The sequence below is a fragment of the Aegilops tauschii genome, chromosome 5 (genome assembly GCF_002575655.3).
Source record: "Aegilops tauschii subsp. strangulata cultivar AL8/78 chromosome 5, Aet v6.0, whole genome shotgun sequence".
NCBI classification, from domain to species: domain Eukaryota; kingdom Viridiplantae; phylum Streptophyta; class Magnoliopsida; order Poales; family Poaceae; genus Aegilops; species Aegilops tauschii.
Genome location: NC_053039.3, coordinates 439,495,561 through 439,567,649, shown reverse-complemented (window position 1 = coordinate 439,567,649; position 72,089 = coordinate 439,495,561). Strand labels below are relative to the sequence as shown.

The 72,089-nt window shown below is 46.3% G+C and overlaps 2 protein-coding genes, 1 long non-coding RNA gene and 1 other non-coding gene across 8 annotated transcripts; 2 read left to right on the top strand and 2 right to left on the bottom strand.

The window, feature by feature from the left end:
• Positions 1 to 34,545: 34,545 nt before the first annotated feature.
• Positions 34,546 to 36,985, bottom strand: LOC109780656 (protein POLLENLESS 3-LIKE 2). 2 transcript variants are annotated; one of them, XM_020339235.4, is made up of 4 exons: positions 36,656 to 36,985; positions 36,332 to 36,544; positions 36,083 to 36,238; positions 34,546 to 35,946 (listed from the first exon to the last, which is right to left on the bottom strand). In XM_020339235.4, exons 1-4 carry the CDS (start codon positions 36,863 to 36,865, stop codon positions 34,918 to 34,920), a joined length of 1,608 nt encoding a protein of 535 aa, XP_020194824.1. In that variant the 5' UTR covers positions 36,866 to 36,985; the 3' UTR covers positions 34,546 to 34,917. The 2 variants fall into 2 exon arrangements, with proteins under 2 accessions (XP_020194824.1, XP_073354174.1); XM_073498073.1 differs by having other exon boundaries at positions 36,083 to 36,544.
• A 217-nt stretch (positions 36,986 to 37,202) lies between these two features.
• Positions 37,203 to 42,711, top strand: LOC141022115 (uncharacterized). Of its 4 annotated transcripts, none has more exons than XR_012183017.1 (7): positions 37,203 to 37,616; positions 37,717 to 37,809; positions 37,934 to 38,028; positions 38,173 to 38,246; positions 38,410 to 38,502; positions 39,596 to 39,689; positions 41,577 to 42,711. It is a non-coding gene; the product is annotated as an uncharacterized lncRNA (long non-coding RNA). The 4 variants fall into 4 exon arrangements; XR_012183018.1 differs by lacking the exon at positions 41,577 to 42,711 and adding an exon at positions 40,294 to 40,533; XR_012183015.1 differs by lacking the exon at positions 41,577 to 42,711 and having other exon boundaries at positions 39,596 to 40,533.
• Positions 42,712 to 42,815: 104 nt separating this feature from the next.
• On the top strand, positions 42,816 to 46,614 carry LOC109780655 (myb-related protein Hv1). The gene is made up of 2 exons (XM_020339233.4): positions 42,816 to 45,683; positions 45,814 to 46,614. The coding sequence occupies exons 1-2, from the start codon at positions 45,421 to 45,423 to the stop codon at positions 46,349 to 46,351; spliced, it is 801 nt and encodes a 266-aa protein (XP_020194822.1). The 5' UTR covers positions 42,816 to 45,420; the 3' UTR covers positions 46,352 to 46,614.
• Positions 46,615 to 55,224: 8,610 nt separating this feature from the next.
• LOC120965687 (small nucleolar RNA Z247) lies at positions 55,225 to 55,366 on the bottom strand. Its single transcript, XR_005758715.1, has one exon. It is a non-coding gene; the product is annotated as a small nucleolar RNA Z247 (small nucleolar RNA).
• Between the last annotated feature and the right edge of the window lie 16,723 nt (positions 55,367 to 72,089).

Genomic DNA, 72,089 nt, shown 5'->3' with positions numbered 1-72,089 from the left:
ATGGCTTCTTCTCTCTTTTTGGATCTCAATACAATGTTCTCCCCCTCTCTTGTTGAGATCTATTCGATGTAATCTTCTTTCGCGGTGTGTTTTTCGAGATCGGATGAATTGTGGGTTTATGATCAAGATTATCTATGAACAATATTTGAATCTCCTCTGAATTCTTTTATGTATGATTGGTTATCTTTGCAAGTCTCTTCGAATTATCAGTTTGGTTTGGCCTACTAGATTGATCTTTCTTGCAATAGGAGAAGTGCTTAGCTTTGGGTTCAATCTGGCGGTGTCCTTTCCCAGTGACAGTAGGGGCAGCAAGGCACGTATTGTATTGTTTCCATCGAGGATAAAAAGATGGGGTTTATATCATATTGCATGAGTTTATCCCTCTACATCATGTCATCTTTCTTAATGCGTTACTCTGTTCTTCATGAACTTAATACTCTAGATGCATGCTGGATACCGGTCAATGTGTTGAGTAATAGTAGTAGATGCAGGCAGGAGTCGGTCTACTTGTCGCGGACGTGATGCCTATATACATGATCATACCTAGATATTCTCATAACTATGCTCAATTCTATCAATTGTTCACCAGTAATTTGTTTACCCATCGCAATACTTATGCTATCTCGAGAGAAGCCACTAGTGAAACCTATGGCCCCCGGGTCTATTTTCCATCATATTAATCTTCCGTCAACAAGTTATTTCTGGCACCGTTTATTTTTGCATTATTTACTTTTACTCTTTGTCATAAAAATACCAAAAATATTATCTTATCATCTCTATCAGATCTCACTCTCGTAAGTGACCGTGAAGGGATTGACAACCCCTTTATCGCGTTGGTTGCGAGGTTCTTGTTTGTTTATGTAGGTGCGTGGGACTCGCGCGTGGCCTCCTACTGGATTGATACCTTGGTTCTCAAAAACCGAGGGAAATACTTACGCTGCTTTACTGCATCACCCATTCCTCTTCAAGGGAAAACCAACGTAGTGCTCAAGAGGTAGCAAGAAGGATTTCTGGTGCCGTTGCCGGGGAGTCTACGCACAAGTCAAGCCATACCAAGTACCCATCACAAACTCATCTCCCTCGCATTACATTATTTGCCATTTGCCTCTCGTTTTCCTCTCCCCCACTTCACCCTTGCCGTTTTTATTCGCCCTCACTTTCGTTCGCCTCTTTTTGCTCTTTTCTTGTTTGCTTGCTTGTTGGATTGCTTGCTTGTCAAGATAATACCAAATTGTGTGACTTTACCAATACCAACAATAATGATTTCCTTAGCACTCCGATTGCTCCTCTTAATGATACTGAATCTTGTGAGATTAATGCTGCTTTGTTGAATCTTGTTATGAAAGATCAATTCGCCGGCCTTCCTAGTGAAGATGCCGCTACCCATCTAAATAGCTTTGTTGATTTGTGTGATATGCAAAAGAAGAGGGATGTTGATAATGATATTGTCAAACTGAAGCTATTTCCGTTTTCGCTTAGAGATCGTGCTAAAGTGTGGTTTCCGTCTTTGCCTAAAAATAGTATTTATTCTTAGAATAAGTGCAAAGATGCTTTTATCTCTAAATATTTTCCTCCCACTAAGATCATCTCTCTTAGAAACGATATTATGAATTTTAAGCAACTTGATCATGAACATGTTGCACAAGCATGGGAGAGAATGAAATTAATGATACGTAATTGCCCTACTCATGGTTTAAATTTGTGGATGATTATACAAAAAATTTATGCCGGATTGAATTTTGCTTCTAGAAATCTTTTAGATTCGGCCGCGGGAGGCACTTTTATGGAAATCACTTTAGGAGAAGCTACTAAACTCCTAGATAATATTATGGTTAATTATTCTCAATGGCACACCGAAAGATCTACTAATAAGAAAGTGCATGCGATAGAAGAAATTAATGTTTTGAGTGGAAAGATGTATGAACTTATGAAATTATTTGCTACTAAAAGTGTTTCTTCTGATCCTAATGATATGCCTTTGTCTACTTTGATTGAGAATAATAATGAATCTATGGATGTTAATTTTGTTGGTAGGAATAATTTTGGTAACAATGCGTATAGAGGAAACTTTAATCCTAGGCCGTTCCCTAGTAATTCCTCTAATAATTATGATAATTCCTACAACAATTCTTATGGAAATTTTAATAAGATGCCCTCTGAATTTGAGAATAGTGTTAAGGAGTTTATGAATTCGCAAAAGAATTTCAATGCTTTGCTTGAACAAAAAATGCTTAAAGTTGATGAATTGGCTAGGAATGTTGATAGAATTTCTCTTGATGTTGATTCTTTGAAACTTAGATCTATTCCACCTAAGCATGATATCAATGAGTCTCTCAAAGCCATGAGAATTTCCATTGATGAGTGCAAAGAAAGAACCGCTAGAATGCGTGCTAAAAAGATTGCTTTATGAAAGCGTGTTCTTCTAATTTCTATGAGAATAAAGTTGAAGATCTAAAAGTTATTGATGTGTCCCCTATTAAATCTTTGTTTTGCAATATGAATCTTGATAATGATGGGACTGAATATGAGTCACCTCTACCTAGAAGGCGTTCCAAAAATTTGGAGTTTTAGATCTTGATGCAAAATTTGGTAGAAGTGGGTTTGAAGAAATTAAAACTTTAGATATCAATGAACCCACTATTTTGGATTTCAGGGAATTTAATTATGATAATTGCTCTTTAATAGATTGTATTTCCTTGTTGCAATCCATGCTAAATTCTCTGCATGCTTATAGTCAAAATAAAGCTTTTACTAAACATATCGTTGATGCTTTGATGCAATCTTATGAAGAAAAACTTGAGTTGGAAGTTTCTATCCCTAGAAAACTTTATGATGAGTGGGAACCTACTATTAAAATTAAAATTAAAAATCATGAGTTTTATGCTTTGTGTGATTTGGGTGCTAGTGTTTCCACGATTCCAAAAACTTTGTGTGATTTGCTAGGTTTCCATGAACTTGATGATTGCTCTTTAAATTTGCACCTTGCGGATTCCACTATCAAAAAACCTATGGGAAGAATTAATGATGTTCTTATTGTTGCAAATAGTAATTATGTGCCTGTAGATTTTATCGTTCTTGATATAGATTGCAATCCTTCATGTCCTATTATTCTTGGTAGACCTTTTCTTAGAATGATTGGTGCAATTATTGATATGAAGGAAGGGAATATTAGGTTCCAATTTCCGTTAAGGAAAGGCATGGAGCACTTCCCTAGAAAGAAAATAAAATTACCATATGAATCTATCATGAGAGCCACTTATGGATTGCCTACCAAAGATGGCAATACCTAGATCTATCCTTGCTATTATGCCTAGTTAGGGGCGTTAAACGATAGCGCTTGTTGGGAGGCAACCAAATTTTATTTTAGTTTTTTGCTTTTTGCTTATGTTTAGGAATAAATAAATCATCTAGCCTCTGGTTAGATGTGTTTTTATGTTTTAATTAGTGTTTGTGCCAAGTTTAACCTATAGGATCTTCTTGGATGATAGTTATTTGATCTTGCTGAAAATAATTGTTAAAAATCACCAGAATGTGATAAAATATTGATTACAATTGCTTCTGATCAATAAACAAATTATCTAGGTCGTCATATTTTGGCTGAATTTTTGGAGTTCCAGAAGTTTGCGTTAGTTACAGATTACTACAGACTGTTCTGTTTTTGACAGATTCTGTTTTTCGTGTGTTGTTTGCTTATTTTAATGAATCTATGGCTAGTAAAATAGTTCATAATCCATAGGGAAGTTGGAATACAGTAAGTTTAACACCAATGTAAATAAAGAATGAGTTCATTACAGTAACTTGAAGTGGTGTTTTGTTTTCTTTCGCTAACGGAGCTCACGAGATTTTCTGCTAAGTTTTGTGTTGTGAAGTTTTCAAGTTTTGGGTAAAAGATTTGATGGATTATGGAACAAGAGTGGCAAGAGCCTAAGCTTGGGGATGCCCATGGCACCCCAAGATAATCTAAGGACACCTAAAAGCCAAAGCTTGGGGATGCCCCGGAAGGCATCCCCTCTTTCGTCTTCTCTATCGATAACTTTACTTGGAGCTATATTTTTATTCACCACATGATATGTGTTTTGCTTGGAGCGTCTTGTATTATTTGAGTCTTTGTTTTTTAGTTTACCACAATCATCCTTGCTGTACACACCTTTTGAGAGAGACACACATGATTCGGAAATTGTTAGAATACTCTATGTGCTTCACTTATATTTTTTGAGCTATATAGTTTTGCTCTAGTGCTTCACTTATATCTTTTAGATCACGGCGGTAGATTTGTTTTATAGAAACTATTGATCTCTCATGCTTCACTTATATTATTTTGAGAATCTTAAAATAGCATGGCAATTTGCTTTAAATAATATCATGAGAAATTTGATACTAGGTAATTGTTTTGAGATATAAAGGTGGTAATATCATAGTTGTGCTAGTTGAGTAATTGTGGAATTGAAAAATACTTGTGTTGGAGTTTTTGATTCCCATAGCATGCACGTATGGTGAACTGTTATGTAACGAAGTCGGAGCATGAGGTATTTATTGATTGTCATCCTTTGTGTGGCGGTCGGGATCGCGCGATGGTTAACTCCTACCAACCCTTCCCCTAGGAGCATGCGTAGTAGTACTTTGCTTCGAGGGCTAATAAATTTTTGCAATAAGTATATGAGTTCTTTATGACTAATGTGAGTCCATGGATTATACGCACACTTACCTTTCCGCAATTTTCTAGCCTCTTTGGTACCGTGCATTGCCCTTTCTCACCTTGAGAGTTGGTGCAAACTTCGCCGGTGCATCCAAATCCCGTGATATGATACGCTCTATCACACATAAACCTCCTTATATCCTCCTCAAAACAGCCACCATACCTACCTATTATGGCATTTCCATAGCCATTCCGAGATATATTGCCATGCAACTTTCCATCGTTTCGTTTATCATGACACGCTCCATTATTGTCATATTGCCTTGCATGATCATGTAGTTGACATTGTATTTGTGGCAAAGACACCATTCATAATTCTTTCATACATGTCGCTCTTGATTCATTGTATATCCCGGTACACCGCCGGAGGCATTCACATAGTCATATTTTGTTCTAAGTATTGAAGTTGTAATTCCTGAGTTGTAAGTAAATAAAAGTGTGATGATCATCATTATTAGAGCATTGTCCCAAGTGAGGAAAGGATGATGGAGACTATGATTCCCCCACAAGTTGGGATGAGACTCCGGACTAAAAAAAAGGAGGCCATAAAAAAGAGAAAAGGCCCAAATAAAAAAAAGAGAGAAAAGAGAAGGGGCATTGTTACTATCCTTTTACCACACTTGTGCTTCAAAGTAGCACCATGATCTTCATGATAGAGAGTCTCTCATTTTGTAGCTTTCATATACTAGTGGGAAATTTCATTATAGAACTTGGCTTGTATATTCCAATGATGGGCTTCCTCAAAATGCCCGAGGTCTTCATGAGCAAGCAAGTTGGATGCACACCCACTTAGTTTCTTTTGTTTGAGCTTTCATACACTTATAGCTCTAGTGCATCCGCTGCATGGCAATCCCTTCTCCTTGCATTAACATCAATTGATGGGCATCTCCATAGCCCATTGATGCGAGACTTTCTCCTTTTTTGTCTTCCCACATAACCCCTACCATTATACCTTGTTCTACCATAGTGCTATATCCATGGCTTGCACTCATGTATTGCGTAAGAGTTGAAAAGGCTGAAACGTGTTAAAAAGTATGAACCAATTGCTTGGCTAAAACCGGGGTTGTACATGATATGAATATTTTGTGTGGGGAAGATGGAGCATAGCCAGACTATATGATTTTGTAGGGATAACTTGCTTCGGCTATGTTATTTTGATAAGACATAATTGCTTGGTTAGCATGCTTGAAGTATTATTGTTTTTATGTCAACATTAAACTTTTATCTTGAATCATATTAAATCTGAACATTCGTGCCACAATAAGAAGAATTACATTGAAATTATGCTAAGTAACATTCCACATCAAAAATTCTGTTTTTATCATTTACCTACTCGAGCACGAGCAGGAATTAAGCTTGGGGATGCTTGATACGTCTCCAACGTATCTATAATTTTTTTATTGTTCCATGCTTTATTATATTCTGTTTTGGACATTATTGGGCTTTATTATACAATTTTATATAATTTTTGGGACTAACCTATTAACCGAAGGCCCAGCCCAGAGTTGCTGTTTTTTTGCCTATTTCAGAGTTTCGCAGAAAAAGAATATCAAACGGAGTCCAAACGGAATGAAACCTTCGGGAACGTGATTTTCGGAATGAACGTGATCCAGAGGACTTGGACCCTACGTCAAGACATCAACCAGGAGGGCAGGAGGTAGGGGCGCGCCTACCCCCCCCCCCCGGACGCGCCCCCACCCTCGTGGGCCCCACGTTGCTCCACCGACGTACTTCTTCCTCCTACATATACCTACGTACCCCCAAACTACCAGAGACGGAGCCAAAACCCTATTTCCACCGCCGCAACTTTCTGTAATCGTGAGATCCCATCTTGGGGCCTTTTCCGGAGCTCCGCCGGAGGGGCATCGATCACGGAGGGCCTCTACATCATCTCCAAGGCCTCTCCGATGAAGTGTGAGTAGTTTACCTCAGACCTTCGGGTCCATAGTTATTAGCTAGATGGCTTCTTCTCTCTTTTTGGATCTCAATACAATGTTCTCCCCCTCTCTTGTGGAGATCTATTCGATGTAATCTTCTTTTGCGGTGTGTTTGTCGAGATCCGATGAATTGTGGGTTTATGATCAAGATTATCTATGAACAATATTTGAATCTCCTCTGAATTCTTTTATGTATGATTGGTTATCTTTGCAAGTCTCTTCGAATTATCAGTTTGGTTTGGCCTACTAGATTGATCTTTCTTGCAATAGGAGAAGTGCTTAGCTTTGGGTTCAATCTTGCGGTGTCCTTTCCCAGTGACAGTAGGGGCAGCAAGGCACGTATTGTATTGTTGCCATCGAGGATAAAAAGATGGGGTTTATATCATATTGCATGAGTTTATCCCTCTATATCATGTCATCTTTCTTAATGTGTTACTCTGTTCTTCCTGAACTTAATACTCTAGATGCATGTTGGATAGCGGTCGATGTGTGGAGTAATAGTAGTAGATGCAGGTAGGAGTCGGTCTACTTGCCGCAGACGTGATGCCTATATACATGATCATACCTAGATATTCTCATAACTATGCTCAATTCTATCAATTGCTCAACAGTAATTTGTTTACCCATCGCAATACTTATGCTATCTCGAGAGAAGCCACTAGTGAAACCTATGGCCCCCGGGTCTATTTTCCATCATATTAATCTTCCATCAACAAGTTATTTCTGGCACCGTTTATTTTTGCATTATTTACTTTTACTCTTTATCATAAAAATACCAAAAATATTATCTTATCATCTCTATCAGATCTCACTCTCGTAAGTGACCGTGAAGGGATTGACAACCCCTTTATCGCGTTGGTTGCGAGGTTCTTGTTTGTTTGTGTAGGTGCGTGGGACTCGCGCGTGGCCTCCTACTGGATTGATACCTTGGTTCTCAAAAACTGAGGGAAATACTTACGCTGCTTTACTGCATCACCCTTTCCTCTTCAAGGGAAAACCAACGCAGTGCTCAAGAGGTAGCAGGGTCCAAATTTGTTCAATGACAGATGGGCCCCTCGGTGTGTAGTTTGTAGAATTTTAATTTGTGGGTCGAAATTTGTTCCATTATAGGTGGACTATGAGTGTGTAGTTTTGTAGCTTATTTGTAATAATGAAAGAGAACAACAGAGTTTTTTGCAAAAATGCCATGGTGCAGCTTGGAAGGTGAGAAAGGACATGCGAGAGAGCGGTGACCGAGCCAGAGGGAAATCAATTGGGGGAGGTGCGGGGGTTGCAACGGTGTTTAAAGTAGTTGTGGGCCGAATGCTACGAAAATATAATCTAAACTCACAGGAATAAATGCCTTCACAAATTAATCCAAGGTTGGAGTCCCCCTCGCAATGTAAATAGCTCCGGCTCTGCGAGGGATGGAGAGGTAGCTTCAATGTGTGGAAGATACGGCATGAGAAAGCAAGGTCAATCGAGAAACGGATGGATAGAGGGATAAAGTGAGTGGTCCGGCATTCGTTGAAAAGATATATATGGTCTGGAGAGATATTGTCCGATTGAGCTTTTGGGAAGGGTGAGGGCTGTAAGATAGAGCTTGAGAGATAATCCAGTCACAAACATGTAGATATATTTTGTGCGTGGGAGGAAGCAAGGTCAATCAATTACATAGATAAAGGGAGAGAGATTGAGCGAGTGTGGGTCGTCATGCGATCGAAAGAGCGAGACGGGTTGGAGTGAGTGACCTAGATAGACAATGTGCATGAGAGAGTATACAATATGAATATGTCGAATTGGGCTCAAACATGGAGATATATCGTTTGTGTCTAAGAAAGAGCAAGGTCAATCGAGACATACATACATAGAGAGAGAGATTGAGCGAGCGTGGCCCGCCATGAGGTCGAAAGAGTGGGGCCGGCTTGGATGGACTGACCTAGATAGACAATCTGCGTGAGAGAGTATAATGTGTGCCGATTGAGGCCCGAACAAGGAGATATATCATTTGTGTGTGTGAGAAAGCGAGGTTAATCGAGACTTAGATAAAGAGAGCGAGATTGAGCGAGTGTGGGCCACCGTGCAAAAGAAAGAGTGAGACAGTCTCGAGAGAGTGACCTAGATAGACAATGTGCGTGCTTTCGCATGAGAGGGGGGTCTAGATAGGCAATGCATGTATCTAGAGAGAGAGGGTGGGAGGGAGAGAGAGAGCTATGCATGGAGTGCAATGGCGGGTGTGTGAGAGAGATACATTTGGTAACAGGGTGGAAAAGGGGGGTTGTGTAGTTGAGAGAGTTAGAGATCGAAACATGGAGAGAAAGAATGAACGTGTGTTGGAAACCAATAGCTTTCTAAGGTGGTTAGGAGAGGAAGATTGATCAATACAGGAAGTATGTAGCATGTGCGCCGAGAGGGTGGGGCTAAAAACAACATTTGAATGTAGATAGTACGATACTTAATATTGACGTTTCAAATTAGTCTACATTGTAAGATTTGAATTGAGGACCATGCATATGGCTTCCGTAATTATTTCGAATTCGTGCCATACTAGGTTTGGAAAAGTTGACATTGACTTGATTGTTGTGCTATTTTGTAGGTCATATGTTTGAATCCATACAAAGTTTTCTCACTACCATGGTGTTCATCTTATACATAGGAATTTGTATTAAAAAAGTAGCATGGATACCATGAAATGCGAAATCCACGTTAGAACTGGAGAACGTTATGTGACACACACACTCTAATTCAAATAACTCCTCGTTAATTAATTTATAGTATCTCGTTTCGAATGACTAATTACTTGCAAGGAAAACACGGGCATGGTAATACATACAGATTCGTTTGCAAATCAAAGAAGATTCGTTTGCATTCTCAAATGTAGGCGCACCAAGCAGACCAGGGTCGTGTCGTGGTGGTCGCGTGTGTCGTACGGACGCTAGCACCTAGCCACCCACCCCCCCTCCGTCACCCCCCCCCCCCCCCCCCCCGCCCCAAAAAGAACGACGACAAAATAAGTTCGCGCTTCCATGTTTCGGATTGAAATACCTGGCCGCCCCAATTCCAGCCCCGCAAAATCTCCTTCTCCACCGTCCCCTTCCGCGCCCACAGCACTCAAATCCCTAATTCGCCGCCAACCCGAGCAAAGTTTGAATCGCCCCTCGTCTCGTCTCTTTCCCCACCTCTGTGCCGGACGATGATGACGAAGACGACGGTCGCGCTTCACCACCGCACCGAAGCTACCTCATCTACACCCTCGTCCACCGCACCGGGTGGTCCACTGACAACGTCGGCCGCCGCAACTGACGTGCCTCACAGACACCGACTTCTACTGCATCAGGTGTGCTTCACCGACGCCATCTCCCACCTCACCGGGGCTACTTCCCCGAGCACATCGTCGCACCTCCGCCCCCCGAGGCCGTTGGGGTTTCACCAATGGTCTCGTCCACCGCATCATAGCGCTCCTCTGCTGCTCAAGATCTGCATCCGTGTGTGGCCAGCCAACGCTAGCGCATCACCCTCAACGGCTCTGAAGTAACCCGCACTCTAGCTAGGCGAGCATGCCCAATCGCCGGCCCGAACTAGGTATCGACATATCACTCCCTTGTGTACTGTTCTGACAATGTTTGGATATCCTTTTACTACTCTCTTAGCTTACACGCCTATGCAACTCTGACTTTAACTCTTATTTCTTCTAGAGATATCATCTGAAACAAGCAAAACCATTTTTTAGCAAAGCATGACGGCCAAGGTTGTCAGAATCGCGATTCTGTTATACGATTCTACGACTTTACGATCCAAACTAACCCCTATGATTCTACGATTTTAGTTCTTAGAATCTATGTTTCTACGATTCTGATAGTGAAGATTCTATGATTTGCGATCCTACCATCGAAGTTTTGGTCCGATTCAAAATCGCGATTTTGACAACCTTGATGACGGCGCTACGGGATGTGGTACACATCCTGCACACCGATATAACCTTGTAAGTACCTGTCCTCTGGTACAACGGCAAGGTCAATTCCTCTTATTTGATCAACCATTCGCCGTGTCAAAAATGCAGAGGGGGATGCAAGGAGCACAAGGCCTGCACATCCAAGCAGGTGGTAACATGGACTTGTACATGGAACATCCCAAGTGCAAGTAGAGCTGCAGTGAGCCTGTACAACAAGCTAGCATAAGTACGTGCATTTCATTTAATTCGTACTGGCCTGCGTGTATGATTTGTGTGTAGTGGCGGATCCACGAATTCAAGTTACCAGGGGCGAAAATTTAACTTAAAAAATACGAAGGTACTTGCACTCCGGAAATCAACATAACTTGAGAAATGTGAAGCAACATGCACTTTGAAAACCAGCTAATGATCCAAAGTAGTTCCATATTATAAATCACTAATTGATGTAAGCACTAAAAAACACAAAATGCAACGTGGTGTACAAGGACTATTAAGATCGACTGTACCTGCTTGAATTATTTGTTCTCTGGATGAAAATATCGAAGTGTAATTGCACATATAACCAGTGCGCAAAGTGCATATCAATATATCTATCCTGCACAAGTATGTCAATAGTTTCAAACAACATATTAGAAAAGTATTTATGCTACGTTGTCATGATACGGGAACTTTCTGGTAGATGCCTCGACATTTCCTCAAGCCATGAAAATGTACTATAATTTGCTTGTCATCAATTCCTGCAAATCCCTCTCTCTCTCTCAACATAGCAGATCATCATTAGACACTAAATCCTTCAATGGGAGCTTGCAAAATGCTTGCATTAGATCCCTCATTAGACACTATATGTTCATCACCAGGAGCATGTAAAATGTTTGCATCAAATCATTCATTAGCAGTCTGTTCATTAGACACTTCAAGCTCAAGAGCAACATGATCTTGTATGTTTGCACCAGAAACTTGATTAGACACATCAGGTTCAGTATTGATTGGGGGAGTTGTAAAATAAGCAGAAATTGGTTTCATTTTCTTATAAATTAACTACATACAAGCAGTTTTACAACACCATCAGGTTTAACTATTGGTTAGAAATTGAACAGTTGAATTAGATATAATCAGGGATGTGATGTACCTGCTCGTTGCACATGCTACTCTTGCAAGCTGTGACTGTCCGTCTGCGCAAGCCCGATGCCATGCTCGTGCTGCCACCGCCTCCCACGCAGGCTACAACCAGGGTTGGATCTTCATCTTCTTGTCCTTTCATTCCTTGAAGCCCGGCGACCGACGTCCAACGAGGGAGCGAGCAAGTGTTGTGTCGGTCCGTCCAGCGGCGGCTAGGTTAGGAGCGAACCAGATTGGAGGTTGGAGCGAATGAATTGGAATTTTTCCTGCTGTCGATCGATATGGGAGGCGCTCGTTTGGGCAGCGAGACTGCTATAGGGCCGGCCTTGCACTTACGTAATTGGCCCATCCAAATTGAAACATTTTTCTTCCTTTTTTACATTGCCTGCTCGTGCGCTGGGACGAACAAAACTAGCCTAGGCCAACCTGGATGACTCAAACTAGGTGCACACTTTTCAGCCACCCGAGGCGGCCGCCCATACTTGCCCCAACGATGGCATCACCCCTTTTTGCGTGTATGATTGGGGTAGTGAAAAATATTTCAGTGGCGCTTTTGATTTACCCACAGATTGGTTGAATTGCTTGTTTCTATGAACTGAGTTCGCCAATAATGTGAAGGATGCATGTCTTTTCATCCTATTGTAGATTGCTTAGATCTCGATCTGCCAAATGTAATCGTATGAAATATACAGTAAAAGTCAGTGTGATGTGTGTTGCTACAACTAGTCTGACAACCCGTCCTCATATAACATATCAAGGACGCACCATCTTATCAGATTAACCATTCGACTTACCAATGCAGTGTGGGAAGAAAGAAGTATTGGGACTGCGTATCCAAGCAATTGATGCCATGGACTCCTTCGTAGAACCTTGTAAGCGAAAAAGAAGTTGGAGTGTGCCTGTACAAAGAGCTAGCGTAAGTTCAATTAACTGCTTCTTGGAATTTTAGTTAGCCACTTATTGCAAAATTGTTCAATTATGTTGCTTGGCTTAATTTAGTTTACTACTGATTACATAATGCCATAGCCTGTTAATCCTATTATAGACTGCGCCTATCTATGTGTTTGATACTTACTGTTAAGAATGACCTGTTTGCCTGAACTTAAATAGCTACTTAAGCACGTAGATAGCTGGTCATATGTACTTCTAGGGTGTAGCATAATTCACGTGTAATTTATGTTCCAATACCCTGTTCATTTAAATGGTTTGCTGTTATCACTTGTAGCACTAGTAATGTTTCCATGTTCATAGATAGAAAACTGTCAGGTTTATATGAGGGACACCGTCTTTTTAACTTATATATATATGTGTGTGTGTGTGTGTGTGTGTGTGTGTGTGTGTGTGTGTGTGTGTGTGTCGGAATCATTTTGCTTACATCAAAGAAATTTACAGATGTCTGTGTTGCTGGTAAACGGTACCGACTTGTTACTTTAATATGTTGCCAAGAACTTGTTAGTTTTACTAGTTCATGTGTAATTAAATATGTTGCCAAAACTGGTTAGTTTTACTAGTTTGATGTTAGTTTATTATGGCTCTTAAACCCTTTATTTATGATTGCTAACATTCAAGTTTGCAGGATCCAACTGAAACTCCGTTGGCACAACAGGTATGTTTTCAGAAACTTCCTTGTTTACCTGGTTTGCTGCTGTAACTTGTTCCTGTAATCATCTTACCAACTTCAAGTTTTCAGGATCCAATTGGAAGTCCAATTGCACAGCAGGTACATTTTCAAAAAATATATTTGTGTAACAGGTTTGCTGCTGTAACTTGTTGCTCTAATCAAGCTACTGACTACTCAACTTTTCAGGATCCAAGAGAAACTCCAATGCCACAACAGGTTCCTTTTGCAAAACTTGGTTATTTAACTGCTTTGCTGCTGCAACCGGTTGCTCTAATCATGTTACTGGCTACTCAACTTTTCAGGATCCAAGAGAAACTCCAATGCCAAACTAGGTAACTTTTGGAAAACTTGTTTGTTTAACTGCTTTGCTGCTGCAACCGGTTACAATGATGTTAATAACTACTTTTCAGCATCCAATTGAAACTCTTTAATTCCTTGTTTGTTTAACTAGTTTGTTGTTCTATGTCCCAGTTGAGATGTTTTGCTAACTTCAACTTTTTGGAATCCAATCGGAACTTTAATGGCAAAACATGTTATCCCAATATCAAAGAGCGAGCTCCCCATGGATGTTGTATCATCCCACAGCAGTGGCATTGGCCCAATCATGCATCATGAATTGCCAACTGCTGATGCGCTATAGGCTAAACTATTGGTAGAAAGAGATTCTGCTTCTGCACTTAGAGATGAAGTTGACATGTTGAGGAAGCAAACATCACAATCACAAGCAGACAACCATTAAATATTTAGTGGATTTCAAAACAAAGCAATCCGAGACTGACCGCATTGTTAAGGTCCGGGAGGAAAAAAGGAAATTAAATTCCCACTTGGTAAATCATAGGTGAAATGTTTTTCCATCGTTGAATAACTTTTGTGTTGTTTGTTCAATCGATCAAACCATTTGTTTTAGAGATCATGTAATAATTGCTTTTTTTATTTGGTTTGTAATTTTTTAGCACGAGTCTGTATTAATTGATAAGACTCTGAGACATTTCATTTTGATTACTGTGCCAGACCTACAAATATACCAATCGGGCTGAATGTGCATTCAGCAATAATAGTAGTATAGATGGTCCTTAAGTGGCGCGCATCTGAAAGGGCCAAGATGATGTATGAGCTTCGCTAAAAAAATGATGCTCTTCTAGCAAAAAAGTACAGCAGCCTGGCTTATGTATGTTAGTTGATACTCTTGATCCATATACTCTATAAGTGATTATATGTCTATTAGTTTTGTACATTATTGGTTGATTGACTCGGTATTTTGAATCTTGAGACATTGCTTGTGTACATATCTAAATGGGAGTACACATTATGCTGCGTGTGACACTTGAGTTGGACATAAAGTGGTTTCAAATATTCGAATTCACCTTAAACTGGATTCCAGCTTCTGAATTCGAGTAACGGCATTTGTAAATCATATTCATATATGACAGTGGAATACATCTTTGTTGTGCTTTTGAAGATATATATAAAAACACATAGAATGATTTATAAAGATTCGTATAAGAATACAAATGGATTTGAATTTAGTTGTCAGGGTAAACGTGGATGCTTATTGACCCAAAATTCAAAAGAGGCGGCAAAATATCCACTCCCACGTCGGCTGCCCGAAGCCAGTGTTTGTGAGATGGAAATTACTGTCTACCCCTTACACGGACAATCCATCGGCCCCATTTCCACTACTCTCAACAAGGTAGGTTAGTAACTTCAATTAGGCGTGACACGACCGCCTCTGAGCCCATTCAGACAGGGTGGGCACCAAACGTGGGTGGCAAAACACATTTGATTCAAGCTCGTCTGAAAGTCCTCTGTCTCTCCCTCCATTTCCCCATTCATACACTGTGGGCAGCAAGACAAACTTGACTCAGCAGAAATCGATGTAGGCAAATATTTTCAATAGGGGCAGGTTTGTAACTTCACTCAGACGTGACACAACCGCCCTACCTGCCAGCCCCGTTCATACACCATGGGTGCCAACCATGGGCGGCAAAACACCCTCTCCTCGCCCGAAATCGCTCTGGGCAAATATTGGGGAGATGTGAGATTACCGTCCTATCCCCAACTGACGAGATGTCCAAATTTTAAACGGGGGCTAAGTTTGTAACTTTCCCATATTTCAGACAAGCGCGTCCTAAAAACATGGTTCCCCATACCCTCTCCCTCTATTTTCCCATTCATACACCATCCGTGCTAGAACACCATCCCCACAGCAGGCACCTTCGTCCGCCACCCCATCCATCGCTGTCGTCCTCCACCCCATCCATCGCCGCCGTCTCCACCATGCCGGAGCGCCCACCAAGACCACGTAGTCCACTCCTAGAGATGTACGTTTCTCATCCATGGCGACGGACCAGGAGCCTTTCATCGTGTCCTCTTGCTTCATCGGCGTTGTCGTCCTCCTTGTCGGGGCCGCTCCCACGACCTTCTCGTCCATCGCAACGGGACTTATCCCCCGATGCACCCGTCTACCGTCGTAGATCTGCTTCAACGCCACCGACAGCCGTCGCACCCCCGATGCCTACACGGCGCCGCAAGAGAGGTGGTACTTCATCTCTGCTCAACTTCTTGATATCAACCAGAAAATAGATCGTAACCTTGTTACTGTACTTTCTTTTCAGCTCTTAGAATTTAGTTCTTAGTTCAAAGCAAACAATGGTTGCTAAATAGCATTTCAGCGGTTTGCAGGTTAAAATCTGCCATGGCACAGTCATAATAGGGTTTAATTGATCATGCTTAGGGTTTCCCCCCTTTTATGATCACTATACGATCAGCATACGTGCTTCATGTCATAATAACACTGCTCCACCCATCAAGCTAAACAAGCTTAGTTGTTCAGATACGAATATGATATTATTAAAACAAAGTCGTTTAATTGGTCATCTAAATGTTCCTAATTTAGTTTCAAAAATGCATGTACGCCGCTCGGAAGTGGATCTATAGGGTGCCCACGGTGGGCCGCGGCCCATCCTGGGATTTTGGGTCAGCCCAGGCCCCGATTCCCCTCTGTTCTGCTGCGCTTCCGATCTCTACTCGCCCCCAGCCACCTGCCTCGTCGGCGACTTGCCGTCCTCGGATGGCATGCCTCTAGGAGGAGACGTCGGACTAACAGGAGGTTAGGAGCCGCTCGCCCAACAGCGTCACCGCTGCCCGGGCGCAGCGCCGTGCCTACCTTCCCAGTCCGTTCAGGGCTCAGGCGTGCAGCAGCCACTAAGCCAACCCGATTTATCCTGAGATACGTCCTCAACACTCAGTAGCCACTCCTCCTCACCCATTTTCTAATTGGTTGATTACTCATTAGGCAGGACTGTCATTAGGGTTTGTTGTGTACTGAGCGCTACCTACACTTAATGGTTCAGATGTATTTCAGTAATCTTTAGTACCTGTAAAGTTCACAGGGTTTCAAAATTCCGGCCCTAGGAACATACACTAGTCATTTTGGATTGTTGGTCATAGTGACATTTAAAGGAAATATGCCCTAGAGGCAATAATAAAGTTATTATTTATTTTCTTATATCATGATAAATGTTTATTATTCATGCTAGAATTGTATTAACCGGAAACTTGATACATGTGTGAATACATAGACAAACAGAGTGTCACTAGTATGCCTCTACTTGACTAGCTCGTTAATCAAAGATGATTATGTTTCCTACCATAGACATGAGTTGTCATTTGATTAACCGGATCACCTCATTAGGAGAATGACGTGATTGACTTGACCCATCGTTAGCTTAGCACTCGATCGTTTAGTATGTTGCTATTGCTTTCTTCATGACTTATACATGTTCCTATGACTATGAGATTATGCAACTCCCGTTTACCGGAGGAACACTTTGTGTGCTACCAAACGTCACAATGTAACTGGGTGATTATAAAGGTGCTCTACAGGTGTCTCCAAAGGTACTTGTTGGGTTGGCGTATTTCGAGATTAGGATTTGTCACTCCGATTGTCGGAGAGGTATCTCTGGGCCCACTCGGTAATGCACATCACTATAAGCCTTGCAAGCATTGTAACTAATGAGTTAGTTGCGGGATGATGTATTACGGAACGAGTAAAGAGACTTGCCGGTAACGAGATTGAACTAGGTATCGAGATACCGACGATCGAATCTCGGGCAAGTAACATACCGATGACAAAGGGAACAACGTATGTTGTTATGAGGTCTGACCGATAAAGATCTTCGTAGAATATGTGGGAACCAATATGAGCATCCAGGTTCCGCTATTGGTTATTGACCGGAGAGGTGTCTCGGTCATGTCTACATAGTTCTCGAACCCGTAGGGTCCGCACGCTTAACGTTACGATGACGGTTATATTATGAGTTTATGTGTTTTGATGTACCGAAGGAGTTCGGAGTCCCGGATGAGATCGGGGACATGACGAGGAGTCTCGAAATGGCCGAGATGTAAAGATCGATATATTGGACGACTATATTCGGAATTCGGAAAGGTTCCAAGTGATTCGGGTATTTTTCGGAGTACCGGAGAGTTACGGGAATTCGTATTGGGCCTTAATGGGCCATACGGGAAAGGAGAGAAAGGCCCCAAAGGGTGGCCGCACCCCTCCCCATGGACTAGTCCGAATTGGACTAGGGAGGGGGGGCGCCCCCTTCCTTCTTTCTCCTTCTCCCTTCCCTTCTCCTATTCCAACAAGGAAAGGAGGAGTCCTACTCCCGGTGGGAGTAGGACTCCCCCCCTTGGCGCGCCCTCCTCCTTGGCCGGCGGCCTCCCCCTTGCTCCTTTATATACGGGGGCAGGGGGCACCCCATAGATAAAACAATTGATCTATTGATCTCTTAGCCGTGTGCGGTGCCCCCCTCCACCATATTACACCTCGATAATATCGTAGCGGTGCATAGGCGAAGCCCTGCGTCGGTAGAACATCATCATCATCACCACGCCGTCGTGCTGACGAAACTCTCCCTCAACACTCGGCTGGATCGGAGTTCGAGGGACGTCATCGAGCTGAACGTGTGCTGAACTCGGAGGTGCCGTGCGTTCCGTACTTGATCGGTCGGATCGTGAAGACGTACGACTACATCAACCGCGTTGTGTTAACGCTTCCGCTTTCGGTCTATGAGGGTACGTGGACAACACTCTCCCCTCTCGTTGCTATGCATCACCATGATCTTGCGTGTGCGTAGGAAATTTTTTGAAATTACTACATTCCCCAACAACATTGACCCAGATTACTACTGCAGGCCAGGTTTGTTGACAATTTTACTTGTCTTTCTTACTCATTCGTTATGATATTCAATTATTCACGTTGATTAGGTGCAAACAATAAGTGCTAGACCAACTTCTTGATTCATATTTTGGACGATCTCTTATTGCAGTTACAATTCTGCATACTTGTTCTAGTAAGCTCACAAGTAATGATTGATTCACTACCTCTATGCTTGCCTTGTCATATTTGTTGTCAATATTCTTTTAGGCTAGATCACCCTGTTTCAAAATACTAGAACCGCAGACATGAGTGAATAGTATTTCTCTATGTGATCTCTTCCATCATGTGTGGGCAACGAACACTGCAGTGTATAGGAACAAAGTGTCATATCCACCTTTTACATAGACTATGATCTTTTACATGGAATACAATCTGCCTACTTGCTTTGTGTGGCACTACCAGCACTCCACCCTTGAAGCTAAACATTACGCCATTCATAATTCGTTAGTTTATTTGTTCAAATATGAATTTGATATGATTCTAATGTTCCTACTTTAGTTTTTAAATGTGTCTCTTCCGATTATAGAGACATAAGGAGTTTGTATTTCTGTGTGTGATCTGGTCAGCACGGTTGGGGGTGAACTTTGTATACGCAGGGGTTTATAGGGAGACACTCTTCGAGTTGAATCCGCAATGCATTCCATAGATAATCTGACTAATTTTTTATGTTTTCATGAATCTCAGATACTAAACAGCATCATAATGATTATGAGCTTGCGCGCATGAAAAGAATAAAGCAGAACAATGCCATGGCTGTCAAACTTGGCATTAAGGGACCGAAATCAAGTGTGGATGCAATGCAATGCAAACGCTCTCCACCTACAGATTAATGCTCAGAATACGATCCTAACAGTGATTTTGAGCTAGAGGGAGACCTAAGTCAATGTAGCTCCCTAGTGGAGGAGTCAGATGCAGATGCCCTATCTTATTCACCCATCAAGGTGCTTGCTCTAACTTTCCAAGGTTATATTGGTCGCACATATCTTGCAACTGATGCTTTGCATTGCTTCTACTTTGTTGCACTGCCATTAGCTTAGTTTACACATCATGTATGTGAATACGACCTACCTATCCATTTTCAGTACATATTCCATCTGTCATCATACCATATTTATCCATTCAAATGTTGTTCTTGTGTATCAGATGTTCAAAAGGAAGAGGGCGATTGCTAATCATGGAGGAGAATGAACAAAGTATTTGGAAAAGGTAGTGACACCTGATAAATCAAATAGCCCATTAGGTGTAGTTGCAATATCACCAGACCTAGAAAACACGGCCACAACTCTAGTAGACTCTCGCCCTACTACACTGGCCATCTTTGATGCCCTAACTCAGCAGACCCCAACTGCCGCAGAGAGTATATATGATGATGCCAGTTGACATAGCACCATCTCTACGACGCAAAACCCCCATTCTAGCAAAGAGTACACCTAATCCAGTTGCCAAATCCCTTTTCGAATGAGAGAGAGAGCCCCAAGTGCAGCAAATAGGACTCATGTTCCACTTCTTCCTGGTTTAGAAGACGAAGCTTATGTTGTTGTCAGGAACTTTGTGCGCATCTTTCCTTCATGCAAAGATTATACCATAGACAAAGAACAATTTCCAATCTTCCTCTGCAACTTACGCATAAGTAATGTACTAATGTTATTCTCGGTAATTACTGTATATGTTTCTGCTGATAGAAGACACAAGATTTCATTCTTTTAAATAGGCGAGGACCAAACTGGATAGTCAAGATGAGCAAGGGTTGGTTGCGCTTTTCAAGCACTCGTTGATGAAGTATCGTTCCTACCTGAGGCAAGCGCACTTCGATGGCAAGCCTCTAAACGAAATTACTGTAAAGTCTCCGGTGCTACATTTATCAGATAGTGACTGGAATAATCTTGTTACACATTGGTCTTGTCTGCAGCGTAAGGTACTGTCTATGATATCACATCACAATTTGAACTACATTTTTGCATGTGCCTTAATGTCTCACTTGTACGAAAACTGTTTGCAGAAGAACAATCATTCTCAAGGGACCACAGAATCTCACGACTATACTGCACACTACATTGCTCTTGTCAGTACCTCTTGCCCTGTATGCCCATACTTACTTTCATAACTTGTTGATTATGTAGCATCACTGCACATGTTAGCCTCGTTATCCTCCATTTGGTGGACATTATAAGATCCGTATCGACTCTTACATAGATTTAGAATCAACCCAATGCATTTGAAGAGGTTTAGCTTTGCAGTCCTTTTGTAAGGACTGAACGTCTATCACTGTACTTACATTAACAGCTACTCCCTCCGTCCCATAATATAACAGCGTGTTGTACAGTACACCAGTGTTCAAAACACTCTTATATTATGGGAAGAGGGATTGGTTCATTGTGTAGCATTCTGCATCTTATCTCCCTCGCCCACCATTTACTAATAAATATCAGATCTATATTTAATCTTACCAAAAAGCTGAATACACAGACAATGTCAGTGCACAAGTGTAGCCCATTGCTCTTGTCGGTACATTTTTTCATGTAACGCTTGTACTTCCAGGGATTGGTAGTTGATTATGTAGCATCAACCTGCATCTTATCTTCATTATCCTCTTTCCAGTATTATCATATACGTCGATTTTTAATCTTTGAATTATCAAAACAGGAAATGTCTGACGATGATAGGATCCCTGAGTGCGAGTACTGCACCGATGACGGGGGTATGTGCGGCAAGCATCACCTGGATAACAGTAGGTGCTTCACCCTCATGCTGGAGGAGACCATTTATCATTTTACGGTATGTAATGATGGCAAGTATTTTATCATAATTAAGCATGACTTGTGCTTTTTTGATTTAACGTGTAATTTTCGTTTTTTTACAATTCGACTAGTGTATCCCCTACTATGCAAGAATGTATGTCTTAGGCAAGATTGGTTTCGAGGATAGAGAGAGTATGGAGACAAAGAAAGCTCACCTAAGAATGAAACATGGTTTCACTTTTGTGGTTAAGTGAGGGAGTCCTGGATTAGGGGGTCCTCGGACAGCCGGACTGTTGGACTATGAAGATACAAGATTGAAGACTTCGTCCCGTGTCCGGATGGGACTCTCCTTGCCGTGGAAGGCAAGCTTGGCAATACGGATATGTAGATCTCCTCCCTTGTAACCGACTCTGTGTAACCTAGCCCCCTCCGGCGTCTATATAAACCGGAGGGTTTAGTCCGTAGGACAAGAACAATCATACCATCACTACTAGGAAAAGGGCTATAGCTAATATGGACATTAATGGCGCACCATGTATGTGGTGCGCCACTGCTATATAGCAGTGGTGCACCAGATACAGGTGCGCCATTATTGACATATTACTAATGCCGCACCTGATGTGTGGTGCGCCATTACTAGTTTAGAAAAAAATTGTTAGTAATGGCGCACCAGGTGATAGTGCGCCATTACTAGTTGATGACATAGTAATGGCGCACCTTCACCAAAGTGCGCCATTACTATGTGTATGACTTGGTCAAACCTTGGTCAAACTTAGTAATGGCGCACTTTGCATAGGTGCGCCATTACTATATCAAACTTAGTAATGCGCACCTACACAAAGTGCGCCATTACTAACTTTGACCAAGGTTTGACCAAGTCATATACATAGTAATGGCGCACTTTGTGAAGGTGCGCCATTACTATGTCAACTAGTAATGGGCACAATCCCCTGGTGCGCCATTACTAACTTTCTTTGCACCCCCACCCCCCCTTGTGGACCGTCTTTTCAGTTTTTAAAAAAATAAAAGAAAATGATGGAAATGTCAAAAAAATAAAAGAAAATAAGTTTTCCATGTGATATGTGGTCTAGTTGTTGGGAAAATTTACAAATATGAATTTCGACTTTATTTGCAAAATCTCTCTGGAATTTAGTAAAATGGGCATAACTTTTGCATACGAACTCGGATTAAAAAGTTTTTTATATGAAAAATCATCGTCTCGAAAAGTTACATCTGAATTGAACCGGGGGAACATTGTTCAAGATTTCCAGAATCCCCAAAAACCTAACAGAATGAAAGATACGGGGCTTTTAAGATCTAGAGGGGGGAAAATGGAAAAAGTTTCAAACTTACTAGTGGCGCACCATTTGCTAGGTGCGCCACTAGTAACAGAAAAAAATTGGTTTCGTTTTTTTTTTTGGAATTTTTTTTCAAAATATGATACGTAATATGACAGGGAAGTTTGAAATATTTTTTCAAAATTTCATCACACTCATGAACATGAACAAAGTCTTAGACATCAACAAGGTTTAATAGGATTGATATGATAGATATATCAACAAGTGCCTGTGAAGTGAGCTGGTGCTGGGGTTGGATAGAACTGCGAAGTTAAGCGTGCTCGGGCTAGAGTAGTGTGTGGATGGGTGACCTTTCGGGAAGTTTGACCACGGATTGCGATTTGACTTGAGATTAAGCATATTGACCCAAGATTAAGCCATAGTGACCTGAGATTAAGAAAAAAATGAAAAAAAAATCTGAAACTTTTTTTGAAAAAAAATTGTTAGTAATGGCGCACTTCTATGTGGTGCACCATTACTAAGTCAGATAGTAATGGCGCACCAGATAGGCATAGTAATGGCGCACTATAGGTGCGCCATTACTATGTGGGATACTAATGGCGCATCAGAGGTGCGCCATTACTATTTGTTACTAATGGTGTGATAATAGTGGCACACCTATATTACGCCATTAATGGCCAAAACAGGTGCGCCACTAATTAGCCTTTTCCTAGTAGTGCATAGGCTAGCTTCTAGGGTTTAGCCTCTACAATCTCGTGGTAGATCAACTCTTGTAATACTCATATCATCAAGATCAATCAAGCAGGAAGTAGGGTATTACCTCCATCGAGAGGGCCCGAACCTGGGTAAACATCGTGTCCCCCGCCTCCTGTTACCATCCGCCTTGGACGCACAGTTCGGGACCCCCTACCCGAGATCCGCCGGTTTTGACACCGACATTGGTGCTTTCATTGAGAGTTCCACTGTGCCGTCACCATAAGGCTAGATGGCTCCTTCGATCATCGGCAACAATGCGATCTAGGGTGAGGTTTTCCTCCCCGGACAGATCTTCGTATTCGGCGGCTTCGTACCGCGGGCCAATTCGCTTGGCCATCTGGAGTAGATCGAGAGCTACGCCCTGGCCATCAGGTCAGGTTTGGAAACTTGAACTATACTGCCGACGTCCGCGGAGACTTGATCTTCGACGGATTCGAGCCCATGTCAGGTGCGCCGCACAGTCACGACAGGCATGACTTAGCTCTGCCGACAAACAGTGTTCGGGAGATCCCACCTGCAGCTACTCCGGCCCTCGATCCGGAGCAGATTACGCCATCCGAGGACGGCGGATGGACCCCTCCACGGAGGCCGCACACTCAGCGGCGATAGAGCCGAATACTGACTTCACCACTGATGAGACCCGTGTTGCCGGACATTTGGATTCGTCCCCGGCCACGGGCTCCGAACCGCCTGCGTCCGTGCCTATCGAATCCGATTGGGCACCGATCATGGAGTTTACCTCCGCGGATATCTTTCAGCACTTGCCCTTTGGCGACGTGCTAAACTCGTTGAAGTCTCTCTCCCTGTCAGGAGACCCTTGGCCGAACTATGTCCGGCTACAATGGGATGCGGACAATGAAGAAATTCGCTCCCCACCCACCACCCACTTAGTAGCCACTGTCGATGATTTAACTGACATGCTCGACTTCGGCTCCGAAGACATCGAAGGTATGGACGACAATGCAGGAGACGAACAAGAACCACCGCCCACAGGGCGCTGGACTGCCACCTCATCGTATGACATATACATGGTGGACACCCCCAAAGAAAGCGATGGCGATAAGACAGCGGAGGATAATCCCTCCAGGAAGCAACCCAAGAACCGACGTTAGCGGCGCCGCTCTAAGTCCCGCCATAGCAAAAGCAGCGATACCGGCACAAGAGACAATAACGCTCCGGATAGTGCCGAAGTCGACGATAATCCCCTCCAGCCAGACCTCGAGCGGGAGGATGAACCAGCTAGCCCTCCGGAACAGGCAGCAGACGGAGAATCAGAGGATGACAATTACATGCCTCTCTCCGAAGACGAGGTGAGCCTCGGCGACGAAGAATTTATCGTGCCTGAGGATCCCGTCGAACAGGAGCGCTTCAAGCGCCGGTTTATAGCCACAGCAAACAGCCTAAAGAAAAAGCAAGAACAGCTTCGAGCTGATCAAGATCTGCTAGCGGATAGATGGACTGAAGTCCTGGCAGCCGAGGAATACGAACTCGAGCGCCCAACCAAGAGTTACCCAAAGCACAGGTTGCTACCCCAACTCGAGGAGGAAACATTGAAACCTACATCACCAGCGTATGATGCGGCTGATCGGCCACCTCGTGGCCGAGACAGAGAGGCATATCAGCCCGAAGTCCAGCCCGCACCCCGCCGCCGTTCAAACAAAAATACCAAGGCCCGGGGCAACACGCGGGACCTGCGACACGCATTGGAAAACAAAGCAAAACATGCAAGATCGATCTACAGATCACGGGGGCGCGCCCCAACGCGGGACGATGACCGTCACGCCGGACATACTAAAAGCAAATCCGGCCGGGCCGAATACAGCAGACAAGACTCGTATGAACTGCGTCGTGATATAGCCCGGCACAGAGGCGCCGCACACCCCCTATGCTTCACTGATGAAGTAATGGATCACGAATTCCCAGAGGGTTTTAAACCCGTAAACATTGAATCATTTGATGGTACTACAGACCCCGCGGTATGGATAGAAGACTTCTTCCTCCACATTCACATGGCCCTCGGGGATGATCTACATGCCATCAAGTATCTCCCGCTAAACTCAAAGGGCCAGCTCGGCATTGGCTCAATAGCTTGTCGGCAAGCTCCATCAGAAGCTGGGAGAGCCTGGCAGATGCATTCCTGGACAATTTCCAAGGCACTTATGTGCGACCGCCGGATGCTGACGATTTAAGTCATATAACTCAGCAGCTAGGGGAATCGGCCAGGAAATTCTGGACCCGGTTCCTAACTAAGAAGAACCAAATTGTCGATTGTCCGGATGCAGAGGCCTTAGCGGCATTTAAGCATAACATCCATGACGAGTGGCTCGCCCGGCACCTCGGACAAGAGAAGCCAAAATCCATGGCAACCCTCACGACACTTATGACCCGATTTTGCGCGGGTGAAGATAGCTGGTTGGCTCGTAGTAACAATACAGCAAGCAAACCTGGCACATCAGAGGCCAGGGATAGCAACGGCAAACCACGACGCAACAAACACAAGCACCGCAAATATGGTGAAAACGCCGAAAATACGGCAGTTAATGCCGGGTTTAGGGGCTCAAAGTCCGGTCAGCGGAAAGGGCCACCCAAAAATAACAATTCGGGTCCATCCAGTCTGGACCGCATACTCGATCGCCAATGCCAAATTCATGGCACCCCAGGAACGCCAGCCACCCATACAAACAGAGAATGCTGGGTCTTCAAACAAGCCGGCAGGGCAGGCGCCAAAAATGGAGAAGGGGGGTCTCAAAGCGATGATGGCGACGAAGAGCCCAGATCACCGAACACAGGAGGGCAAAAGAAATTTCCCCCGCATATTCAATCGGTGAATGTGGTAAATACCACCCAAATTCCCAACTCGGACCGGATATGCACCCTTAGGGATGCCGACTTAACGGAACTAGCCATCCCACAATATAAACTAGGGCCGGTCACCTTCAACCGCATGGATCATCCGGTTAACGCCAATCAGGGCAATCCAGCCGCACTAGTCCTCGACCCAATAATTGACGGGTTCCACCTCACTCGAGTCCTTATGGACGGAGGCAGTAGTCTAAACCTGCTTTACCAGGACACAGTGCGCAAGATGGGCATCGATCATTCGGTGATCAAACCCACTAAAGCCACTTTCAGAGGCATTATACCAGGTGTGGAAGCCAGCTGTACAGGCTCCATTGCCCTTGAGGTAGTCTTTGGATCACCAGAAAATTACCGTACCGAAGAGTTAATCTTCGAAATCGTCCATTTCCGCAGTGATTATTAGGCACTGCTCGGACGAACCGCATTCGCTCGATTCAACGCGGTGCCACATTATGCCTACCGTAAGCTCAAGATGCCCGGTCCACGCGGCGTCATCACGGTTAATGGCAAGGCCGAACCTTCCCTCGGCACCAACAAGTACACCACTGCCTTAGCAGCAGAAGCAACGAGCAGCACCTTGGAGCCGAACCTCGAGTCGACGTCCAGGCTCCCGGACACCGTCAAGGGACTCCGAACTACTTCGCAGAAGGATAGCCCGGCTCGTCCAGAGCTCAATTAAACACTCCGGTGCAGGCCAGGACAGGCCGCACTCAGCGGCTCAACCACTCTCCGGCACGCAAATATCTCTTACATTTCCTTCGCAGGTTCACCTTTACGCCGACCAGGATGGGCGATGCGGAGGCAGCTTGAACACGTAAGGGAATCCTTAGACATTCCCCGCAATGACCATCCGGCTATATTACGGATCCGCACTCAGCTTCTTCCCCCCTGGTCTCAGCAGGTTCCGCAATCATATTCCTTTTTTCACATTACCTGTACTCATACGCATAGACGTACTATTCAAATACAACATATGGATTTATATGACGCTTACCTGCTGTTATTTCTTATTGAAATTCTTTTGTCAAGTGGCATCCGTACACAGCGACATGCCTTCAAATATGCCAGGGGCTTCGTTTTACCCATAACACGGCAATAAAGTCCGAACCCCTTCATGGAAGTTCGGCACCCCGAACTTATAGCACTATATGCATCAGCTCTGAATCATGTCTTGGGTCAATAGTTGGGTTTGCCCGGCTCCCATGTTTTGGTACCTTACGTTCCGCTATATCGGCTAAGGTAGCACTGGGAGAACTACTGCGATTGTGTCCCGGTTCTTCCGGACGAGCACCTCAGTAGAGAAAGCCGAAAACTGACTGTCATGATACGGCGAGAGCTGGTCAGCTGTTCCAGAGGTCACAAAATCTTTAAGGATTTCTCCCGCATAATGCCATAACCAATGCAGCGTGCGACGGATCGGTTTTTCTTCCGATCAGGTGCTTATAGAGCCCCTATTACGGTCTTCCGAACACCAGGGGCTGCGCCTACCTTACTAAAGCTCCTATGGCTAAGTGAGAGTGATAAAGCCCTATAGTCCGATTGCGTGGTTCGTTGTGCTGAGCACCTCCTTCAAAGGACCCAAAATTGGGGTTAAGAGTGCTCAGGTTTATCCCGAACACCCCTGTACTTCTTACGTGGGGGCAGAAGTCGACGACTGGCCAACTCTCAGGTTTAACATATAAAACAGCCGCACAGGAGGGTAAACTTTTATATAACAGGCAATAAATAAATGACCTTGTTCAAACATTACAAAGGACAACATGATTGGCATTCATGGAAATATAATGTCCTTGGTGCATAGCTCCGCTGCAAGGTAGGATCCTTTCCAGACACTCTCATAATATAATTCGGGCTTGCGGTGCTCCTTCCCCTCTGGCGGTCCTTCGGTCATCATCTTTTCAGCATCCATCTTCCCCCAGTGCACCTTTGCGCGGGCGAAGGCCATTCACGCACCTTCTATACAGACCCGACCGCTTGATGACGTCAAGTCAAGGGCAAGCGCTTATAAGCCGCTTCACGAGCCCGAAGTAGCTGCTTGGAATCGGCTCGGCAGGCCATAGCCGGATAACCAAATCTTTCATGGCTAGTTCCACCGCCTTATGCAGTTCGATCAGCTGTTTCAGTTGATCGGCAAAAGGCACCGGATAATTCGGCGCCAAAAACTGCGACCAGAAGAGCTTATCTGCAGTGTTCCTTTCTTCGGCTCGGTAGAATTAGGCGGCATCTGATATGCTGCGGGGTAGCTCGGCAAATACCCCTGAGAAATCCGGGTTCAAAATTAGAAACATAGTTTTCCCCTCAAATACTTGCTTTACATGGAAAAAGCCTTACCCGCCGCAATCTTTCTCGCCTCTTGGATCCCCTACAGGTTGCTTTGGGTTCCCCCCCCCCCCGGGCATCGCTCGTGGCCTGATGCGCCTTGGTGAGTTCGGATTCTTTCTCCGTTAAACTCTGCTCCAAGGTCTCGCATTTCCTCACGGCCTCTTGCAGCTCCTGCTCAGCTTTAATAACCCTGGCCTCGTGCTTCTCACGAAGAGCCTGCTCTGTGGCTGCCCTTTTCTCGGCCTCGGCCACAGCCTTCTTAAGGGCCTCGACTTCGGTCACAATCCCTAGCACAAATCATGAAGCTTATTTCATACTGAAAATTCATTCGCAAAAAATGCGAACAAGACTTGTGCATACCTTGTTTGTCTCTCAACTGCATTTTCAACTGGCCAAGTTCTTCTTTGGCCCGCTCCAAACTTTGATTCAGTCCGGAGATCTCTGCAGTATGAGAGGCAGCAGCCTCTACAGACGCCTTCTCATAACAGAAGCGAAATAGATGTCATTCAATGAGTCTTCCTGCGGACATAAATTCGATCCTCTGTCCGGTTCCTTTTTTTTCACCGAACAGTGTATCAGGGGCTACTATCTATACTATGACACTCTTCGAAAACTCATAAAACATACCTCAAAGCCTCTTATAAGGCTGATACAGGCTTCGTTCAGTCCACTCTCAGATGACTGAATCTTCTCAATCACCGCACCCATAAGGGCACGGTGTTCATCAACGATGGAGGCGCTCTTCAGCGCCACCAACAAAGCATCCGACACCTCTGGTTGGACAGAGGTTGCCGGTATGCCCCCTCCAGCTGGGAGAGGCCACCTGCCTAATTCTGGAGCCGTATTGGTTTCCGGAACTGCACCCGGCTAGGAGCCGAATTCAGGATGGCCCCCGCCTTCAGCTCCCATGGGAATCTTTTCCCCCATGTGTCCGGCCCCTGAAGTTTGACCTCCAGGTGCCACCTTCACGGTCTTTTCCTCTCCTCCTTGGTCGAGGTCCTTCTGGGATGAAGCCTCGGTGTTATGCCCCTGTTTGGAGGAAGGGGCCTTTGGGGGCGTCCCGCTCTCCATAGCATTCGAGCTCAGCGAATCCTCTGATGAGGATTGTTTGGTACGGGACCTCGCCGGACTACAAAAAATATGGCTTAGGTTAAAATACTTTGCCATGATGAGTCTGGACGCATAAACGTACTCGGATTTTATATACTCACGAGTTCACCAGGGGCTGGGCCCTGGGATCCCACGCCGGGCCGCTGTCGGCGGCGGCAGTGGACTCCTCCGGAAGAGGAGCCTTTCCCCTTTTGGGTGGCTCGGCCTCCAAGTGTACGGAGGCCGTCCTCTTCTTTCTTCCCCCCGCAGGGGATTCATCTTCCTCCTCCTCCTCGTCCTCTTCGGAGGCGGAACGGGCATCAGAGCCTTCGGATATTGTGTCCGAAGTGTCGCGGCGACGAAGGCCGCCCCGGGTCTTTTTGGCCTCCTTCTCTGCCGTCTTCTTCGGCACCTTGTAAGGCGCCGGGACCAGCATCTTCGTCAGAAGTGGGATGGCCGGTTCTTCGGGCAGCGGGGCCGGACAATGGATCCGCTCCGCCTTCTTCGTCCAGCCCTGGGAGAGTTGTATAAAACACGTTAAGCGCTTCCTTTGGGTTATGCGGATAAAAAGTATGATGACTTACCGAACTTGCAGGGCGGGACAGTTGGTACCCGCGGTCCTCGGTGGAGTCTGGCCATGATTTGCTGGACTTGAAAAGCACCTTCCAGATGTCCTTGTGCGAAGAGCCGAAAAGCTCTCGCAAGGTTTGGTGCTTGGCCGGATCGAATTCCCATAGATTGCAAGTCCGGTGTTGACAAGGCAGGATCCGGCGAACTAGCATCACCTGGACCACATTGACAAGTTCAATATTCTTGTCTCCCATATCTTTAACGCGCGTCTGGAGCACCGACAGTTCGTCGGACGAGGACCAGCTCAGGCCCTTCTTGACCCAGGATGTAAGCCGCAAGGGGGCACCGGATCAAAATTCGGGAGTAGCGGCCCGTTCCGTGCCGCGCGGCTCAGTGACATAAAACCACTATTGTTGCCACTCCTTGACAGAATCGTTAAAGGTGCCCGTTGGCCATATGACATTGGGCATCTTGCTCACCATAGCGCCCCCACACTCGGCGTGCTCACCGCCCACTACCTTGGGCTTCACATTAAAAATCTTCAGCCATAGGCCGAAGTGTGGTGAGATGCGGAGAAAAGCCTCGCACACGACAATGAATGTCGATATGTTGAGGAAGGAATTAGGGGACAGATCATGAAGATCGATCCCATAGTAATACATGATGTCGTGAACGAACGGGCGGAGGGGAATGGATAGGGAAGAAGAAAGGCGTGGGTGCAAATGGGCGTTCTCATCCCCTTATAAAGGCAGCAGGTATTCTGCGCCACCCCACTTGCCTGGTAAAACTGCTTATTCCCCGAGCGTCGTAATTGATGGCGCGGTTGGGTTACCCACACCCGTATTGATGAGAATCCCGTGATAAGGGGGCACGATCTCTGCTTCGACAAGACGTGCCAAGAAAACCGCCTTGCGATATGTGCTGTGGCTGGTTGAGAAAAACGGTTCGAATAATGACCGGGCCATGGTATGATATCATGCTATAGAATGTGTCAGCTGATTTGATTTGTGGAAATATTATTCTCTCTACGGCGGTATGTGGAATTTGTTTTGCAGAGCCGGACACTATCCTTGTGTTTAAAATCTTCTATGGAGTATTCGGAGGAGGAACCCGCCTTGCAATGCCGAAGACAATCTGCGCGCCGGACTTATCGTCATTGAAGCCTGGTTCAGGGGCTACTGAGGGAGTCCTGGATTAGGGGGTCCTCGGACAGCCGGACTATATCCTTTGGCCGGACTGTTGGACTATGAAGATACAAGATTGAAGACTTCGTCCCGTGTCCGGATGGGACTCTCCTTGGCGTGGAAGGCAAGCTTGGCAATACGGATATGTAGATCTCCTCCCTTGTAACTGACTCTGTGTAACCCTAGCCCCCTCCGGTGTCTATATAAACCGGAGGGTTTAGTCCGTAGGACAAGAACAATCATACCATAGGCTAGCTTCTAGGGTTTAGCCTCTACGATCTCGTGGTAGATCAACCCTTGTAATACTCATATCATCAAGATCAATCAAGCAGGAAGTAGGGTATTACCTCCATCGAGAGGGCCCGGACCTGGGTAAACATCGTGTCCCCCGCCTCCTGTTACCATCCGCCTTAGACGCACAGTTCGGGAGCCCCTACCCGAGATCCGCCGGTTTTGACACCGACATTAAGCTCTACAATGCAGTAAATCACTCACATTTTGGGTATCCAAACTGGAGAGGACTATGCAAAGCCTATGGATTTCAGGAGGATGTGGAAATAACATTCGATCTTGGTGCTGAAGATGATCATGAAGATAATATCGACATTTGGGTGGATGTTGACATGATTCCAGTTCTACCTCTATGTGAGTTTGTGAAACAAATTTGTTAAGTAATTTATACTGTTTATTTAAAAACAGTTGGTATTCATCCCTACTAAGCTCGCTTATTTATAATTTACAACATATTTCTTTTCTCCAAGAAATACTCAAAAGGTTGTTGACAAGACTCCTCATTACTACTGTACAAAAATTGTATAACGGTGCATAAATACAGTATAAAAAATGAAATACGCTCTAATAGTAGTGGCGCGGGGCGGGAACACGCGCTACTGCTATCTATGCTAATACCAGTAGCAGTAGCATGGAATCGAACCCGCGCTACTAGTAAAAGTTAGCTATAGCGCCCTAGCAGTAGCGCGGGGCACCCATGCTACTGCTAGTTCTTAAACTCGCGCGGTCATCAACTACATGGCTTCCTATCGTCGTCAGGCATCTCGTATCGCACCATCATCCTCCACTCCTCCATGTGTGGAGTCGCGACGGCATCCTCTATGGGTGGTGGACCAGGCAAGAAGGATTCACGACACGGTGCTCAGCTGGTGGAAGTGCACAGACGAGCTGAAAAAGACACAAGTTCTCGCGGAGGGCTTCCAACTTTGCAAAGATCGTATGAAGTGTACATTGAGGAATGCAGCGGAGGTTATCATCTTCAAAACCATCATGCAGAGCGTGCTCGAATGCCGACTCATAGCAATCAGAAATGGGCATAAAAAGGGCATTACAAGAAATGAAATCTCTCACACAGGTTCAAAGAGCCTGATGGGGATGTATCCTGGGGTTAATGTTGCCGAGGATAATACCACCACCGCCAGATTCAGCCGACATTGTTAACTACTAGTATACATGGTAGTACTATGTTAAGTACTAATATGCATGGTAGTAGTAGTATGCATGGCTAAAAAAAGCTTCCATGTCACCATTTAGGACTACAAAAAGGGCATTTAGCTATGTGTAGGTACTATGTGGTATTTAAAACACCTTGTACTATTTGGTAAATTATGTTGCAATATGCTATTAATTGTGTTAGACTGTTTAGGACTACACATTGATTTTTTTTATTCTGTCTAATTCTACCAACATCGTCCACAGGATAGCACACGCTACACACACTTACAACACAAAGTAGTCACGCTCGACTGCTTGAAACACTACAACTCTCTTCCGCACTAGTAGTGTTCAGGTCGAACTTTGCTAGATAGATCTACAGTAGCATCGTCCGGGCCGAACTGCTAGTTGTCTGTTATCAGCGGCATCGTACTAGTAGCGCTCAGTCTGGACGTTGCTAGTGGGCACCTTGAAACGCTACTGATGAGGGGGGGGGGTCTGTACTAGTGCTGACGGAAAGAAGAGGGGTAGAGGAGAAAGATTCAACAAGGAGGATAAATTGTTGTGCAACATGTGGTGGCCACTAGCATCGATCTGATCCATGGCACGAAGAAAAAGAGGCACAACCTTTTGGGGCAACATTCATTGTTGGTTCCGTGAGCACAAGAGCTTCGAGCCCTACCGCAATGAACTCATCTGTAACTATGGGATCAAGTCACTCAACCATCGATGATACATCATCCAACAGGCTGTGAGCAAGTACTGCGCCCATTTCAAACAACTCATCGACTGGTGGCTAAGTGGTGCACTAATCATTGAGCAAGTAAGTTGTTCTTTGTGTTCATTTGGCCGGATATGCTTTATATCATTTGGCCAGATACACCCTATGTCATTTGGCCGGCTATGCTGCACATTGTTGACAATGTCTTCTTTTTTGTAGTCATCATGTGCGTGCAACTTGTTCTTGAAGGTGAAGAAGAAGAACTTCGTCCTCATGCATTGTTGGTTCAAGTTGAATGGGCAACCCAAACGGCAAAATGGCATTGCCAATTCCATCAAGACAGCAGGCATCGACATGAGGAAGAAGCATCCAACTGACCCAACAAAAGAGCCGCCTAAGAAGGTTAGAAGGGAGTTCTGTGGAAAGAAGTGGGAGGAGGAGAAGATAAAGGGAGAAGGGGCGGCGGTCAAGATGACAGAGTGGTTCGAGGACATCTTGGCGAAGAAGGAGACATGTGTCTTGTGCTCCAAAATGAATGAGCAAAAGAAACCGGGGAAGTTTAACATCTTGATGGCAGCGGCCGATAAGAAGGTCAAGCTCGAAGAGAGGAGAGCTGAGCTTGCCGTTGCTTCGAAGGAGTAAAAATAATCTTCATGTTTGTGCGCGCCTCCGTGTCAAGATGTTGAAATGCTTGGCGATCAAGATGAAGAAGGCCGAGAATATGGCAACCGGTGAGAAGGAGTCGGCGGCAGAGTGAGCGAGGAGGCTCAGACAGCCGGTCTGGCAGGCCATTGTTGTTGTCGTCGTCCTGGCCTCCTAGTTGCTGCTCTGCTCCTTGGTCTGTCACCAAAAGGGGGAGCTTGCCTGAACTTGGACCTCGGTGGTGACGATCTTTAAACACTGATGAACAGAACTTGCATCGACAAATACCGATATCCAGAGCTAAATTTCTGATCGATCTTTCAGCTGAATGAGTGACAGTCAAACAGAACTTACATTGTCAGATATCGATATCAAGAGCTAAGCAACAGATATATGATCGAGATGCAATCAGGTAACTTTGTTATTTGAGCTTTGAAGTGATTATCGAAATCAATTTCTGTTACAAGCAACAGAAGATGATCAGGAGGAAACACACCCCTTGCCAATGTTATTTTGACTGTGTTACAAAAATAATAATTTAAAATCAACGAATCAGCAGCAAACTGAAAAAAAAAAAGAACCAAGTCGAGCGGTAATGTCGATCGATCCCTCCCTATCTTAATTTTTAACTTAAAAACCGCGATGCAGAAACTCCCAGGAGAACAAGCTCATCTCCTTCGCAGCGTCGCCACCTCCTCCTCTTCGGTTGTGTGAGCAGCCAGCCAGCAGCAGAAAAGAAAACCAAAACCAAGCCTCGCCGTCGGTCAGAGCACGTTGAGCGTCTGCGTGATGTCCTGGAAGATCCTCAGCCTCTTTCCGACCTTCTCCTTCACCGCCGCCGGGCTGGTGTCGCAGCAGCTCGCCGGAGGAGGCGCCTTTGCTGACGGCTTGCAGTTCTCGTCGTCGGCGAGGACCGGGGCCAGGACCGACGCCACCAGGGCCTCGTCGAACGCGCTGTGGTCCGGCAGCTCCGGCCACCTCTCCTCGGCGGTGAGCGACTTCCTCCGGCCGTTGTTGCTGGTGTCGTCCTGGTTCTTGTCGGCCTCCTTGTTGCTGCTCTGCTCCTCCTTGGTCTTCTCCCCGGCTGCCGCAGCGGCCGCGGCCTTGTCCATGGCGGTGCCGGACCGCGTCCTCTTCAGGTTGCCCATGGGATCGTGATGCATCTCAGAGGGCGCCTTCTGCTGCGGCAGCTGCTGCTGGCGCGGCGCGTTCTGCGGTGGCTTGGCGGCCAGCGGCGGCATGCGGTGAGAGTAGAACGGCTGCGCGTCGATGTTGAGGTTGGCCTGCTGCTGCTGCTGCAGCGCGGCCATCTTCTTGCCCGCGGCTGCGGCGGCGGCGGCGGGGCCGGCGTTGTTCTCGTCGGCGAAGCTGTCGCGCGGCTGCTGCGGGACCGGCGGGGGCAGCAGGTGGTCGATGCACGGCTGCGGCTGCCAGATGCTGGAGGAGGAGCCGAGCATGAGCGCGTCGAAGAGCCACTTCTTGTCGACGAGGTTGTCGGCGATGGCGCCGGCCCAGCCGGGGCGGCCGACGAGCTTGACCTCGAGGTCGCGGAGCATCTCCTGCGCGCGCTCGTAGGCCTTGAGGTGGGAGTCGGCGCCGCGGAGGCCGTCGACGCCGGCGGGGCGCACCTGCTTGAGCACGTCCTTGGCCTCCAGCACCCGGCCCTGCTTCATGAGGCAGATCCCCAGGTTGCACATCTTGTTGTTGTCCGGGCCGATGACCAGCGCCCGCCGGTACGCCCCCTCCGCCTCCGTGTAGTTCTCCTTCTGCATCAGCGCCCACCCCAGGTTGCCCTGCGCGAGCACAATCCAATCGAGCCAAGTTATTATTACGCCATTGATTCTTACCATATCGGGCCGGCGGCTCGATCTCGATCTGAACTGAATTTGAAATTTTGAATGGAAGGGGGAGAGAGAGGGAGGGACTTACGAGGAGCCTGGTGGCCTCCTGCTCGAGGGTGACCTGGAACTTGCGGCCCTGGGAGCGGGCCGTCTTGGTGCGCTTGCCGTTGAAGGCGTGGCCCTGGTGGATGAGCTGCAGCTTGTGCTTGAGCAGCGAGATCTGGTCGTCCAGCCGCCCGCACCTCTGTCGTGTGGGATTAAAATATTGAGTTGCCATCCCAACGGATCTACTAACGGATTTGAAATTTGAACTTTGAAAAGAAAAGCTTGGTACTACCTTGTAGAGGTCGAGGAGGATGTTGTCGAGCGACTCCTGCGCCTGGTCGGAGCAGCGGACGCGGAGCGACTTGATGGCCTCGATGGCCTCCTCGGCGCGGTTCTGCTGCTTCATCACGATGGCCATGTCCTTGAGCGCGCTGTCCACCCGGTCGCCGGCGTTGATCGCGCCCCAGAACAGCGCAATCGCCTTCTCCGGATCCTTGTCCACCAGCTGCCATCCATCCATTACAACCACCATCAAACCTCAGCCCCGGCCATCAGCAAATTCAAATCCCAGACAGAAAAAAAAAAAGCAAAGCTCCAGCACAAAAAAAGGACGCACCTGGACGCGCTTGGCGCGGACGTAGGGCGTGTCGCCGACGGGGACCTTGTGGGCGACGTGGAAGGAGTCGGAGTGCGTCCGCAGCATGGACACCGCCGCCGGCTTGACGGGGGAGCAGGGCGCGGACTTGGTCGGCCGGAGCACCGCGCCCACGCCGCCAACGCCGCCACCGGCGAGCCACTGGTCGAGCTGCTGGTGGTGGTGCATCATGGCGGCGCCCTGTACCGGATCAGATCTCCCCCGCGAGGACGGATTTGAATCGGATCGCGAGGGCGGAGGGAGGCGGCGCAGGGCAGGGGAGGAAGCGGACGAGCGCTTTGGGGGAGGGAGGGGAGGGGAGGGAGGTGGCATTGGATTCCATTACCAACGATTTATATACGAATCGTCCGACCGTTGGAGGATTAGGCTAGCCGTTCGGCGAACTAGCCGTTGGGGTCCTCGCCCTCTCGCCCTCTCGGCCGGGCCGGATGGGCCGTGATTACGAATGGCTTATCTTAACCAACATCGGCACAGCCCGGCCGGGCCCAGCTAGCAGGCCGCCGTTCCTTCTCCTTCGCGTGTCGTTCGAATCTCTGACCGCCTCGCCTCGTTCATCTGAAAAACAAAACATAGACCGCCTCGCCTCGTCGGGCGCTCTAGCAGCAGCCGGTCGCCGCCTCCGCCTCCTCCGCTAGCTGCCTCGGTTTCGCGTGCCGTGGTCCGCGTCCGGCGCCGTTGCGCTGCGGAGGCTGCGGATGTGCCTTGTTTGTGTCACGGTGGGGCGCCGTTTTGGCCTCCTACTGTTGGCCGCGGCCGTTTGACGCTGACCCGCGAGGTGTTCGACGCAATGCCGGGGCCTAGCAAGGCGATGGAATCGCGTGTTCCGCATGCCAAGCTTCAGTGCCATGGCCAATGGATGTTTGAGTGGGTGTTCTTTGCCGCTGAAAGGGGCCATGCCGCATGATTATGCAACTATGCAGCGGTGAGTTAGTGATACACACACAACTGTGAGGAGGGCCGAACTGATGTGGCGATGAGCATGAGTGTCAGACGTACTGAATGTTCAGTTATGTTGGTTGCAGGGTGTCTCCGAATCAGAATAACGCGTGCGGATTCGGATCCGGGTTGACTGGCTAAAAGCGCGTGAGACGGAAAGGGCATTAACTTTGCAGCATGTAAGCGCTACAAACTTCAATTATGCTCACCTGTGCCGTTCCCTTAGATTCATCTGCTCAGTAATTATGGTGTCGTGAGTGATGAATGTCAAGTATGCTGAATCTTCAGTTGTGCTGATTGCAGGGCGTTTCTGTATCGGAATAACACGTGCGAAATTGGAAACCAGGTATGGCTGGTGCAAAACACGTGAGCCGGACAAGGCGATAACTTGGCAGCCTGTAAGTGGTGCAAACTTTAATTATGCTCATCAGTGCGTTCCGTTAGACTCTGGTAACGTAAATCTTGATCTGCTCTGCTATAATGGTGTCTGTCATACATGATGAGTATCAATTGTGCTGAATCTTCAGTTATGCTGATTGCAGTGCGTTTCCATAACGGAAAACGCTTGTGAAACCAGATCGAGGATGAGTGGCACAAACCGAGTGAGCCAGAAAAGGTATTTACATTGCAGCCTGTAAGTGGTAGAAACTTTAATTATGCTCATCTGTGCCATTCTGTTAGACTCTGGTAACGTAAATCTTGATCTGCTCTGCAATAATTGTGTCTGTCGTATACGATGAGTATCAAGTGTGCTGAATGTTCAGTTATGCTCATTGCAGAGAATATTGGTGTCGGAATAACGCGTGCGAAGCCGGATCGGGGATGAGTGGAGCAAATCGCGTGAGCCGGAAAAGGCATTAATTTTGCACCCTGTAAGTGCTACACAATTTAATTATGCTCATCTGTGCTGTTACGTTAGTCTCTGGTAATGTAACTCCTGATCTTCTCTGCAATAATGGTCTTGTGTCGTATACAACAAAATGTGGTTTTACACCATTTTGTTTATTTCCTCATTGCTTTAATACGAACTTATTGCAATCTCATCGGATGGGTTAGCATATAACAGATATCATCAGGCTCTTTCGTTGTCATGTATAAGGCTAAAACTCGACCGACAGAAACTAGAAATCTTCACGTGTGTTAGGCATACTGAAATCTTTGGTTATGGTTATTGCATGGCATTTCTGTATTGGAATAACGCGTGTGAAGCCGGTTTGTGGATGACTGGTGCAAAGCTTGTGAGATGGAAAAGGCATTAACTTTGCAGCATGCATGTGATACAAACTTTAATTATGCTTGACTGTGCCGTTCCGTTAGACTCTGGTAATGTAACGCTTTATCTGCTCTGCAATAATGGTGTTGTGTCGTATACGATGAAGTGTGGTTTTACACTATTTTGTTTTCTTCCTCATTGGTTGATTATGAATTTGTTGCATCTTGTCCGATGGCTTAGCATATAGGATTCACATCAGGCTCTTTTGCCGCCATGCATAAGGAAAGAAAACTCGACAGACAGGAACTGAATCTTCATGAGTGTTAGGCGTACTGAAATATGTTGTAATGCTTATTGCAGGGCGTTTCCATATCGGAATAACGCATGCAAAGCCGAGTTAGGGATAAGTTGCACGAACCACGTGAGCCGGAAAAGGCATTAACTTTGCAACCTGTAAGTGGTACAAACTATAATTATACTCATCTGTGCCATTCCGTTAGACTCTGGTAATGTAACTCCTGATCTACTCTGCAATAATGGTCTCGTGTCGTATACGAGGAAGTGTGTTTTTGCACCTTTTTGTTTATCTCATTGGTTGAATATGAACTTATTACAGCTGATCTGATGGGTTAGCATATAACCGATATGATCAGGCTTTCGTCGCCATGTATAAGACTAAAACTCGACCGACGCGAACTAGATATCTTCACGAATGTTAGGCATACTGAAATCTTTGGTTATGCTTATTGCAGGGTGTTTCCGTATCAGAATATCACGTGCGAAGCCGGATTGGGGATGACTAGCGAAAAGCTTATGAGCCGGAAAAGGCATTAAGTTTTGTAGCATGTAAGTGGTACAAGCTTTAATTATGCTCGACTGCGCTTATCCGTTAGACTCTGGTAATGTAACTCTTTATCTGCTCTGCAATAATAGTGTCGTGTCATATACGATGAAGTGTGGTTTTACACGGTTTTGTTTTCTTCTTCATTGGTTGAGTATGAATTTGTTGCATCTGGCCTGATGGCTTAGCATATAAGGATTTCCATCAGGCTCTTTTGTTGCCATGTATTAGGAAAAAAAACTCGAGCACCCGTGGCATTTTTTTTAATTAGAAGAAACTACCATGAGCAACACCCGGGTGGGCTGGGCAGGCACTCGTGCCTCTAACCAACTGAGTGGCACTCAGTTCTTGTAGCCATGCATAAGAATGTCACTGTTCTATGAAACTCGTTTTCATGATACAGTTGTAGCTCTAGAGTCATCTATGTGCACCAAAATCTCTGAGCAAGTTGCATGTACTGTTGTTGTGTTGGATTTGTATGCCTGACATGACTGATGTGATGTAGACATGTTGACAACCTTGATACAGTACTAAATAGCCTATAAAGCTAATGACTAAATGCACATTAAAGTTAGGTTCAGCATGGGTATGTATTTATTGTTTTTGCAGGGCGGCGCTTGCTGGTATTCTGTACCATAGCGATGGCTTAACTCTGCCTTTGACCCGTCGTATGGAGAGTATGGATATGGATGTCACAGAAAAGGAGCAATGTTTCCATATTCTGTTCCATGATCATCCTTATATAGTTATTGACATTTCATATTGTTTTTCTCTTGAAACTTTCCCGTGGATCACTGCGTTATATACAGACGTTGTTAGAAAGATAAAAAAGCAAAAAACTTAGTATCACTCTCGTCATTACTTTGCCTCGATAAAATCATCAGAAAGATGCCTTAAGTGACATCTGACGTTTGCAAGGCCTTAAATATGCAATTCGGTACATTTTAGCTGCAGTTACAACGCTGTTAATATTGAGACTACCTTTAATTTATGTTCCATGGATCTTTTGCTCACGACTCAGACGTTTTGGACACGTTTCTAAGGTTTTTTCTATTGAAAGGTTTAAAAGCATTGCATGTTTGTTCTTTTTGTCTGTTAGGTACTAGTCTTAGGAGAAATTGTGCTTCTCTAAATTTATTATATGGGTTCAAAGTAACGAACCACCTATCTCTTAATAGTATGGTCAGACAAGAACAATGATAGACCCTCTCTCAATTGAATTGAGATGATAAGTGTTTGGAGGAGCTGGATGCACAGAAATGAAATCATTCTAGTCAAATTGGACAAGGATAATATATGCGAACCAAATTATGTCCATGCCACTGTAAAGTTCCTGAACTTTTGGTCTCAAATCATTGCGTGATTATGGTTTCCGGTATTTCTTATGCGTATTTCTGGGGGGCCTCCATTATTCAACTACCAATCATTCCATGCAGCTGAAATAAATACTATGTATTTTATTTATTATAAGTAGATTAGAAGGTCCACCTGTACTCAACTCAAAATGAGTTGGTCTAGCAGTAGTTAATAAAGGACAATTGACTAACAGGCAAGGGTGGCATATGTGTATTATTTGTATTAGCTTGCAGATGTATCAACCTGACCAAACATTTGTATGTAGCTAAATCTGTAGATCTCGGGTGTTAGTTTAATGTTGTTTCAGACTTTTAGTTTCAATTGGCTATACTACTCTGTTTAAATCGAAGTTGTAATTGTAAAGCTTGACCTTTTGATGCAACTTACCATTCAATGTCACATACCATTAGCCAGTGGTATACAGTAAAACCCATTAGCCATGGGCAACGCCATATGCCTGCACATTCTAATCTTACACTAGTTCTCCACGAACTCAAATCGAGTTCATGGAGTTTTGATGGCTTCTTTCTCTGCAGAAAGCCACAATCAGTGGAAGCTGCACGGATATTTGATGCTAACTTTCATGACAGAAGCACTGAGGAAAAGGAACTCAGAAACCACTGTAAGCATGAATAATTTCTAACTTGAAGTCTCATACTCTTATGTCGATTTGTACATGAAGTGCTTTTAATAGTGGAAATTTGATATGGTTAGTGCTCTAGAGCAACAAGCACTACGCATCTAGAGTTCTAACAAACATAGGTTACTGCTGAAGTATGTAGACTACCCACCTTTGCTAAAAAGATGAGCTTTCGAATAAATTAATTGTTTCATGGGGAAACATGCTATCGAGAGTCACGGTAAACCTCATGGTTTCTTTCACGAATCCAAAGATGTGACGCGTGATGATCAGGATCTCTTTATGCCTTCATTCAAATGACAAAAGCATTGTGTCTGCTGACTTTTGTTTGACCTGTCATTTGGCGCTATGAACATTGGTCTTGGACAGTGGGACTAGATAGTATTTTTTTTCTACCCCTGATATTCTAGTTGTTTGAAGACAGTCAAAGTCTCTGGTAGTGGAGGACTCGTGTTGGAAGGTTTTCTTGTCTGTTCAACGAACAATCATCCGCGTGAAGGCTGAAACATCATGTGTTGTGGCCAGAAGAGCACATATTCAATGATTCTGGGGCAAACGGAAAAGTAGTCACTTAGTTCGCCGAATTCCTGACTGACCAACCCAATTCTTGCGTTTGCAGTATCACACTACTTGCCTGCTTGGTAAAACCAGTGTTCAGTAGCGAAAGGGCGAAAGGAAACTGCTAGCCTGCTACTAGATAACTAATGAATTTGGGTTGAAGTCGTGGAGACCAACACCACACCTAACCTAATAATAGCCAATTGGATGGAAGAATGGAAGGACTGGTAGGTAGGAGGAGGATGCCATGGGGAGTTTGGAGCTTTATGCAGGCATATAAGGGGCATGTAGGTAGGAGGAAACAAAGAGGGAGTTGGGAGAGAGGAGTCATGGATAAGTGCTGTTCATGCTCGTTGCCATGTGGTGTTGGGGCTGGCTAATTGGCCTTGGCCACGCCTCCCTGGAAGAGATAACAGCAAAAGGGCGGCCTAGACCTACCTCTCTCCTTACCTTCTTCTTTCCCTCCCCCCCCCCCCCCCCCCCCCCCCCTAACCTATAACTGTCCAGCTTGCAGAATGGTGGATTCTTCCACCACAAGTGCGTGGCTGAGAAGTGGAAGGTAGAGCTACTGCACATAGCCAGACACCACTCCTCAACCAGACAACTAAGAACTATTTCCCTACCTTCCTCTTGCCGGCCTTCATGCTCTCTAGAACTAATGCCTACAATTTAACAACTAAAGGGCCATGGTTTATGGGTTTTGTTTAGGGAATAGGGATTGCACTCTTTTGGCCATTCAGGGTCTGATTATGGTACAACAGAGATGGTTTACTTGATTAATTTGATGCACCAAAAGAATAGCTATTTGAGTGTATTAAATCTGTGTGTAACAAAATGGTAGGACGCCGAACTTGATTTATGGCCAACTAACTTATTTCTAGTTAGAAACCGCAATGAAGACTAGTCATTGATAGCTATGCAATAAAGCAGTTTGGTGTCTGATAATCTGACTTTCTGGTTTGCATTGCATGGTATGCAAATCGGTACATGCACCGGTACTGCTCTGTTGAGGTGCAGCTATTTTCAAAAGAATCCTATTATTATAGATTTAGCTTTCAGCCTTGTGCTGAAAAGTGATACAAACCATCCCCTAACATGTCGGCTTGAAAATAATAGAAATTTGGAGTTAGATCTGGAGGTGTAATCACCCAATTCTTGCAACAAAGGAATTATGGGGGCAATATAGGAAGCATGGACATTTCAAGTAGAGGACCATTGTGGAGTGTGAAGTCCCAATCATTCTGGCCCCAACTGAAGCAAATGGTTTGGGATATTTCCCTCTCCTTGCACCCAACCAACGATGGTCCATAGTTTGGTAACCATCCCAAAAGAATATATTAGGTAGGCAAATATTATGTAAGCGCATCTGGATTTCATCATGGACTTGTAAGTTGCTCCTAACATGGAACAATTAATGGTCCACCTCAGCAAGTCATAGTTTCATCTGCATCCTCAGAATGCTATGCCCACAGCCTTCATTACCGCGGAGTGAATCCTAATCTGTAGAAAATTCAGCATATTCATATTAATCTACGTTCTCCATGAGCAAATGGCAAAGCACATGTTGCCGAAGTCGAATAAGTCCTGATCATAATTGATGGTGTCCTTATTAAGCATCACTGATAACGTTATCTTTTGCCATGCGGATTAGCGTATACTCTATTGCCATGTGGATTAGCATATATAACTACGATATCCAGGAGATCTGGCTTGCTACAGAAAGTAATAGGAAGCAGTTGCAGGACTAGCAAGTTTGGTGATTTTTTTCTTAATTTATTAGGGTTGACCAAGCAGCTCAACTAACCAATACTAGAGTACAAAACAGAAATGTTGTATATGAAACTAGTTTCATCGGACTATCGGCAAATGGCAAAAGCTATGATTGTGCAAGCAGACCATCCTAGTAGGCAAAAACAAAGAAAAAAGACGGTGGGTGGGCAAAAGAAAATCCGTTTGAGCAGCGTCGGATACCTGTTCCGCCTCATCCTGTTTTATTATTGAAGAATAAACAAGGAAAAGGGGCTGTATGATGAAGGGGGGCATCCTTTTGTTAATACCTCATCTAGTTTGTACTATGGACATTGGCTTGTATGGGTGCACCAGAGCATTATTTCCTTGTTAAATAAATGGAGAAATGGTAAGATGATTGGGGCTCGTCTACAACTAATACTCTGTTCTAGTATACAATACAGATCATCTTCATGTCGACATGATTGAGTTGGAGTATCAAAACAGCCCCCCCATAGTCCATAGACGACATCATGTAGGACACACGAATTGCACTGCATCACTCACAGGAGGTCCTAGAAAATGGCTCGGGGAGTAGTGTCCAACGCGGCACATATTCTTTATCTAAATAAAATTCTTGGCAGACAAATTATCATTGAGTTTGTGTCTTACAAAAAGAATGGGATTCTATATCCGATCTCGGCAATCGTTGATGCGGATAATTTACTTGTAGACTGAACGGGTTCGGCACCCTGGCCCTGGATTGAATGGGTTATTTGCTTGTGTTGCACGAGGAGTTTTTAGGCAGGGAGGGCAGCATCAAGGGAAAGAGACTGGGACGGGAAATTGGGTGAACCTAATAATCCCCCGCAAACAACTTAGGAAGAAGGAGGCATCACGGGTGGATGCGGTTAGTTAGCTGTTAAAACCGAACGAACGAACGCGCCAAGAGGGTAGGCAGGGGGAGGGGGAGCTTACCTCACTTTACACCTGCCTGTGAGGCTTGTGAATCGGGCAAGTAGGCAGGCAAATTGAGCCTGTTGTCCTGTGCCCTGTGGCTGGCTGTGTCATTGTTGCCTTTCTATCTTCCTCTTTTTGTGCGTGTAATAAACTGGTAAACAAACCGGTGGGGTGATGAGTTGAGGTGAGGTCATGGCCTGGGGGAGAGTCCGGGAGGGGGAGGGGGAGGCCTACCAGTAGCAGTACCAGCCTAACCTTTTTCCCACCAACTCAGCCTCTAGAAGACCTTCTTCCCCGATCCAGTCAAGTGCAGTGCCGCCTATAAAGATCCAGCCTCCGACTCACCCACCCCTCCCCGTAGAGCACTAGCCCCCAACAACAACAACAGCACCAACTTCCACTCCTGCAAACCCAACCCAACCCAACCCACCACCGAGCACAAGAAAAAGGAGAGCCATCGGCGGCGGCAGACCATCGTCTAAAGAGATAGCGAGATGGGGAGGTCGCCGTGCTGCGAGAAGGCGCACACCAACAAGGGCGCCTGGACCAAGGAGGAGGACGACCGGCTCACCGCCTACATCAAGGCGCACGGCGAGGGCTGCTGGCGCTCCCTGCCCAAGGCCGCGGGGCTGCTCCGCTGCGGCAAGAGCTGCCGCCTCCGCTGGATCAACTACCTCCGCCCCGACCTCAAGCGCGGCAACTTCAGCGACGAGGAGGACGAGCTCATCATCAAGCTCCACAGCCTCCTGGGCAACAAGTACGTCCATCCATCGTCGTATCCATAGCATATATAGCACCGATGGATGAACCATCCTCTGTTCTGTTCCACATGCATGGCCTTGTGAAAACATAGCGCTGACAGTATTGTTTCTGTTTGACGAACGCAGATGGTCTCTGATAGCAGGGAGACTGCCGGGGAGGACGGACAACGAGATCAAGAACTACTGGAACACGCACATCAGGAGGAAGCTGACGAGCCGGGGGATCGACCCGGTGACCCACCGGGCGATCAACAGCGACCACGCCGCGTCGAACATCACCATATCCTTCGAGGCGGCGCAGAGGGACGACAAGGGCGCCGTCTTCCGGCGAGACGCCGAGCCCACCAAGGCAGCGGCAGCGGCGATCACCCACGTCGACCACCATCACCGTAGCAACCCCCACCACCAGATGGACTGGGGCCAGGGGAAGCCGCTCAAGTGCCCGGACCTGAACCTGGACCTGTGCATCAGCCCCCCGTCCCACGAGGACCCCATGGTGGACACCAAGCCCGTCGTGAAGAGGGAGGCCGGCGTCGGCGTCGGCGTCGTGGGCCTCTGCTTCAGCTGCAGCATGGGGCTCCCCAGGAGCACGGAGTGCAAGTGCAGCAGCTTCATGGGGCTCCGGACCGCCATGCTCGACTTCAGAAGCATCGAGATGAAATGAGCAGAGCAGAGCACCCCCTCCCTCCTTTCTCCTGTGACTCTTGGATATTGGTTTAGCCTGTAGGTGAAAAATTACAGCGAGTGAAAGAGAGACAAGAAGAAGGGTGAGGATGATCTTGTGTTTCGCCAAGGTCATCTTCCTCTTCTCCTCCCCCCGCTGCTCTCTTGTTGCTCCATTTTGTTTGTCCCGTTGTAAAAAAAAAAGGTACCGTTTGACTAATCATGAGCAATAATACTCTGGTGCTGGCTGGATCACTGTATAAATTACAGTAGTGCTTTCAAGAAAGTGTAATAGTAATATGAAGGTGAGAATTCTTTTGGCAGGAGAGGAGAGCAGACCAGATGGGCAGATTCAGTGTGCCCCGTGTGGGCGTTGATCTCGAGACCGGGGCACTGAACCGGGCAGAGGCAGACCCTGAGCCTGAGCGCGTGGGCGCATGTGAGCATTGCCTAATCCTGCATCCACGGCAAAGGCAGCGGCTCGTGACACGCTTTGCGACCTGCTTTTCTTTTCGATGCCCAAACTTTGGGGTGGCTACATACACACATAACCCTTTCTTTTCTCGCGGAAATGCATAACCTATTTTAGTCCATGTGAATATTTTTCGAATCGAAACCGCAGTCTTAAGTAATTTTACATCCGTTGTTAAACATCGAAGAGCATGCCGTCAAACTTGTCTAACCTTTTTTACATACATTAAAAAAAAGCTTCTCTAACCTTGGCTCGTGATTGATTATAATAAGAAACAAAAGTAATTTGCTCTTGGCATATCCACACGCAAGTGGCTAAAGGTAAGACCGTGTGTATCTGAAACCAGGTGTGTTCGTTCAGGGAGAAGGTGGTAATGGTATTAGTGTTGGAGAGTCATGGTTACTGCCGTTAATGGACGAGCGGCTAACCACGGCAACAAAGAAAGGAGGAAGGTACCAGGACGGACAGGAAGGTGACAAAGGGACAAGGGAAGCATTTTAATACGGGGCTTGCTGGTTAGGTAAGGCCAGCCCAGCCACCTCTTCTCTTCTTCTAATCTAATCTAATAATATTATTTTCTAGTACTCGGCATCGGGCAGCCAACAACTCACTCACTCGGCGAGTCCAGTCAGCAGCACCTCTTCATCATCATCCGCGGTCGGGTCGAGTCTCTCGGCGAGGCCATGGGCCGGGGCCGCACCAGAAAGAAAGGCAGAGGGTTTTGGACGGATTCACTTCTGGGTGGGTGGGCAACTTGCGCCGTGCTCCTCCGTTGCGCTGAGCCGCGTGCGGCGTCATGAATGAACGAACGGCGGCGTTGGTGAATGAAGCGGTGTGCATGGCGGCGGCGGCGGTAGATCGGCCTCGGTGGGTTGGTTGTGTTCGCGGTCGGGCGAACGGTTTTGCTGTTCCCGGCGATAAGAGCATCTCCAGCCGTTCAGCCTCCCAAGGCGCCGAAAAAGAACGGCTTGGGGACGAACCGGCGCTAGATTGGCTCCTGGGGCGACCTAGCTTCCAACCACGTCCCCAGGCGTCGCTCCCCAAGCCGCGGCAAATTCAAACGTAGTTATTCCCGCACATAAAATAGACACCACAAATCTGGCGATCAAGCGGCCACAGTTCGGTGATCGAATGAAAAGTTCGACGTACAAAAAAGAAAGGACGCGCGTGCAGCGCATCAGACGGCGAGGTCGGCCTCCGGCGTCGGCGGAGTCGGCATGCGCGGGCTTGGCGGGGTCGGAGCTTCTTCTGTGCTGGGCTGCGTCGGCGTGGTTTCTGTGCTGGGAGTCGTGGAGGCATCATCGCTCGGGCTTGGCGGCGGCGGCGGCGTGGGCGTGAGAGTTGGCGGCGCCGTCGACGGCAGCTGGTTCAGGATGAGGCCACGCTTCACCAAGTACCACGCCTTGACCGCCTCGTTGTTGCTCTGGAGCATGTCTGCCCCGCCCAGCAGGAAAGCCAGGTCGGTGTTCCTCTTCTTCGCGGCGACGTTGGTCCGGAGTAGGTCGAGCTTGACGGCGCTGCTCGTCATCAACGCCGACCACCGCGCCTCCGTCTTCTCTTCACGTAGGGCGTCCCGGGCCTGTGCGTCGGCGAGGCAATGCTCGATGGACTCCTGCACTCGCGCGGTAGTCGCGTCGGCGTGTTTCCCCTTCTTGGCCCCTTTGTTGCCATCCGGCCGCCCTTCTGACGCGCCCGGCGTCGGCGCGTCCGGCTTGTAGGTCTCCTTGGCCTTGTCGAGGGTGCGCCGGACTTCCGTCCACTTCTCGCACTTGTCAATGCGCTTGTAAACGTGGAGGTACTTGAATTCTTGGTCGCTGTTGCCTTGGCGATACATGGCGAACATGCGCACCAGCTGCGCGGAGGAACAAACAGTTGGCGGGCGCACACGGGAAGAGAAGCGGGAGACCGGCGTGCCATACCTGATCCTCAATGTTGGCGCCGCTCTCCGGGCGAGCCGCGACCTCCTCGACGATTTCATGCCATTTGTTGCACGCCGCCTGGATGAGCCCCTAATGGTTTGCCATTGCCTTCGCCCCGCGCTGCATGTAGATGCCTTTAAAGTAGGGGTCGACGAGTTTGCGCTCGCCAAACTCGGCCTTGATGCGCTCCCAGTATGTCTCGATGCTCTGGTTCGTGCAGGTGGTCGGGTCGAGGTAGATGACTTTTCACGCTTCGGCGAGGCATTCCTGCTCCTTGGACGCCCACTTGATGCGCGGCTCGCCGGTCCTGGCCGCCCCCTTCTTCTTCTTGCGCCTCCTCGCCGGAACAGTCGCCGGCTCCTCCTCCTCCTCCTCCTCCTCCTCCTCCTCGTCCTGCTCCTCCGGCTCCTCCTCACCATAGTCGAGCTCGCCGTCCATGCCGCCGCTGAGATCCACCGTGTCGTCCGGGGTAGCGAACCCGGGGGACGCGGTGGCCGCGGCCGAGCCTGCCGCGATGATGTCGTCCATGTCGGCGTCAGTCTCGTCGGGGTCGCCGAGGTGCGACGTGGAAGCTTGTGAGAAGGGCAGGGAGCCATGGTGGAGAGGGGCATCGGGGAGGACGCGTAAGCCGGCGGCGAGTAGTTGTATGGAGGGTACTGCACACCGGCGAAGGCGGGCGAGGGTGTGCGCTGGGCCGGGTGTCCATGGGGAAGGTGACGTTGGGGTTGAACCCACCGTGCGCGTCCCCATCGGTGTAGCCCGGCGACGGCGTGCATCCCCATGGCTGCGGCGACGACGAGAAGCCGGACGGAGAGCCGACGCTTTGCTGGCTCCAGGGCGCGTACTGGGCGTGGCCGCCGGGTGGATTCATCATCCCCATGCGAGTCGCCTCGGCCTCGGCTTGGTCCGCCGCAGCCGCAGCCGCACGCGCCGCGTTGTCACGGGCCTTCTTGGCGATTGCCCTGTTCCGCCAGTCGGCGGTGACAGCCTCCCGTCGCTGAACTTCCGCCCTCCACTCGGCGTTTGTCATGCCCGGTGGCTTGGACGGCGGCGCCATCGGCTTCCTCTGCTTTGGCTGGGCGACGGAGGCGGTCGCGGTTGTCGCGGCGAGGGGGATCACGTACTTCTTCGGCGGTATGGAGGCCGGCTGGGAGGCGAGCGGGAGGGAGATTGGCGGGAGGAATGGAGAGAATGGGAGGGAAGTGGGGGAAAAGCGACAAGAAACGGCGGGAAGAGGCTCTCGACTCGCCGACAGAGCGGCCCCACGTCCCTTTTCGCTTGTGCCGGCGCCCCCAGGCGCGCTCCCTAGCACGCCGGGTTCGGCTCGGGTCCGCCGGCACCAGTTTCGTCCCGAGCCGGCGAAAAACGGGCTACCGGGGGCGCGACTGAGCCGATTTTTGGGCGCCGGCATGGCAAAAACGCCTGGAAATGGCCTGTTAGGGGCGCTGCTGGAGATGCTATAAGAAGGGAAGGATCGTGGTGGCAGATGGATGCGGTGTCTTTTTCCTTCTACTACTAGCTAGTGTATATCGTGCGCCGCCGCTGTAGCTGGGCTCGTGCTCGTGCTCTTTACAAATAGATAAATATCGCCGTCTTTGTTGTAGCCAACGCGCTATGTGTGTCGTCACGTCCGTCCATCTGTCCATGGTAAACCGTGCATTTGTGGTGGAGTGGTGTAGGGAGTAGTGTAGTTTTCAGCCATTTGTGGTGGAGTGGTATAGAGGGAGAAAGTGGGGTTCCGGCCATTTCTTCCACTCAGGCCAAGGGATCAGGAAGAGCAGCAGGTGGTTTCCATACACTCCCAAATAATCTTGCTGTCCAGCATCGAGTAAAGACAAAATATCTGCCTCGTGAGTCACGCAGGATGACTGGTAAGTAGGCTTGGCCAATCGATCCGGTTTCTTGCATCATCAGACGCTTTCGCTATGCGGTTAGAACAAGTTCCGTTCCAAGCCGGTCTGTTGTTAGCTCTCAAGGTGCATTTCCCAATTCGAAACAAGCTGAACTTTGATGTTGGGCAGGAGGGTGGAATACTACCTATGTTTCGTCGCATGCTGCGCAAGACTCAATTAGGAGCAAACGATGCTATTTCGGATGGATGTTACAGGTCGATCGATCATCAGTACTCGTACGTGCACGGCCTTGTCACTCTGCGTACATACTTTGTTTTTCCTTCTTCCTTTAATACGCATGAACCATAGAGCAATTGTTCTACCGTACGACATACATACGTACGTACTCGATTTATTCACCTAGTGGGAGAATGAGAAACCACGGACCAGGATCCGCCAACCTGTGGTATACATCACGGTATTGTAACACCCTACTGAAAGATTGCGTGGAAGCGTATGCCTTTGGGCAGGGACGCGTACGTGTTATATAGCCAAGGATAGATTACAAGGTGCGGTAGTTAGGTTATGGATTGATTCTTAAGTTAAACCTATACAAGATCTGAGGATAAACCCTAACAACCTAACTACCTAGATTACAGCAGAACACACGCACGCGATCTACCTCTCTACGGGTATATGCGGTTTATACAATACCGTATACCTTTACATAACTCTTTCTAACACGCCCCCTCAATCACAGCTTCACCAAGTTGAGATTGCCCTTGAAGTCTTCTAACTTCTTCCATGACAAAGCTTTGGTAAATCCATCTGCAACTTGATCATCTGTGGGAATAAAACGGATATCCAGCAATTTGTTAGCTACTCTCTCTAAAACAAAATGATAGTCCACTTCTATGCGTTTTGTCCTTGCATGAAATACTGGATTTGCTGACAGATATGTAGCACCAATATTATCACACCAGAGACGTGCAACTAGTGAGTGCATGACTCCAAGTTCACGTAGCAAAGTTTGAACCCAAATAATCTCAGCAGTGGCATTGGCTAAAGATTTATACTCTGCCTCTGTACTAGACCGAGAAACAGTAGCTTGCTTACGTGCACTCCAAGAGATCAAATTTGGACCAAAGAACACACAGAATCCTCCTGTTGACCTTCTGTCATATGGACATCCTGCCCAGTCAGCATCAGAGAAAGCACTAACAACATTGAAAGTTGACTTGGTAAATTTCAGACCCGTACTCATAGTACCCTTGAGATATCTCAAAATTCTATTAACGGCTGTCATATGTTGAGAAGTGGGAGAATGCAAGTACTGGCATACTTTATTAACAGGGAAACAAATGTCAGGTCTTGTCAATGTTAAGTACTGCAAAGCACCTACCATGCTCCTATATTTTGTTGATTCCTCGGCCCCTAAAGGCTCCCCTTCTTCTCTTGACAACTTTTCTGATGTGGAGAGAGGCATGTTTGAAGCCTTACAATTTACCATTCCTACACGCTTAAGCATATCCAAGACATATTTTTCTTGAGTAAGAAGTATTCCATCTTTTACCTTTCTCACCTCAATACCCAAGAAATAATGAAGATCACCCAAATCTTTCAAGGCAAAGTCCTTCTTAAGATCTTCTAGTAATGCTACAGTTGCATCTTGTGATGAGCTAGCAACAATAATATCATCAACATAAACCAACATAAAAATGGTGATATTTCCCTTTCTGTAGAAGAACAAAGAAGTATCTCCCTTGGATGATTTGAAACCAAGTATTTGAAGTTTTTCACTCAATTTGGAGTACCAAGCCCTAGGTGCTTGTTTTAGTCCATACAGAGCTTTATCAAGTTTGCATAGATAATTCTCCTTTCCTTTTACCTCATACCCAGGTGGTTGTCTCATATAGACTTCTTCCTCTAGAACGCCATGAAGGAACACATTCTGAACATCCAATTGCCTTAGGCTCCAATTTCTGGATACTGCAACAGAGAGAACAAGTCTGATAGTGGCTGCCTTTATAGCAGGACTAAAGGTATCTTCATAGTCTATACCATATCTCTGTTTAAAACCTTTGGCTACTAGTCTTGCCTTATACCTATCAACTTGACCATCTGATTTCCTTTTAATTCTATAGACCCATTTACAATCAATGACATTCTTGTTTTGTGTTGGTGGAACTAGATGCCACGTCTTATTTTTAATAAGAGCACCATACTCATCATTCATAGCCATTTTCCATTTTGTGTCACTTAGAGCTTCATGCAAACTACTTGGCTCACCAGTAGTCGTTAAGCCTCCAAACCGAGGTTTAAGCTTGTCATACCTGACCGTACCGTCTGTACGAATTTGCGGTTTTACAATACCATGTTGTGATCTTGTCCTGCGAGACGGCATATCAGGAGCTGCATGAGGCTGCGCCGCAGAAGATCCGGCCGAGGGAATCACAGCCGCACGGGATCCCACGTCGATCCTGCCGTTAGTTGCACGAGATCCCATGTCGATCCCGTCGTCAGCACCAGGGGATCCGACATCCCGCCTTGTCACTTCTGCGTTGGCCGACGCCCCCGCACCAGATTGGTCCACCTGGCGGTCATCATGAGGCAGCGCGCGGCGCGTGGGACCGGTCGGCTGGTCCTGCACCATGTGCCCATCAGGAGTTGGCCCACCTGGGGAACCGACGCCCGACGCGCCCACGCGCCTTCCTGGCCCACATGGGGAGCCAGCGCCCGACGCGCCCACGCGCCCCCTGGGAGGGGTGCGATCCGAGGCGGATTCCCCTGGGTTGCCGCCTGCACCTGCGCTGTCATCCTCGGGATCAGCGGCGGCAGCACCTGAATCTCCTCCGTGCTCCGTGCCATTTTTGTCATGTACTGCCTGCATAAAATGACGCATAGGAGCTGGATTTTCACCAGAATTAGCAGGAAATTTTGCATGTTGATCAAGCACACGTTCACCCCCATGATCAATAGGCTCAGAAGGTGTAGTTTCAGGTAGCAATAAGATCTCAGATCGAAGGGGAGTGTCTGCATTAGGGTTTGAGGCCTTGAAAGGAAAAACCGTTTCATCAAAGTTGACATCCCTAGATATGTAAACTCGGCCAACAACAACATCAAGACATTTAAAACCTTTGTGAAGATTGTTGTATCTGAGGAAAACACATTGTTTGGATCGGAATTCTAATTTTTTAGAATTATAGGGACGGAGATTGGGCCAACAGGCACATCCAAAACTCGAAGTGAATGATAGTTTGGTTGTTCATGAAACAGACGACCCAGGGGAGTTTCATAGTTGATCACTTTACTAGGGGTGCGATTTATCAGATATGTGGCAGAGAGAAAAGCTTCATCCCAAAATTTGAGAGGCATGGAGGCATGAGCCAAGAGGGAAAGACCCACATCGACAATGTGACGATGTTTTCTTTCAGCTGATCCATTCTGTTGATGAGCATGTGGACAGGAGACATGGTGGGTGATTCCTAGTTGGCGAAAGAAGGAATTTAGACGTTCATACTCGCCACCCCAGTCTGTTTGCATGGTGATAATTTTCCTATTGAACAACCTTTCAACTAATGCTTGAAATTCATGAAAGATTTTAAAAACTTCAGATTTATGCTTAAGAAGATAGATCCATGTGAATTTGCTATAATCATCAATAAAGGACACATAATAGTTTTTCCTATTGATAGAATCACGGCAGGCCCCCATACATCGGAGAAAATTTGCTCTAAAGGAGCTTTAGATACACTGGTCGAACTAGGATAAGGTAGTTGGTGGCTCTTGCCTAATTGACAAGCATCACAAACACCATCTTTATTCAACTCACTACTTGAAAAGGGAATGTTGTCGTGGCTAAGGACATGACGAACTATGGTTGATGAAGGATGCCCTAGCCGACTGTGCCACCTGTCCGTGGACACTTTATTGACACCAAACGCCTGCCTACTGGAGTTCAACGGAGCCGATGATAGGGGGTAGAGACCACGTCTACACCTGCCTTGGAGAAGGGTTCTCCTCGTTCCCTGTTCCTTAACGAAAAAGAAACGTGGGTGAACTTCAAGAAAGGTATTGTTGTCAGTGGATAAGCGATGAGCTGAAATAAGATTCTTGATGGCATCGGGTACATGCAATATATTTTTGAGATGAAGATCACGAGTGGGGGTTCGAACAGTGGATTGACCAATATGACAAATTTTCATACCTTCTCCGTTTGCAGTATGAACTTGCTCGTTGCCGTTGTACTTGTTGCAGACGGTCAACTTGTCGAGCTCGCTGATGATGTGGTCCGTGGCCCCCGTGTCGAGGTACCAGTTCGTGTCCACTCCATAGGACGAGGTGGTGGCCGATCCTGCACTTTTCTCGTTCTTGGCGAAGGAGATGTCGAAGCGGCGGTAGCACTCGACGGCGGTGTGGTTTGGCTTCTTGCAGATCTGGCAAACAACCTCAGGGAGATCATTGCCTCCTCCATTGCCGTTGCCACGGCCACCGCCTCCATTGCCACGGCCTCCATTGCCGCGGCCGCCTCCGTTGCCACGGCCTCCATTGCCACGGCCGCCTCCACGACCGAAACCACCACGGCCACGGGACACGGCGTTGGCCGAGGATTGAGAGGACTGATTTCCCCCTTCAAACATGGCAAGACGCTTTTCAAAACCGATCAGCTGAGAGTAAAGTTCAGCTACCTTGATGGGCTCGGTTCTTGCAGCGCAGATGGACGAGACAAATGAGATGTAGTCGAAGTCGAGTCCGGCGAGGATGTAGGAGACCATGTCATCATCGTCGAGCGGCTTCCCTGCTGAAGCCATCTCGTCGCCTAGCGCTTTCATGCGCCCGATGTACTCGACGATGGTCGCGGTGCCCTTTTTGGTGGTGGAGAGGGCGATCCGCGTGTTGACGATGTTGGCCTGCGTCTGGGAGAGAAACATCTCCCTGATCGCGGTCCATGCCGCGGCGGCCTTGGTGCAGTGGGCGACTTGGATCATCACAGGAGCAGAGATTGAATTGAAGATAAAGCTGAGCACCTGGGAGTCTTGCGCCAGAGCGATGTGATGCGCCGGGTTCGGCACATCGGTGGGCTTGCCGTCCTTGCCGGCAAGCTTGGGCTCCGGGAACGGGTGATCGGGGTTGAGGTGGTCGATCAGTTGGGCTCCGCGGATGGTAGCTAAGGCCTGCGCGCGCCACACGAGATAGTTGCCGCGGTGAAGCTTATCAGCGATGGGAATGAGGGCATATGGAGCGGCGGCGGCGGTGCTGGAGCTAGCCATGACTACTAGGTTGGATGCGGTAGAGGAACTAGGCTCTGAATACGATGAAAGATTGCGTGGAAGCGTATGCCTTTGAGCAGGGACGCGTACGTGTTATATAGCCAAGGATAGATTACAAGGTGCGGTAGTTAGGTTATGGATTGATCCTCAAGAAAACCTATACAAGATCTGAGGATAAACCCTAACAACCTAACTACTTAGATTACAACAGAACACCCGCACGTGATCTACCTCTCTACGGGTATATGCGGTTTATACAATACCGTATACCTTATACATAACTCTTTCTAACAGCTACTACTAATACTTACCACTAATGTTTCACTCTTGGAAACATCTGGATTCGGTTAACTTTAACAGCGATGTTCCTTGCAAGATGAAAATATATTAGGGAGGAACAAAATCGAGTGATGGAAAAAGACATGAACCGCTTTGGCAGGCGCAAAGCTAGTTCCCACTAGCTACCACATCACGGTCCAACACAGGTAAGAAACATAATAATACACAATATTAGTTAACTAATCAGATTACCTCGGTGAATCTCAACCCAAGATTTCCATCTGTGCTGGCTGCCTTATCTGCCGATGGTACAATCAATACTTTCTACCGAAAGGAAACTGCCAAGCGATGCCGGCCACCAGAAAGATATCTCTCTTTGTTACTTACCTCTGTTTTCGTCAGCACAAAATGGTAGAAATGGTGATGTGACTGTGTTCTCTTTTTTTTTTGACAGCATGTGATTGTGTTCTCTTTGTCTTGAATGCGTTCGTACCATTGAAGAAAGCAGTTAAAGAATAACTAGCAATCTACTCTCTCCGTCCCATATTAGTCGTCGCTGAAATTGACGGACGAAATATCATTTATGTATGGCTTGGTTTCATCGACCGGAGGTGCGTACGGGAGATGGGATTGAGTGCCATGGCAAAGCACTGCGGTGATCTGAGCTGAAAGCTTATGATGGATAGGAGCAGATGGTTGGGTTGGTAGCCAATCCCCATTTATTAATTCCCGATTAGGAGAGGTACACTGCTCCTGTTCTAGTAATTGATAGTTAGTTGCTTTGTCCCTAGTTTTGAGTAAACTAGACTAACTAGATTCGTTCGACCCATTAACAATGAGTACTTGCATTGGGGCCCTTAGATTAGTTTAGGAGTAATGTGGATCCACGTCGGCAAATTCTGATCCCATGTCCGGCAGAGTAGTTCGCCATTAAACAAAATAATGGGTATTGATTATTTTTTTTCCGGGAAAACTTTCAATCTATTCATCTTCAATCATGGCAGTATAACGAACACCAGAAATAAAAATTACATCCAGATTCGTAGACCATCTAGTGACAACTACAAGTACTGAAGCGAGCTAAAGGCGCGCATTGCCCCTCCAAGATGCGTACCATTTCTTTTTCGCCTTCTGGTTGTTGTGAGGAGTACATGCAAGACAATAGGCAATCAACACTCCGAGAAACCCAACATTTCTTCAGGTGATAAATCTTCATAATTTGAGAGGCAAGTGTGTTCTTTTCACGCCTCAACTTACTGCGAAGTGTAATTTTCAGGGTTTCCCCCCTAAGATCGCCAGCAAAGCTTTTCTTCGATAATGGAGTAAAGCTTATATTATCTAATAAATATGGGATAGTTGTTCCTCGCTGTTTTTGCTGAGAGCTGTGTGATGGTAATCTCTAGTCAGAAAAGAAATGCTATTTCAGAAAAAGAAGAGGAAGGTTACTTGAGAAAAGGGGGGGAAGGGTAGGGTTGCCAATTTCTACTCCATCCAAATATCCTATGACCTTGAAACAGTTGATGCACAAAGTCATATGTATATGTTGATACATATTACTATGAACAGTGATAGACGTGCAAAGAAGTCATCACACAACATTATGCTCTGAAAATCAGAAATGATTGGCAAGTACATCAAGTCACCAACCAAAATATTTTCACCTGTTGTTGTGTTATTCTGTAGAGGCATGGGCATAACATGTCAAATGTTTGTCATCTTGTCTTATCTTTTGTGAACCAATTGTTTTCATCTCATTTGCTATTTTCGGTAATTTCTGTAGTAAACTCTTCTTTTTTTGCGGGTGAATTTCTGTAGTAAATTTATGGCCATGTGCATCATCATTTCGTGGGTTTGCGATTAAAACTTTTCTTCGATAATGGAGTGCACTAAAGGTGTGATAATTTCTATCTTTTTTCGTGAGAGTTGCATGATAATATCTAGTCAAAGAAGAAATGTTATTTCAAAAAATGGGGAGGTTTCTGTTGAGAGAAAGAAAAGAAAAAGGAAGAGATGCCTATTTCGGTTCCATCCATCTATGTATATCGTATGACCTCGAAACAGTTGACGCGCAAAGTCATACGTATACCATGAATGAAAGACATTTAGAGAAGGCAGCACATATCATTTATGCTCCGAAAATCAGAGACGATTGGCAAGTTACATCAAGTCACCTTCTCCATGATGTATCAAGTTGAACTAGTGCCGTGGAGGAGAAGAAGATCGTTTCTCTTCATGACGCATGCATGTACCAAGCCGGCTTATGCATCTTGTGCGATTATCCTTTTGTATGACTCCATAGCCATTTCATTTCTCTTATCCAAAGCACGTCGTCGTATTCCTAGCAGCTGGCCACTGCCGTTGCTTCCACGAACACTACTGTATAAGCTAATCTACTAGCTACTTGCAGACGTGCAACCCAACATAACATAATGAAAATGAAAATCAAAATATGCCTGGCTGCTCTGTGAAGGCGTTGACACGCATAAATTAACTTTTCCTAGCAACTCAGGGGCTATACTATACGAGTATACTGTATAGTATACCTGTACGGTACATGCATATGCAGCGGTAGTCCTTTTCTGGTGCATGCATAGCCGGAGAGGAGAGTATATATATACGCGGGGTCCTTTTCTGGTGCCTACCTACCCACCGTTTATAGCCAGGTCGCCATTTTTGGGCCGTTGGGTAGGTACCGGAAAGCAACCAGAGCCCCATGTTGCCTTCCTCTTCATGCCCAATCCATGTCGATCGCATACACATTTTGTTTGCTACTCCCTCCGTTCTAAAATAAATGACTCAATTTTATACTAACTTTATATTAAAATTAGTATAAAGTTGAGTCATCTATTTTGGAACGGAGGGAGTATCTTTGATTGGACTAAAATACGGCGTTACAAGCATGCGTCACGCTATTCGGCCCCGGCAGTTGCGTATTTGCATGCGTGCATACATAGTTTATATGTGCAGATATTGAGATATACATATATACTTAGCCATCGGAGATCGATCGGGATCATGTGGAATAATCAAGTGTTCATACTTGCTATCGTGCCGAATGGTATATATATACTCATGGTGTTAGAAGGTAAAGAAAATGTAAGTGGGGTACAAATGACATCACCAGCTAGAGTTAACTTTTCTCTAACAGGAAATTATATTCCACATGCGGTGGCTGGCTATTTGTAGGCTTGACCATCAAATAATTAAAGAAAACACACACCCAAATTTATTTGCTAGAATTGAAAAAAAAACGAGTAATTGATTGGCAGCTAGCTGTGTTTTAGGCCAATATTTAATCTTTTTTTCTGCTGGACAATATTCACTGATTTGAGTTGTCTGATTTTCTCTTGTCAGCTTCTCTAGCTCCAACTTATTCATGTATGAGCCCATCGTACGTGGATGCGTCTCTGTGCACTGTATTCTGGCGGTTGCCGAGATTAATGGAGGCCATGATTCAGCTCCCAACCTCTGCGCAAGTGTGAGGATGGTGACACGAGGATTCCCTCTTTGGTAGGTAGGCAGGTGCCAACGACGCTCCAAGCAGTTGAGCACCACTTCATCACCTCATTGCCGTGTTCGTTATCTGGTGTTTGTTTGTTCCTAGATGCTGTCCTTGTTTGTTGTGGTTGTTGCACACCCTTGATTGTTGTTTCTTAAATTGCGCACGTACTCTGTCCAGTTTAAGTGATTAGTGTCGCTAAGATTAGGCTCTGTTAATTGAGATTAGACAGTCAGGCCAAGTAATAGTAGAAATAGTGTGCGTGTGACGTTCGTCTTTGTCATGACAATATACATAAACAACAGCCATGCATGGAAGCTCCAGAACAGGAGCACCTAAGGAGAGGAGCCACAAATATAGTAGTCTTAGATATAAGCCTTTTTAGAGATTTCAATATGATGCATATAGATGTATATAGACATATTTTATAGTGTCGATTCACTCATTTTGCTCCGTATGTAGTTCATGTTTTTTCTGATTAAAAGAGGGGGGCTCCCTCCGATTTCATTAAGAAACCAAAACGAGGCAGACAAAGTCGTTTCAGCACTGCTAGTCAGGTTTTCAACTAAACATAAAAGTGCAAAATAAGAGGTAGACGACTACCGGGCCCTATCACATCAAGGGGCTTTCCCAGCAAATCAAGACCACAAGTTCAAAAGTAAAAAACATCAAGTGATATGAGACGCCACTGGTGAAGCAGAAATAGAGAAGTCCCATCGATTCAGCAGCCCAGTCTTCTAACCCCCGGTCTCCATCCTTGCGACGCTCGATATATCTCACTTGCCACCCGCTCTATTAGTCTTGCTCCCAGCATCCATAGCTTTTTCTTTTGTTTTTTTTGGCAGAACAGCCCAATCAATAATCCAGTTGCATAGAGTTCGAACAATGATCATGGGATCATGAAAATTCTTAGATCTAAACACAATATCATTCCTGCATTTCCAAATGGACCAAAACAAAGCAGAAATCCCAACTGACATTAATTGTTTTTGTGGTTTCTGAAAGGTTTTAATCCAAGTATCTAAGCAATCACTCAAATTTTGAGGAGTTGTTTTGAGGTCAAAGGAACATTTGACCAAACTCCAAATCAATCTAGCAGCAGAACATTCAAAAAAATAAATGGTTAATATCTTCATCTCTCCCACAGAAGACACAATGCTTTGCCTCTTTCCATCCTTTTCGGATCAGATTATCCTTAGTTAGAATACTTCTCCTAGTGAGTAGCCTAAAAAACATTGTAATTTTAGTAGGAACATTCAGTTTCCACAAGAATTTGTGTGGGAACCCCATGTCTGTCCTAATCAAGAAAGCATAAATAGATTTCGCAGAGAATTTTCTGTCTTTTGTAAGCATCAAAATGGGCTGAACTATGCCCCCATACATTCTAACTTCCTCACATCTAGCTCTTAAGCTAGCCCATAAATCAACAGCTTCACCAATCAAGGCTCTCCCGAAGGTAAAACCATTCCATCCTTTATTAATGGCATCAGCAACACATATATTGTGATCAAAGTTGATGTTGTAAATTCTGGGATATGCCACTTTTAGGGGCTTGGATCCCACCCAACTGTTGGGCAACGTTGCATGGAAAACAAAAAAAATATCTACGCACACGCAATGATCTATCCATGGAAATGCATAGCAACGAGGCGAGAGTATGTCTACGTACCCTCGTAGACCGAAAGCGGAAGCGTTTCACAACGCGGTTGATGTAGTCGAACTTTCTTCGCGCTCCACCGATTGAGTACCGAACGTACGGCACCTCCGAGTTCTGCACACGTTCAACTCGGTGACGTCCCTCGCCTTCTTGATCCAGCAAGGTGTTGTGGTAGTAGACAAGTTCCGTCAGCACGATGGCGTGGTGACGGTGATGGTGTAGTGATCCTCGCAGGGCTTCACCTAAGCACCGCGAAAATATGACCGGGAGTGTAAACTGTGGAGGGGGGCGCCGCACACTGCTAACAATTGATGTTGTTTGTTCTAGGCGCCCCCTACCCACATATATATAGGTGGGAGGGGAGGAGAGGCAGCCAGGGGCGCCCCAAGTAGGATCCGAATCCTACTTGGGGTTTCCCCAAGTGGCGCCCCCCCTTTCCTTTTTTCACCGGAGAAGAAAGGGAAGGGGGGAGAGAGAAAGGAGGGGGGGGCGACGAACCCCCCTTTTTCCTTCTCCAATTTGGCCTTCTGCCATAGGGGGGCGCGCCACCCCTTGTGCGCTGGTTTTCTCCCCTCTTATGGCCCATATGGCCCATATATTCCCCTCAGGGGTTCCGGTAACCCCTCCGGTACCCCGATAAATACCCGATACACTTCGGACACTTCCGGTGTCCGAATACTATCTTCCTATATATCAATATTTACCTCTCGACCATTTCGAGACTCCTCGCCATGTCTGTGATCTCATCCGGGACTCCGAAAAACATTCAGTCACCAAATCACATAACTCATATAATACAATATCGTCATCGAACGTTAAGCGTGCGGACCCTACGGGTTCGAGAACTATCTAGACATGACCGAGACACCTCTCCGGTCAATAACCAATAGCGGAACCTGGATGCCCATATTGGCTCCTACATATTCTACGAAGATCTTTATCGGTCGAACCGTTATGACAACAGACGTTATTCACTTTGTCTATTGGTATGTTACTTGCCCGATATTCGATCATCGGTATCTTCATACCTAGTTTAATCTCGTTACCGGCAAGTCTCTTTACTCGTCCCGTAATACATCATCTTGCAACTAACTCATTAGTCACTTTGCTTGCAAGGCTTCTTATGATGTGTATTACCGAGAGGGCCCAGAGATACTTCTCCGATACTCAGAGTGACAAATCCTAATCTCGATCTATGCCAACTCAACAAACACCTCCGGAGATACCTATATAGCATCTTTGTAATCACCCAGTTACGTTGTGACGTTTGATAGCACACAAGGCATTCCTCCGGTATCCGGGAGTTGCATAATCTCATAGTCGAAGGAATATGTATTTGACATGAAGAAAGCAATAGCAATAAAACTGAACGGTCATTATGCTAAGCTAACAAATGGGTCTTGTCCATCACATCATTCTCCTAATGATGTGATCCCGTTATCAAATGACAACTCGTGTCCATGATCAGGAAATCTTAACCATCTTTGGTCAACGAGCTAGTCAAGTAGAGGCTCACTAGGGACACAGTGTTTGTCTATGTATTCACACATGTATTTAGGTTTCCGATCAATACAATTCTAGCATGAATAATAAAAATTTATCATGAATAAGGAAATATAAAATAACAACTTTATTATTGCCTCTAGGGCATATTTCCTTCAGTCTCCCACTTGCACTAGAGTCAATAATCTAGATTACATAGTAATAATTCTAACACCCATGGAGTCTTGGTGCTGATCATGTATTGCTCATGGAAAGGCTTAGTCAAAGGGTCTGCTACATTCAGATCCGTATGTATTTTGCAAATATCTATGTCTCCCTCCTTGACTTGATCACTGATGGAATTGAAGCGTCTCTTGATGTGTTTGGTTCTTTTGTGAAATCTGAATTCCTTCGCTAAGGCAATTGCTCCAGTATTGTCACAAAATATTTTCATTAGACCCGATGCACTAGGTATTACACCTAGATCGGATATGAACTCCTTCATCCAGACTCCTTCATTTGCTGCTTCTGAAGCAGCTATGTACTCCGCTTCACACGTAGATCCCGCCACGATGCTTTGCTTGGAACTGCACCAACTGACAGCTCCGCCATTCAAAATAAATACGTATCCGGTTTGTGACTTAGAGTCATACGGATCAGTGTCAAAACTAGCATTGACGTAACCATTTACGACGAGCTCTTTGTCACCTCCATAAACGAGAAACATATCCTTGGTCCTTTTCAGGTACTTCAGGATGTTCTTTACCGTTGACCAGTGATCCACTCCTGGATTACTTTGGTACCTCCCTGAAAAACTTATAGCAAGGCACACATCAGGTCTGGTACACGGCATAGCATACATGATAGAACCTATGGCTGAGGCATAGGGAATGACTTTCATTTTCTCTCTACCTTCTGGAGTGGTTGTGCATTGAGTCTGACTCAACTTCACACCTTGTAATACATGCAAGAACCCTTTCTTTGACTGATCCATTTCGAACTTCTTCAAAACTTTATCAAGGTATGTGCTTTGTGAAAGTCCTATTAAGCATCTTGATCTATCTCTATAGATCTTGATGCCCAATATATAAGCAGCTTCACCGAGGTCTTTCATTGAAAAACTCTTATTCAAGTATCCTTTTATGCTATCTAGAAATTATACATCATTTTCAATCAACAATATGTCATCCACATATAATATTAGAAATGATACGGAGATCCCACTCACTTTCTTGTAAATACAGGCTTCTCTGAAAGTCTGTATAAAGCCATATGCTTTGATCACCTCATCAAAGTGTATATTACAACTCCGAGATGCTTGTACCAGTCCATAGCTGGATCACTGGACCTTGCACACTTTGTTAGCACCTTTAGGATCGACAAAACCTTCTGGTTGCATCATATACAACTCTTTTTTAAGAAATCCATTAAGGAATGCAGTTTTGACGTCCATTTGCCAAATTTCATAATCATAAAATGCGGCAATTGCTAACATAATTCAGACAGACTTAAGCATCGGTACGGGTGAGAAAGTCCCATCGTAGTCAACTCCTTGAACTTGTCAAAAACCATTTGCGACAAGTCGAGTTTTGTAGACAGTAACATTACCATCAACATCGGTCTTCTTCTTGAAGATCCATTTATTCTCTATGGCTCGCCGATCATCGGGCAAGTCCACCAAAGTCCACACTTTGTTCTCATACATTGATCCTATCTCAGATATCATGGCCTCAAGCCATTTATCAGAATCTGGGCTCATCATAGCTTCTTCAGAGTTCGTAGGTTCGTCATGGTCTAGTAACATGACTTCCAGAACAAGATTACCATACCACTCTGGTGCGGAATGTGCTCTGTTCGACCTACGAGGTCCAGTAGTAACTTGATCTGAAGTTTCATGATCATCATCATTAGCTTAATCTCTAGTTGGTATAGGCATCACAGGAACGGATTTCTCTGATGAGCTACTTTCCAATTCGAGAGAATGTACAGTTACCTCATCAAGTTCTAATTTCCTTCCACTCACTTCTTTCGAGAGAAACTCCTTCTCTAGAAAGTTTCCATTCTTGGCAACAAATATCTTGCCTTCGGATTTTTGGTAGAAGGTGTATCCAATTGTTTCCTTAGGGTATCCTATGAAGACGCACTTCTCCGATTTGGGTTTGAGCTTATCAGGCTAAAGCCTTTTGACATAATTGTCGCAACCCCAAACTTTAAGAAACGAGAGCTTAGGTTTCTTGCCAAACCACAGTTCATACAGTGTCGTCTCAACGGATTTAAACGGTTCCCTATTTAACGTGAATGCAACTGTCTCTAATGCATAACCCCAAAACGATAGTGGTAAATCTGTAAGAGACATCATAGATCGCACCATATCTAATAAAGTACAGTTACGACGTTCGGACACACCATTACGCTGTGGTGTTCCAGGTGGCGTGAGTTGTGAAACTATTCCACATTGTTTTAAGTGAAGGCCAAACTCGTAACTCAAATATTCTCCTCCGCGATCAGATCGTAGAAACTTTATTTTCTTGTTACGATGATTCTCCACTTCACTCTGAAATTCTTTGAACTTTTCAAATGTTTCAGACTTGTGTTTCATTAAGTAGATATACCCATCTGCTCAAATCATCTGTGAAGGTCAGAAAATAATGATACCCGCTGCGTGCCTCAATACTCATCGAACCGCATACATCTTTTCAGTAAGTCATTGGCTCGCTCCATTGTTTTGGAGAACGAAGTTTTAGTCATCTTGCCTATGAGGCATGGTTCGCAAGTATCAAATGATTCATAATCAAGTGATTCCAAAGGCCCATCTGCATGGAGTTTCTTCATGCGCTTTACACCAATATGACCTAAACGGCAGTGCCACAAATATGTTGCACTATCATTATCAACTTTGCATCTTTTGGCATCAATATTATGAATATGTGTATCACCACAATCGAGATTCAACACAAATACACCACTCTTCAAGGGTGCATGACCATAAAAGATATTACTCATATAAATAGAACAACCATTATTCTCTGATTTAAATGAATAACCGTCTCGCACTAAACAAGATCCAAATATAATGTTCATGCTCAACGCTGACACCAAATAACAATTATTCAGGTCTAAAACTAATCCCGATGGTAGATGTAGAGGTAGCATGCCGACGGAGATCACATCGACCTTGGAACCATTCCCGACGTGCTTCGTCACCTCGTCCTTAGCCAATCTTCGTTTAATCCATAGCTCCTATTTCGAGTTACAAATATGAGCAACCGAACCAGTATCAAATACCCAGGCGCTACTACGAGCATTAGTAAGGTACACATCAATAACATGTATATCAAATGTACCTTTGTTCACTTTGCCATCCTTCTTATCCGCGAAATACTTGGGGCAGTTCCGCTTCCAGTGACCAGCCCCTTTGCAGTAGAAGCACTCAGTTTCAGGCTTGGGTCCAGCTTTGGGCTTCTTCCCGGGAGTGGCAACTTGCTTGCCATTCTTCTTGAAGTTCCCCTTCTTTCCCTTGCCCTTTTTCTTAAAACTAATGGTCTTGTTAACCATCAACACTTGATGCTCCTTCTTGATTTCTATCTCCGCAACTTTGAGCATTGCGAAGAGCTCGGGAATTATCTTATCCATCCCTTGCATATTATAGTTCATCATGAAGCCTTTGTAGCTTGGTGGCAGTCATTGAAGAACTCTGTCAATAACACTATCATCTCGAAGATTAACTCCCAACTGAGTCAAGTGATTATGATACCCAGACATTTTGAGTATGTGTTCACTGACAGAACTGTTCTCCTCCATCTTGCAGCTATAGAACTTGTTGGAGACTTCATATCTATAAACTCGCGCATTTGCTTGAAATATTAACTTCAATTCCTGGAACATCTCATATGGTCCATGACGTTCAGAACGTGTTTGAAGTCCCGATTCTAAGCCGTAAAACATAGCACACTAAACTATCGAGTAGTCATCAGATCGAGCTTGCCAGATGTTCATAACATGAGCATCTGCTCCTGCAGCAGGCCTTTCACCTAGCGGTGCATCAAGGACATAATTCTTCTGTGCAGCAATGAGGATAATCCTCAAGTTACGGACCCAGTCCGTGTAGTTGCTACCATCATCTTTCAACTTAGCTTTCTCTAGGAACGCACTAAAATTCAAGGGAACGGTAGCATGGGCCATTGATCTACAACATAGATATGCAAAAACTATCAGGACTAAGTTCATGATAAATTAAGTTCAATTAATAAAATTACTTAAGAACTCCCACTTAGATAGACATCCCTCAAGTCATCTAAATGATACGTGATCCAAATCAACTAAACCATGTCCGATCATCACGTGAGATGGAGTAGTCATCAATGGTGAACATCTATATGTTGATCATATCTACTATATGATTCACGTTCGACCTTTCAGTCTCCAGTGTTCTGAGGCCATGTCTGTACATGCTAGGCTCGTCAAGTTTAACCTAAGTATTCCGCATGTGCAAATATGTCTTGCACCCATTGTATGTGAACGTAGAGTCTATCACACCCGATCATCACGTGGTGTCTCAACACGACGAACAGTAGCAACGGTGCATACCCAGGGAGAACACTTTTACCTTGAAATTTAGTTAAGGGATCATCTTATAATTCTACCGCCGTACTAAGCAAAATAAGATGCATAAAAGATAAACATCACATGCAATCAAAATATGTGACATGATATGGCCATCGTCATCTTGTGCTTTTGATCTCCATCTCCAAAGCATCGTCATGATCTCCATCGTCACCGGCTCGACACCTTGATCTCCATCGTTGCGTCGTGGTCATCTCGCCAATTATTGCTTCTACAACTATCGCTAACGCATAGTGATAAAGTAAAACAATTACATTGCGTTTGCATTTCATACAATAAAGAGACAATAGTAAGGCTTCTTCTGGTTGCCGATAACTTTTACAAAACATGATCATCTCATACAATAACGTATATCACATCATGTCTTGACCATATCATATCACAACATGCCCTGCAAAAACAAGTTAGACTTCATCTACTTTGTTGTTGCAAGTTTTACGTGGCTGCTACGGGCTTCTAGCAAGAACCGTTCTTACCTACGCATCAAAACACAACGGTGTTTCGTCAAGTTTGCTGTTTTAACCTTCTTCAAAGACCGGATGCAGTCAAATTCGATTCAACTAAAGTAGGAGAAACAAACACCCGCCAGCCACCTTTATGCAAAACTAGTTGCATGTCTATCGGTGGAACCGGTCTCATGTGCGTGGACATGTGAGGTTGGTCCAGGCCGCTTCATCCCACAATACTGCCGAATCAAAATAAGACGTTGGTGGTAAGCAGTATGACTATCACCGCCCACAACTCTTTGTGTTCTACTCGTGCATATCATCTACGCATAGACCTCGCTCATGATGCCACTGTTGGGAAACGTTGCATGGAAAACAAAAAAAAATATGTACGCACATGCAATGATCTATACATGGAGATGCATAGCAACCAGGGGAGAGTATGTCTACGTACCCTCGTAGACCAAAAGCGGAACCATTTCACAGCGAGGTTCATGTAGTCAAACTTTCTTCGCGCTCCACTGATCGAGTACCGAACGTACGACACCTATGAGTTTTGCACATGTTCAGCTCGGTGACGTCCCTCGCCTTCTTGATCCAGCAAGGTGTCGAGATAGTAGATGAGTTCCGTCAGAACGATGGCGTGGTGACGGTGTAGTGATCCTCGCAGGGCTTCGCCTAAGCACTGAAAATATGGCCGGGACTGTAAATTGTGGAGGAGGGGCGCCGCACACGGCTAACAATTGATGTTGTGTGTTCTAGGCACCCCCTCCCCACATATATATAGGTGGGAGGGGAGGAGAGGTAGACAGGGGGCGCCCCAAGTAGGATCCGAATCCTACTTGGGGTTTCCCAAAGTGGCGCCCCCTTTCCTTTTTTCACCGGAGAAGAAAGGGAAGGGGGAAGAGAGAAAGTAAGGGGGGGCCGACCCCCCCCCTTTTCCTTCTCGAATTCGGCCTCCTGCCATAGGAGGGGCATGCCACCCCTTGTGGGCTGGTGTGCTTGTAACACCCCGAGAATCATGCTACAGTAACTCTCTGTGATTAAGCTAATCATGTTGCTAAACAGGGCTTGATCACATTTGCATCACATTTCTTTTCAAACTCCTAATTCAAACTTCAATTAAAATTAAAGTGGAAAATAAAAGTTTTCAAAAATTTAAACAAAAATGTTCGGTGGGTGCCAAATAATACACTGGTAATTATTGTGGAGAAAACTCCTTTTTAGAAAATGCCTAAGTATTTTAAAATGGATTAAAAAGTGAAAGAAAATAAATAAAGAAAATGCAAAACAAAACAGAAAAAATAAAAAAATAAAAAATAAAAGCCCCCCCCACTGGACCTGGCCCAACTGGGCCAACCCCAGGCCCAACCGGCCAGCACCATTCCCCCCCCCCCCCCGGCCGAAAGGCCCAGCTCCACCCCGGCCCACCTCTCTCCCCTTATCCACTCCCCAGGCCCCCCCCCACCGACACCTCCCCCACTCACCCCCCCGAAATATCTCCTCCTCCTCCCTCCCCCCGATCCAGAACGGGATCAAGAGGAGGCCACCGTCGCCGACTGCCCTGCCGGCCTCGCCCTCGCCTTGCCGGAGCGCTGCCTTGCCGGCCTGCACCCCGACACCGCATCGCCGTCGTCTCCGTCTCCTCCCCGCGCACCGCTGCCACCTCCCTACGGCCCCAGTGAGCCGCACCTTCCTCCCGCTTTTCTCCTCTGCCCCCGCGCGCACCCCGCCGCAGCCGCCAGCCCCGTGCACCACCGCCGCACGCGCGTACGTGCATCGCCCCCCAGCGCCCGTCTGCTCCCGCCTCGCCGCACCCTGTGCATGCCGCCTGCCCGTGCTGCGCCCCTGTTCGCGGTGCGCGCCCGCGCCCCGAACCGCACGCCCGTCGACCGGCCTCCATCGCCCGCCCCCCTCTCCTCTCGGTCACCGCCGCCCCGCTCGCGCTCCGCCGCGCCCAGACGCGCTCGCCCGCGCGCCCGCATCGACCTCGCGCCGCGCCCCCCCTTTCCCCCGTGCGCCCCGCGCCCGAGCTCCGGACGGGCTCGCGTCCGCCGCGCTCCTCGTCGGAGCCCCGCCTCCCCTGGCCCTGGCCGCCGGCGCCGGCGTGCGCCGTGCGCGCCCAGCGCCCCGCCCCGTTGCCCGTTCGGGCCGTGCCCACACCCCGCGCCCGTAGCCGCAGTGCCCCCTGGGCCACTGCCTAGTGGGCCTCGCCCCTCTGGGCCACTGCCAGGTGGGCCTCGCCCCACCTGAGCCACTGGCCACTGGGCCCGACCCCCTGGCCCAATGACAAACGGGCCCTAGCGCCCCAGAACGTTTACAATAAAAATAAAAATAATAAATAATAATAATAAAAATAATAATAAATAAAATAAATTAATAATAATAATAAGAATAAATTAATTAATAAAAATTAATAAATAAAGAAAATAAAAATAAAAATAATTTTAATTAATTAACTAAATTAATTAAGTTAATTAATCTTGTTTAATTTAATTAAATAATAATTATTTAATTAAACACTAATTAACCTAAACAGTGAATGACAGGTGGGTCCCACTGGACCCACATGTCAGTTGACTTAGTCAACCCCTATTGACTGCTGATGTCAACATGACATCGTGCTGATGTCATAAATCCAAATTTCGAATTAAATTAAATAATTAATTAAATTCCAGAAATTAATAAAATCTTTAGAAAATCATATCTTTTAATCCGTAACTCGGATTAAAATATTTTCAACATGAAAGTTGCTCAGAACGACGAGACGAATCCGAATACGCAGTCCGTTCGTCCACCACACCTCCCTAACCTATCGAACTAGCAACTTTCCCCCTCCGGTCCGTCTGTCCGAAAACGCGAAACATCGGAAATACTTTCCCGGATGTCCCCCCCCTTCGCCGGTACCATCTACTGTCGCGTTAGGACACACCTCGCACTGTTCATTGTCATGTCACGCATCGTCATGCTTATGATTGCATTGTATTTACTGTTTCTTACCCCCTCTTCTCTCCGGTAGACTACGAGACCGACACTGCTGCTGCCCAGTTCGACTACGGAGTTGACGACCCCTCCTACTTGCCAGAGCAACCAGGCAAGCCCCCCCCCCTTGATCACCAGATATCGCCTATTCTTCTCTATACTGCTTGCATTAGAGTAGTGTAGCATGTTACTGCTTTCCGATATCCTATCCTGATGCATAGCCTATCCTTGCTACTACTGTTGATACCTTTACCTACAATCCTACATGCTTAGTATAGGATGCTAGATTTCCATCAGTGGCCCTACATTCTTGTCCGTCTGCTGTGCTATACTATCGGGCCGTGATCACCTGGGCGGTGATCACGGGTATATACTTATATACTATATACATGACACATGTGATGACTAAAGTCGGGTCGGCTCGTAGGAGTACCCGCAAGTGGATCTTTGTGGCGGAGCGACAGGGCAGGTTGAGACCGCCTAGGTGAGAGGTGGGCCTGGCCCTGGTCGGCGTTCGCGGATACTTAACACGCTTAACGAGATCTTGGTATTTGATCTGAGTCTGGCCATTTGGTCTATACGCACTAACCATCTACGCGGGAGTAGTTATGGGTATCCCGGCGTCGTGGTATCAGCCGAAGCCTTCTTGATGTCAGCGACTGAGTGGCGCGCGCCGGATTGGACTGGAACGCCACTAGGCTAGGTCTGCTTCCGGCCGCGTACGCAACGTGCAGGTGTGCATAGGGCGATGGGCCCAGACCCCTGCGCGCTTAGGATTAGACCGGCGTGCTGACCGCTCTGTTGTGCTTAGGTGGGGCTGCGACGCGTTGATCTTACGAGGCCGGGCATGACCCAGAAAAGTGTGTCCGGCCAAATGGGATCGAGCGTGTTGGGTTATGTGGTGCACCCCTGCAGGGAAGTTTATCTATTCGAATAGCCGTGTCCCTCGGTAAAAGGACGACCCGGAGTTGTACCTTGACCTTATGACAACTAGAACTGGATACTGAATAAAATACACCCTTACAAGTGCCAGATACAACCCGGTGATCGCTCTCTAACAGGGCGACGAGGAGGGGATCGCCGGGTAGGATTATGCTATGCGATGCTACTTGGAGGACTTCAATCTACTCTCTTCTACATGCTGCAAGATGGAGATGACCAGAAGCGTAGTCTTCGACAGGACTAGCTATCCCCCTTTTATTCTGGCATTCTGCAGTTCAGTCCACTGATATGCCCCGTTACACATATCCCCATGCATATGTAGTATAGCTCCTTGCT

Coding starts and splice junctions, on each gene's coding strand:
- LOC109780656 (XM_073498073.1), bottom strand. CDS start 36,865: ATGATGCACCACCACCAGCAGCTCGACCAGTGGCTCGCCGGTGGCGGC. Junction 36,545..36,655: donor TCCGCGCCAAGCGCGTCCAG/GTGCGTCCTTTT, acceptor GATGGATGGCAG/CTGGTGGACAAGGATCCGGA. Junction 35,947..36,082: donor AGGAGGCCACCAGGCTCCTC/GTAAGTCCCTCC, acceptor GTGCTCGCGCAG/GGCAACCTGGGGTGGGCGCT.
- LOC109780655 (XM_020339233.4), top strand. CDS start 45,421: ATGGGGAGGTCGCCGTGCTGCGAGAAGGCGCACACCAACAAGGGCGCC. Junction 45,684..45,813: donor CACAGCCTCCTGGGCAACAA/GTACGTCCATCC, acceptor TGACGAACGCAG/ATGGTCTCTGATAGCAGGGA.